The following is a 72089-nucleotide window of genomic DNA, read 5'->3' as shown; positions in this document are numbered from 1 at the left end:
GGGGGGGGAGAGATGTGGAGGTCATTCCCTTTATTAAAACTATCATAAGTTCTCCAGAGGACACTTTCCTGAACAGGTAGAAAACTATTATTAAACTATACATTACTCTATATATTAGTTAAACAAACATATAAGAAGGGAAAAAATAGGTTCATCATCTCACTTAAGTTGTTGGGGGAATTACCGTATTTTTTGCTCTATAAGACTCACTTTTTCCCTCCTAAAAAGTAAGGGGAAATGTGTGTGCGTCTTATGGAGCGAATGCAGGCTGCACAGCTATCCCAGAAGCCAGAACAGCAAGAGGGATTGCTGCTTTCACTGCGCAGTGATCCCTCTTGCTGTTCTGGCTTCTGAGATTCAGAATATTTTTTTTCTTGTTTTCCTCCTCCAAAAACTAGGTGTGTCTTGTGGTCTGGTGCGTCTTATAGAGCGAAAAATACGGTGCCTCCTAAAGTTTTGTTTTATTTTCCAGTTCTATTATTGATAAAGATAGAATTCGTGGGTTGGTGGGTGTGTTTGTGGGTGTGTTGAGAGAGAAAACACATACATTGCAAAGCTTTGTGTGTTGCATAGGAATTCTAGGGCAGTGGGAGAGGATTCCGTATTTCTAAAACCAGGGATAAATTCCAATTTGCCCACATCAACCAAAACGACAATCGAGCCATGAAAATGCACATTGCTCATTAGTCATACAGAGCTCTCATGAGCTAATGTTTTGGCCTTTTGTGGATTTTTCAGATAAGGGGAGCTTTTCACGCTTGGACACATTTTTGAGCCAAAAAACAAACACAAAATCTCATTCGAGCAAGACAAATATCCCCTGGTTTGTATAATGCATTGCTAGCTGTCTGGGCCTGCCCTGGTGGGTGATATCACTGAAACAAGCTATTTGGTCTTGTCCCCATAAATGATGGTGTGCTATAGAGCTAGATAAATGCAAGGATGGAAAGAGGGGCATAACTGAAACGCCAAAGATAAAAGTCCCATGGCCTGAAAGAAAAGTGAATGTTTTAAAAGCACGTATGCAACCTTTACAGGTAGAATGTATGCAGTATAACCCAAAAGAGGGGTCTACAATAGTTAGCTTTGGGCTGGTTCCAAGCCCAAATAACCTTGGCATTCCATAGGATTGTGCATTAGTTTTAGCTGATTAATTGAGTACACTCCATAGGCATGCAAATCTGCTCTCACCTCTACTCAGGGGCATGCCTGTAGGCTTTATAGGGCTTGACTGTGTCTATATACCACCTCTTTGGCCTTTTTTTTTTTTTTTTGCACTTGCCAAGCGCACCCTTAGTTCCAGTATAGGATTCCCAGTCACTTCAGGGCTGAGTAGATTATTTTTTTTTGCCTGCCCACAAATTGGTTGAGCTGGACAGATTTCTTTGCCTGCTTTGCACAGAGGTCTAGGGGTGGGTGCAGTTTAATAATAATAATAATAATAATAATAATAATAATAATAATAATTTATTACTTATACCCTGCCCATCTGGCCGGGTCTCCCCAGCCACTCTGGGCGGCTTCTAACAGAATATTAAAAACATGATAAAACATCAAACATTAAAAACTCCCCTAAACAGGGCTGCCTTCAGATGTTTTCTGAAGATGTCAGGTAGTTGTTTATTTCCTTGACATCTTATGGGAGGGCGTTCGACAGGGTGGGCAACACTACTGAGAAGGCTCTCTTAAGCAGTGAGGGAACTGCCAGAAGGCCCTCAGAGCTGGACCTCAGTGTCCAGGCTGCACAGTGGGGGTGGAGATGCTCCTTCAGGAATACTGGGCTGAGGCCATTTATAAACGTCACTTTGGTTCCAAGATTGGTTTGGTCACATTGTTGGCAGGAAACTGTGGGGAAGGTTAATGTTAGATAAGAGAACAGGTGAACACCTTTGACGGTGAAGGATTTTTCCAGAGGCCACCTGCTCTGGACTATCCCTCAGTCTGGATATGGAATGTGATTGTTGCTTACCTGCCCAGAGTTGTGGGGCCCTGAGAATAGGTAGGGCAGAAAGGTCTCCTACTCACCATAAATGCCATCTTCCATGAGCACTGGCTATGTTACCTGGGGGTAGCAGGAGTTGCAGGTTCAGCCACATCTAGAGCGCCATAAATTCCCCACTCCTGATTTAGAATCTTGAGTGACTTGGCTTGTCTCCTTTTCCATTAGCAGATGCATCTAGTAAGCCTTCCACGAACAGAAGGGTGAAAATGGAACCAACTTTTTATTTTGCTTTTAAATTTTAGGGTCTTTAGGTTTGCATAGAAGAGAAATTAATATGCGTTCTTCCTTGTAATCTGACAAGGGCAGGGTATAATCCAACCAGAGGGAAGCATCATCAGTCTTAATGATATAGGTTTTGATTGTGTGCTTATTTCTCACATTGAAATTAGCGTGAGTCTCAAAAGTGTTAACTTTGGCTGGATCTTGCCCCAAACAAATAGTACGATGTCAGAGCTGCTTCAAGATCCTAGCTCACAGAGGATCACGCTAGCCAGCGGTCATTAAGTAAAAGTCTTTATTGAATTACAGTTTCCATTCTCACGCTGCTGTCTGCAACTCTACGTCTACTAGCTAGATCGGCGAGGCTCCGTCTGAGTCTCCGCCCCGTGCGCACCAACTTAATATCCTAGCCTTGCTCCACCTTTTCCTCCTGACTGTCCTCCTCTGGGTCCCTCTACCCCCCGGGGCTTCTTCCTTCCGGGATTCTTCTGACGCTGACCCGGACCCTTCTGCCTCCTTGCGCCGGGCTTTAGGACCTGGTTCCCTTTCGGGGCTGCTCACTGCGCCGCCTTCCTCTGCATTTGAACTTGGCGCGCGCGCCCAACCTTCCACTTTCCTCTTAACCGTTTCTTCGCTCCCCGATGGAGGTGTGGCCACTCCTGACTCCTGCCCTCCCTCCTGTGGTGAGCTGCCAGCGCTTCCCCCCTGGCTCCTTTCCTCTTCCCTGCTTCCTGGCGGTGACGCTGGTCCCGATTTCCAGCTGTTCCCCCCTGAGTCTCCTCTGGCTCTATCTTCCTGGGGTGCCTCCCTAGACTCCCCCCTAGCCCTGGCCACTGGTGCTCCTTTCTGTGAATCCTCTGATTCACTGGAAAGACTGGGAGATCTCGGGTCGTCGTCATCACTCATCCTTTCCTCTGTCTCCTCCCCTTCACTCTCTGTTTCCTCCCTTGCCCGTGCCTCTGCACCTAAACCCCTGACATCCATCCCCCCCTCGAAGCCCCCCATTCCCCCCTCCCCTCCTTCCGGTGCTGGAGCTGGGGGCTGCTGTTGCAAAGGGACGAACGTCGGATATCGGTCGCTTCCCGTGGCAGGCCTCCATCGGAACTCTTCCGGGTCTTCCTCTCTGCTCTCGTTGACGACAGTCACCTCCTCTTCCATCTCTGTGCCGCCGTGCTCGAAACCAGGGTCGTCCCCGAAAATGTCCATGTCCGTCTCTCCCGCACTTCCTCCAGGCGGCGTTGCTCGGCCGGAACAGTCCAGCCACTTCCTGCGGAACTGCTCCTCCGGCCTATCGTCCCACCAATACGAGGGTTCTGAGACAGATCCCGAGGGTGACCCCTCCGGGGAACGGACGTCTCGTGTTGGTTCCTCGTCCGAGTCGAACCCCCTGAACGTGCTGTCCGAAAGCGTGGGCGTGAAAAGCCAGTCGTCGAAAAAGTCTGCTGGCATAGGTCTATGTGGGAAGAGGGCATGAAACTCGTCTTTGAGCAGAGGTTCGTCTAAAGCGTAGCCCGGCACCCAGCTGTTCGCACTGGCCGGGGTGCCCTCCCTGGCGAGAAAGTATTCTACTCCCTCTTCCCCCCATCTGGAGTCCAAAATCTCCGTGACTTCGTTGATGCGCTCCTCCTGTGCCACTCCCGCGTGCCCCGTTTCTTCTCTGAGCGGACTCGGCGCCGTTCCGGGTTCCTGGAACCTGTGCGGTGCCTTGTAGGGAGTGAGCACCGATCTGTGGAACACCGGATGCATTCTGGAACCCTCCGGAAGCGCCAGCCTGAAAGCCACCGGGTTGACCTGCTCTTCGACTTGGTAGGGCCCCAGTTGTTTATGCCCTAGTTTCTTCTTGGCCAACGACCTGGCCGGCACTGCGTGGGCTGCTAACCAGACCCAGTCTCCCACGTGGAGCTCTTCGCCAACCCTTCTGTGTTTGTCCGCTTGTACCTTGTATGCGTGTTTAGCCAGCTCCAGGTGGCGCCGCAGCTGATCGTGGACTTCCTGCAGCTCCGACGCGAACGCATCTGCTGACTGCGGCTCCCCTTCTCCCCTGCATTCCAGTCCCGGAAAGGTTCTAGGGTGCCGCCCGTTGTTGGCGAAGAACGGCGTGACGCCCGTGGATACGTGCTTCGTGTTGTTGTAGGCAAACTCTGCAAGCGGCAGGTAATCCACCCACGTCGCAGGCTGTTGGTTTGCATAACATCTCAGGTACTGCTGCATGATGGCATTGGCTCGCTCCGCTTGCCCGTTGGTCTGCGGGTGTCTCGCCGACGCCAGATTGATCTTGACGTTTAGGAAGCCCATCAGTTTCTGCCAGAAGTTCGAGATGAACTGCCGCCCGCGGTCGGACAGAATAGACCGTGGCAGACCGTGAACCTTGAACACGTGGTCTATGAACAGTTTGGCGGTTTGCTCCGCCGTGGCCACCTTAGCACACGGAATGAAATGCGCCATCTTGGAGAACAGGTCCACCACCACCAACACTGCCGTCTTGCCCCTTGAGCTGGGCAGATCCGTGACAAAGTCCAGAGCCACCCTTTCCCAAGGTTCGACCGGAGTTTGCAGCGGCTCCAACAGTCCAGCCGGCGGTTTGTGCACCGGCTTTGCCCTCTGGCAGGTGTCACACCTCGCTACGTAGTCTGCGACCTCCCCTCTCATTCCAGGCCACCAGAAATCCCTGGCTACTAATTCCACCGTCTTCTCCTTGCCAAAGTGCCCGGCCGTGGGTGCGTCGTGCAGCTGCTGTAGCACCTTGGCTCGAAGTTCGTCACCCGGCACGTAGATGGCCCCTTTACGGATGAGCAAGCCATCTCGTAGCTGGAAACCGTCGGCCGCTGCCTTGCCCCCTCGCACCTCTGCCATCTTCGTTTGTGCGAAGGAGTCCCCCTGCAACGCTCGCCGCACCGCCTCTAGGTCCACGGTCGCCGCGGCGCACGCCCACACTGTCGGTGCAAAGATGTGCATGGCGGCCGCTGGTGTCGCGTCCTCCAGATACTGTGGCTTGCGGGAGAGAGCGTCTGCCATGATGTTGGTGTCCCCCGGGACATACTCTATTCGGAAGTCGAAGTCCGCAAAGAACTCAGCCCAACGTATCTGCCTCTGGTTCAGGAACTGTGCCGTGCGCCAGTGTTCCAGATTCTTGTGGTCCGTGCAAACCTGCACCGTGTGCTTGGCGCCGATCAGAAAGTGCCTCCACGCCTTGAACGCTGCATGAATGGCCAGCAACTCCCTGTCCCATATGGTGTAGTTCTGCTCGGACTTGCTGAGCTTCCTGGAGTAAAACGCTCCCGGCCGCCACACGCCCTGCGGGTCCTTCTGCAGCAGGACCGCCCCCACTGCTCTGTCCGAAGCGTCTGTCTCCACCCTCATCGGCATGCTGGGGTTGACATGAAGCAGCTGCTCTTCCGACGCGAAGAGACGCTTGAGGGCCTGAAAGGACTGCTCCGCCTGCTCTGTCCAGATGAACTTCTTCTTCTTGGAGCTTAGGGTGTCAGTGATGGCCGCCGTCTGCATCGCGAAGCCCTTGATAAACTTGCGATAGAAGTTCGCAAAGCCGACAAACCGTTGGACCTCCTTCCGGTTGCGTGGGCTCTTCCAATCCAACACTGCTCGAACCTTGGCGCTGTCCATGGCGAGCCCCTTGTCAGACAGCTTGTAGCCCAGAAAATCCACCTCCGGCACGTCAAATTGGCACTTCTCCAGCTTGGCGTAGAGCCTGTGTTGCTTTAGCCTGCCCAGCACTTCCTTGACGTGCTTGTCATGTTCTTGCTGCGACTCCGAAAAGATCAGGATGTCATCCAAGAAACAGACGCACGTCTTGTAGAGAAGTCCCGCCAACACGTGATGCATAAATGCTTGAAAAACGTGAGCGCCATTTTGCAGTCCAAAAGGCATAACTCTGTATTCGTAGGTACCCAGTGGCGTGAACATGGCTGTCTTCCACTCATCACCTTCCCGCATGCGAATGAGGTTGTACGCCCCCCGCAGGTCCAACTTGGTGAACACCTTTCCCTTCCGTACCTTCGCCAGGAGGTCGTCGATGCGGGGCATGGGGAAGTCCGACGGCTTGGTCACACTGTTCAAAATCCTGTAATCCACTACGAGTCTTTTTTGGGGCGTGTCTCGCTTCTTAACAAAGAATACAGGACTGCCCCCCACTGCCTTAGACTCCCGGATGAAACCGCGCTCCAAATTATGATCGATGAAGTCTTTGAGTTCCTGCAGTTCGTCCTCAGACATGGAATACAGCTTCCCTTTAGGCAGCGCCGCCCCCGGCAGCAGGTCAATTTTGCAGTCATATGGTCTGTGAGGGGGTAGCCTGTCCGCCTCCTTCTCGCAGAAAACTTCCAGAAATTCCGCGTACTTGTGGGGAATCGCTTGCAGCGTGCCTAGCAGCAGCTGTGACTCCTCTTCCTCTCCTTCCTGCCTGGGTACGATGCAGTGTTCAGCACAAAAGGAAGAGCCGAAGACCAGCTGCCTCTGGAACCAAGCCATCGTTGGGCTGTGCTTGTCCAGCCAACTCATACCCAATACAATGGGCGTGTCAGACAGTTGAGTGACGTTGAAGCTGATGACTTCCCTGTGATTCCCAAGTCGCATCACCATTGGTGGCGTCTGCTTCACCACTTGCCCCCCTAGCAGCTCCCTGCCATCCACCGTGACAACCTGCAGGGGCAGTGTGGCCGGCAGCAACTGCACAGCGTGCCTGTCGACAAATTCCTGCCCTATAAAGTCCGCGTTGCTGCCGGAGTCGATGGTGATTGGCACGTCCATGGTGATTCCATTGGGCAGCTGGAGAGATGCTGTGAGCCTCACTACCGGTTTGGGCGGGAGGGGGTTCACTGGCTGTAAAATTTCTGGGGACTGCGTCACTAACACGTCTGGCTGGGCCCCAGTGCCTCTTCCTCCAGCCAGACATCGTCGTTTCCCTGCTGTGGTCCTCCCTGCTGCGTTGCTGCAGTCACCATTGCTGAGGCTGCAGTAAGCTTGTGGGGCCTCTGGGGACACTCTTTCGCCATATGCCCTGGCTGCTCACAGACGTAACACTTCCTGGTCCCTCTAGGAGGCTTCGCCTTCACTGCTGCCGGTGCTAGGGCTCTGGTTGCTGACTGAGCCCTTGCACCTCCAACCTCCATAGGTTCGGCTCCTCCTCCTGGCGGAGGCGTGGATTGCGCCCGCGCTGCTTCTCTGGGAAAGAAGGAGGGGCCCCCGGCTGGTTCGCGCCCTCCACGTCCTTCGTCCTTGCTCCACGGACGTCCTTCCAGCCTCACCCCCACTGCCAGTGCCCTCTGAACGACCTCCTGGGTGGTTCGGGGTCTCTCCCCCCTCGCTATCTCATCTTTAATCGAGTTGTGCAGTCCCTCCCAAAAGAGGTCTCTTACAGGAGCCGAATCTCTGTCCCATTCCAGGGCGCTGACCAAGGCGAAAAAGCGGGCATGATACTGTCTGACGCTGGCCCTCCCTTGTCTCAGCCCATGCACCTCCTTCCGTGCAAGATCAATGTCAATACTTGATAAGAAACACCCATCCATCGCTTTAATAAAGGCATCCGCATTCTGGAGCGCCGGATCGTTATCTCTCCATAAATTGCGCAACCATGCTTTCGCCTCCCCATGCAGATGGGACATGATGAACCCCACTCTCTCCTGTTCATCTCTAAAGTCTTTATGCAACAGTTGCAGTGCACACAGTACGTCGGCTCTAAAGTTGGGATACTGTTGCAGGTTCCCATCGAAGTGAGAGAGCAGCCCGCCTGTCCGTCTCGCCAACCCAATTCCCTCCTGCCGGGGTGGTTGCTTTGCCAGTACGTCTAACCTGACCTGGAGATCCCTGCAGGCGGCAGCTGCCTCGTCCTCTCTCTTCCTGGATGCGAGAACCTCGGCGTTCAGTTGTGCCACTGCTTTTCTGAGGTCCTCTATCTGCTGCTCAGCCGTCATGTCTCCTGCCGTTCGTGAGCTCGCTAGTGGGCGCCTGTTTCTCTCCCCTCCTCGAGGCTGCAGATGCCCACAATGTAGAGACGGAGCCTACTGTCAGAGCTGCTTCAAGATCCTAGCTCACAGAGGATCACGCTAGCCAGCGGTCATTAAGTAAAAGTCTTTATTGAATTACAGTTTCCATTCTCACGCTGCTGTCTGCAACTCTACGTCTACTAGCTAGATCGGCGAGGCTCCGTCTGAGTCTCCGCCCCGTGCGCACCAACTTAATATCCTAGCCTTGCTCCACCTTTTCCTCCTGACTGTCCTCCTCTGGGTCCCTCTACCCCCCGGGGCTTCTTCCTTCCGGGATTCTTCTGACGCTGACCCGGACCCTTCTGCCTCCTTGCGCCGGGCTTTAGGACCTGGTTCCCTTTCGGGGCTGCTCACTGCGCCGCCTTCCTCTGCATTTGAACTTGGCGCGCGCGCCCAACCTTCCACTTTCCTCTTAACCGTTTCTTCGCTCCCCGATGGAGGTGTGGCCACTCCTGACTCCTGCCCTCCCTCCTGTGGTGAGCTGCCAGCGCTTCCCCCCTGGCTCCTTTCCTCTTCCCTGCTTCCTGGCGGTGACGCTGGTCCCGATTTCCAGCTGTTCCCCCCTGAGTCTCCTCTGGCTCTATCTTCCTGGGGTGCCTCCCTAGACTCCCCCCTAGCCCTGGCCACTGGTGCTCCTTTCTGTGAATCCTCTGATTCACTGGAAAGACTGGGAGATCTCGGGTCGTCGTCATCACTCATCCTTTCCTCTGTCTCCTCCCCTTCGCTCTCTGTTTCCTCCCTTGCCCGTGCCTCTGCACCTAAACCCCTGACATACGAGCAACATGTTTATTTTCCTATCTCATTATTTGTAAGCCCTGAAGTGCATGAGCCTTGCCCTGTTTAAACAAACCATCAGAATGATTGGCTATTTATTTACTGATTTTGGGGTGGGTGGGAGGAGGGAAGAGCATGCTTGAGAGGCAGCGTTGGGGTGGGGGTGGGGAGTCTCATTCTAAATTTCCATTCCAGGTCTCTTGCTACAGAATGGTGTCATAAATTAAACGATGCACGCTGATCCGTCATGGATGACCATCTATTTTCCAAGGCCCTAGAGATGTTATACAGAATAAGCTTAAACTGACAAATCAGCTAAGCCCCACACAGCTCACATACTTTGAAACTTCAAGAAGGGCTGGAGGGAGGGGGACACACACAACAACAGCCTACGCTTTTAGCAGATCTCGATTGAGACATTTATGTTATATGTGTTAGCCTAGGCTAAAGTAAGCTTGACTGCAGCAGAAAATTGCCGGAATTTTGGGTGAGCAGACCAGCAGCTAGTCTGTGTTTCGAGGTGAAAGACTGGAATGTGCCTCTTGCCTGGCAGAAAGAATGTTCTTTGTGCTTGGTACAAAGATAAAGGAATTGCCACTATGTACTACCCCACCGAAAATGTTCTAGGAACACAGTGAAACTTTTGTTTTGGTTTACACTTGGCTAACACTGGGAGCGCTAAAGAAATACGAGGAGCGCAGGTGGTAAACATCAATCATTCAATACAATCAAGGGCTATGAAATATTGGAAGAGTCGTGCTTGAGATTTTGCATTTGTCATTGCTAGCAAGCTATGCGCGTCAAGAATACCATTGAGAGGGATTGCCACACTTGGTTAGCCACTGTGAGAACAAGATGCTGGCCGACATGGGCCACTGTCATGGTCCGGCAGGTTCTTCTTATGTTCCTCTGTTCCCATGGAAGACCCAAAGGGCTTTAACGGACATTGCAATCATTGCAAACCGATTCATTGATTAAACAAACCCGGCCGCTCAAAAGTGTAAGATGTAGTAGCCATGTGCCTTCTCACAACTCTACCTTAAAAATCAAGTCAGTATCCTGGAGAATTGCAGCCTTGTATCATGTCTTTCTCTCACAATCTCAGTCTCTCTCTCACACATGTACTATACATTTTGAAAATTTGTTTCCCTGCTTGCTATGCATTGTAAGGTATCATAACCGAATTTTATATGATGGCTCTTAAAATCAAGAGCGGGATTTTGTCAGTGTTTGCATACAATTACATGCTATTTGAAATCAAGATGGCACACTGAACCATTCAAAACTGGACAGGTTGTAACTACTGATTTCAAAACTGCACCCGTTTTCTCTTTCTCTTAGAACTCCCAAGACCCACTGAAGTCTGTGAACCTGACTAATTTAGGTTCATTAATTTCAATGGGGCGACTCTGAGTTGAAGATAGTTGGCTACAACCTAATATATTAAAAGTTTAGACAGTGGTGGAGCTTCATGCTCCGGCACCGGGGAGCAGAGAGCAGGTGGGGTTGGGATTGGCACACGTCCCAGGGGTGGGGAGCGCAACCCGCAGGGGTGTGGCGTGCCTCCTGGGGGCGTGGCACACCGCCTGTGGGGGCATGGCACCCAGCGTGGGCGGGGAGGCAGCTGCGATGGCACCCCACTGGGATTGTGTTGCCCGGGGTGGTGCGCTCCCCCCACACTCCTCTTCCTCTGCCAGTGAGTTTAGAAACTTGCCAGAAAGATAAACACCTTGTAATAATTAGACTAGCTCTGGAATCCCATTCATTGCTGAGACACACCGTGTCTGGCTTCTTTCCTGGAAACTTTGCTTCTGCCCAAAGGTTGTTGATTGCATGTAGTACAATGTGATGGTGAGATGGAAGGATCTTATCACGTAGGCGATTGTCCTTGCACGAACACCAAAATTCTACCAGTTAGAATAGGACAGATAGGGCATTCTTCCTACTTCAAAAACCGATATAATTCAACTCTAATAACTAACTGCCCACATCTCCAGAAGACAAAAGAAGAAGAAGAAAGAAATGGTGAAAGAGACTATCTAGGAGTGGGGAGTGGGATGACAATAGTGCATTTCAGAAGCCAAGAGTGGAATTTATTCTTCTCTTCATGGGGAGTACAGAGGAAGGGGGAAATGATGGCTCCCCCCCCCCCGAGAAATCCAAAATGAAATGCAGTTCTGCCAAAGGGCAGATTGGACACAGACCAAAGACCAAAGATAAGTATCAACCATTCAAAAGCAGCTATTTGAATGCTGGCATAACTTCGTGTAAAAAAGGGGGACGGAATGACCCACAGATATTTATTTGATTTGCAATAAAATAGGCTTATTTTAAATATTATAAAATAGAGTAGCGTGTGGCTCACTAGAAGGTAAAGATAACAACATATCCCCCCCCAACTAATTGTGGGGATTGACAGAGGGAACTATATGGTGATCCCTTACTTGTGAGGAATTTTTTAAAAACAAAACCTACTGCCATGGTGCTGCAAGGTGAGGAATGTCCAGAGTGAGGAATTAACTCCATCTTGTCAAAAGTATACCTACAAGATAGGAAAAGGCATGTCTATCAGTCCCACATCTCTCAGCCACTCCAATGAGGCAGTTACTGCAACAGAGAGCTTATGTATCTCCCCCAGCAGAGCTGCATGCAAGCAGGAGAAGACTCCACCTGCGTATAACCTTCTGCTCCTCCCGCTTCACTCCTCTTCTGGTCCTGGGAGACAGTGGAGCAGGAAAGGTGGGAGCAGGAGGAGGAGGTGTGGAAGCCCTTGCCACTACACTAGCCTGATATCCCTCTCGTTCCTATTCCTGTTCTTCTCTCTCCAACCTTCAGCTTCCCCTGCCTTTGACTCTCGTTTCCTGGCTGTTACTGGCTCCTCTAGATTGCGGATCCTTTCTTTCAAGTCAGTCTCTAGCCCCACTTCTCCTGGTGTCCACCTATGAGTATCCAGCCACCACTCCTCAGTGTTCAACCAATGTCCTACCTGATGATCAGGTAGACTGTGGCTGGAACATCCATTATGACCAGGATAAAGCAGAGGACACATATTTTCAAGATAAATAAGAATTAATAAGCTCACTCCAAGATAGAGCACATAAGAACATGTAAGCAGGATATAACTTGCCTTAGGAACCCCAGGAATCTAGGCTTTCTCTTTCATTGCAATGAGTTTTGTCTCAATGAAAAGTGGCTAAATCAATTACTTTATATTAATTACTAAGGGGTGGGATAGATCGTTGTCTAATGAGGAGCAATGGTGATAACAGGGAAGACCAGGCTGCCTTTCAAGGGGACTGAAAAACAGTACCATTGTGTGTGTGTTGGGGTGGGGGTGTAATTTGATATACTTGTGTGAATCCACTCTGGGTGACTGATATCCTTCTGCTAATTAACTGGCAATACATTTACACTTTCCAGCCAAAAAAGGCTTTATCACTTTGCTGCTTCCCAGACTCTTGAAAGCTGATCTTTCCTCAGTGCAGATTCATAAATTCACTGGGGTCCACCTGGGCAAAATCCAGCCTCTGATGTGCATCATTTGCCATAGGAGGGGCAAAAAGATTGATAGAAGGAGTAGTTCTAGCCCATAGCAAGCTACTTTGGAGGGCCAGGATCTAGGGCAGGGGTGGCTGTGGCCTTCCAAGTGGCCACAACCAGCAAATCCCATGGTGAGGGATAATGGGTGATATAGTCCTGCAATATCTGGAGGGCCCTTTTCCTGATCTGGGGAAGAAGCTTTCCAATCGTGGCTTTCTGACCTGACAAATTGTCCATAATTGTCGCATTTCAAAAAGAGATTATGACTCCTGCCAATACATGCAGCTCTGTAAAATATTAAACGCTTGGTGCCAGTTCTGCAAGCAAATGTAGATTTATCCCCACTAAATTTGTCCATCTATTTTGCACCTCACACATGTTCTAACATTTTGAATCTCAGCCATGTCGAACAAGCATATGGCCAGAGAATCTGCTTCTTTCAAACCTACTCGCTCAACACAGAACTGAAAATACCATGCCAGTCTCCCAAATACCACTCACTTAAACCAGTCTCAACAAAATGCAAATCTCCATATATATCAGATAAAAGTTGTTATCATTTGACAATTGTATATTTCCCCCTTCACCTTGCTCATCCAAAAATGGGGTTTGATTTGTGTGCTAGACAGAAACATTGTCCTTAGGCATACGGATGAAAGCTGTTGCCTCCAGGGGTTAAATAATATCGCTTCCTCAGTCAAAAATTGATTGGGAGGCTGGAGGCATTAAACCTGATTTGTTAACCCAAACCTGCCTGGTCTAATTGAATTCTTGTCACTTTCAAAGACGGTTTGTCCAACACACTTAAGTGTTTAATTTATAGCCACATGAAGATTGACTGGGCATCTCTTTTGTTCCCTAATCACTGTTTGTTTTAACCTTCACGAAGCATTAATGTAATTACTCCTAAGGGCAGAAAAATGTCTGTGCTGGCCTTTAGTTCATCTTCAGTTACTGGGTAATAGACTTGCCTCCAACTCCAACAAAGCGATTCTGATTGCATATTGCATGGTATTTTTAATCATTTGAATGCTTGCTTTGTTTCTCTCGGTAACCATCAGGGCCCTGTTTGCTGTGTTTAACCCCTTCTCAAGCTCCGTCTCTTTTCAGGCATTATTGAAGCTGACCGGATAGTTTTTGTAGTTACAGTTAAGTCAGCATTCATGCATTCAGAACTTTGTTGACTCAGTTGCGGTAATACAGATTTTCCCACACTGTCTCCTCGACACTTGCAAGTCCAGTTTGTACCAACTTCCATTGTATTAAGCAAACAGCCATAGTGCACGAAAATTCCACTCATTGTTTGCCCTAAAGCTACAGGATTTTCTCCAGTTCACAGACAGCAAAACCCATTGTTATCCCCAAACTCTCTTAAGGTGGAATCTGAAAAGAAATCATATGACCCTGAACTGGATTAGCTTTCAGGAAGTCTATGGGTTTTGGCGTTTTGTGGAAACATCCCCAGGCGGATGGAGGGGGGAATCAAGTCTATATTTCAGAACTAGGGTCCATTTTAAAACACATTTGTGTGGCATATCTGCAGCCAACACTCCACAAAAGGAAACTGGACATAAGCTACGTGGACAAAATTTGACTTTGGAATCGTCAAATAAATGGATGGAACCAGTCTTTTGTAAATACCTCAAAACCCAAATTGATTGATATACACATGCATTCTGATTCTTTGGCATCAAGAATAAACCCTGAATTACCTGTCGCTAAAGAAAATATTCACAGATGCAGCCTGAAATACATCCTTTCTCCATCAGGAAGCACCATCTGTTATACAAACCATATGAGGTTTCTCAGTTAGAAAGTACTAATATTTTAAGAGTTAGCCCCTGCCTTAGAAGAAAATGATAAGTGACACAAGAATCACCAATCTAAAAATCATTATTACAAACAAATGAGTTTTGTTTGTCATAGAATGACAGAATTATAGAGTTGGGAGAGACTCTGAGGTTCACTTAGTCCAGGGGTCCCCAAACTAAGGTCCGCGGGCTGGATAAGGCCTGAGGGACTCATTTATCCAGCCCATGGCGACCCCCACTGCCTGCTGCCACCGCCCACTCTTACCGGCACTGGGCTGCACTGCTGTCCACTTCCGGGTCGGAGGAGCACCAGAAATAGCTTGTGCGCATGCACAAGCATTATTTCCAGTGCACATCTGGGTCGGAGGAGGCCTGTGCACATGTGCACAAGCTATTTCCAGTGCACCTCCAACCTGGAAGTGCACCGGAAATAGCGTGTCCGCACGAGTATGGGCACACGCTCCCCCGCCCTCTGGCCCACCATGCAATCGGTGCTGAAGATACAGGCCTGAGGCGCGGTAAGTTTGCTGACCCCTGACCTAGACCAACCTCCTGCAATGCAAGAATCTCGCCTAAATTATGTATTACAGATGACCATCCAAACTGGAATCTTCCCCACTGCAATGTTCAGCTGGACCCTGGATGGACCTTGGCTGGCTTATGACATGGCTGGGGATGTTCACCTTGGGCCACCAGTTGCTCTGTACAACTTGGTGTATAACCAGAACTGTATGTGGACTGGGAAAAGATTCAGATCCCTGTCCAGATATAAAACACACTTAGTGGCCTTTGGCAAGCCATTCTCTCTCTCTCTCTCTCTCTCTCTCTCTCTCTCTCTCTCTCTCTCCTCTCTCCTCTCTCCTCTCTCTTTCTCTCTGCAAGTCCTACATCATAGGATTATTGTGTGGCTAAAGATAAACCCCATGTAATAGAAGTTCTTCCATGTGGGGGTCTGACAGGCACTTTTCCCTTGTAGGCATTTGTTGGAAGGCTCCCAGAGTGGCTGCGGTAACCTAGTCAGATGGACACAACAACAACAACAACAACACCATTAACAAGGTATTTGGCTTAATGGGTTCCCGTTTCCTTCCCATTTACAGCTCCCTTTACAGTTCTGTTCTACCATATGGTTGTAATTTGATAGTTATTATGAGCCCATGTTTTGTAAGTCACAGTGAGCACACCTGGTAAAAAAATTAAGTGAGGCACAGTATTGTTGCGTTTTATAAACAAACGCCTTTACGCAAACAGGTTGCCAGTTGTTTCATTGAAACAACACGGCTGCTGTTCCATCTTGGATCAAGAGAGATGTCAGTTTCTATGCAGTGCAGTGAGAGATGGGGGTCCCTCCTTCCCCCCCTGGCCTGGTGAGGACTTCTTAGTACCAGGGAGAATGTCATGCCATGGGGGATGTGAGGCACCCCTATAGGAGTTACAGCACTTAGAACCTTTGAAAACCTGGTGGTTGCCTACAAAAGGTTGCTAATCCCTGGAAGGCAATTCTTTTCTCATGCCCCCAAAATTAACAGTGGAAGGGAAACCATGTGGTAGGGTCACCAGATACTTTCAGCAATATTGTTTCATTCCTTCGTTTGTTGCCGTGTGCAACCCTTCCAGTAAAGCTGGAAAACAATTCAAAAGACTTTTCCCTCTTTCTCATTAAGGCTGGCATTTCCCTCTTCTTCTTCCCTGCTTTGGCTGCAAGGCTCAGTGGAGCACATCAGACCCTTTTAACCTTAGCGTTCATCACCATATGGAGTGGGACATCACTTCTGTTTTGAAAGCATAAGGTCACTCTGGAATAATTTGCTATTTGAGTGCACTATAAACCTGTAAACCCATCTAAGGGTGGATCTGTATGTGCCTCTTAACATGCCAAAGTGGAGTGTTTTTGCCTCTGGTTTTTGAGGTCCCACAGGTAAATTGGGCCCTCTCTAATACGTGAAGGATGGGAGGGGAAAAATCCCTCCCTCCCTCGAGCCGAAAGCAGTGTTGCCTGCAACTCCTTCATCTCCTCACCACCCAGACTGTGCAATGAGGAAGAATGGCTGCAACTACCCCTGCCACTAACCTCCTTGATGTCATCCAACAGTGGCCTCACAAGTTGATCTTCTAGCTAGTAGCTGCAAGTGGGTAAAGGAGCTATTGGATGGACAATGGGTGTGCAAAGAAAACAGCAAGAGGAGGTTGGGTGTGGGTGTGCAAGGACTGTGGTGCCTTTGCTCTGTCATTACACATCCACCAACACAGGGCCCAACTCCCAGGCAGGGCCCACAGATAATGCCTATTCTGGGATCTGCAAAAAAAAGTGTTTTCCCTGATGCACTACGGGGCTCAGTATAGGGACATGGGTGGTGCTGTGGTCTAAATCACTGAGCTTCTTGGGCTTGCCAATCAGAAGATTGGTGGTTCGAATCTGCACAACGGGTTGAGCTCCCGTTGCTCTGTCCCAGCCCCTGCCTACCTAGCAGTTCAAAAGCATGCCAGTGCAAGTAGATAAATAGGTACCTGCAGCAGGAAGGTAAACGGTGTTTCTGTGCACTTTGATTTCAATCACGGTGTTCCATTGCACCAGAAGCAGTTTAGTCATGCTGGACACATGACCCAGAAAGCTGTCTGTGGACAAATGCCAGCTCCCTCAGCCTGAAAGCGAGATGAGTGCCATAGTCGCCTTTGACTGGACTTAACCGTCCAGGGGTCCTTTACCTTTTACCTTTTACGGGGCTCAGTCTAGCTGCCATTTAAATTTCCCACAGTGTACCAGAATGACACTATAGCTCATGGAGGAAAGGACACATCAAACAGAATCTCTCCCCCCCCCCCCCAATAATCTGAAGCCAGCAATGGCAAGCGAGAGAGAGAAAATGCAGCCAGTGGCGTAGCGTGGGGGTGCAGGGGGGGCCGGCCGCACCGGGCGCAACATCTGGGGGTTAGGGTTAGGGGGCGTAAATCCACAGGTTAGGGGGCGCAAATCCACGGGTTAGGAGGCGCAAATTACTTGCCTTGCCCCGGGCGCTGACAACCCACGCTACGCCACTGAATGCAGCGCAAGTGATTTTGAGGCTCTTCACTTAAACCAATTGGAATCCTTTTCCATAGTATATAGTATTTCCATTAAGAATATGTAGCATAGCTAGCAGTGGCATATCCATTAAAATTTGGATCCGGTAATAATCTTAAAGTTGCCTATGCAATAGTTCTTACATTGGTCTGTATGTAAATATTTATTAGTTGCTTTATTACACTCGGTGTGCTTGTGCGATGTGCAATCACAAAACATCCAACGCTACACACCAGGGTGGGGTGGGGAATTATTTAAAACCTTTAAACAAAAAAGCAATAACTCAAAAACCCAGATGGACAGCAGCAGCAGCAATCTAGCAAAGATCACTTGATTGCTGGCAGATTGTATGAAATAGCTTCCATTTCAAAGCATGAGGCTTGAGGTGATATGAACGTTCTAGCTATTGTGTCACATCTGGGCTAACACATCTGCACATGCAAATCGTCACCTTTTGCTGAAGCCGCCAAGTGATGAACATGCTTGTGTGAATCTGCTCTGTGACACCTGTAGCAGAAAGGGAACATGGGGATGTGAAAATGTTCCTGCAGTTTTGTTGAAAACAACTGAGGCAAAAAAAATAAATACAGTTCACATTCATTTGCCATGTATCCATAGCCTGGTTTTCTTCTGTGATAGAACTCAAGGTGGCAGAGATTGGGGGGGGGGAGAGATAATTCCCATGCAGTCCCCCATCATCAACAAAGCTTGCCGCATCATCTGGCTCCAGACCATGCCCTGGGACCAAGGCATATAAGCTCTCATTCTCTCTCCCACTTGCATATTTTCTTTCTGATGGTCCAAGCAGCCATGGTATTAAAAGAACAATTTGGCATATTGCCGAGAGAGCTCTGTGGAGTTCAAATGGCCTTTGCCCTTCCTTTTGCCACAAACATTGGTCCAGAAAAAGTTACCAGCTTAATTGGAACAAGGGACTTTTGAAAGACCCTGAAGTTATGAGTAACTAAATTATTCGCCACATCTGCTTCAGATGGCTTAATATCCTGTTGGAAGCATTATTTATTTTCCTAAATCACAGTCCGAGGAGCTTCAAAATGCCCATTCAAGTAACACTGGTGTTCTCAATGGCCCATGAAAGCAGGAGAAACAAGTTATGAACATTAATACTGCAGCAATCATTCTTTCAGCGCGGACAGATAAGTAAGGCCAAAGGTACAATCCTGGAAAAAAAATTTCAAGGAAATAAATATGACGTACTCCCATTGTTTCGTAGACTCTTATTTAAACTGTAGAAGTAAGCCCAATGTTTGGCACTGGCATTTAGGCAAAACGTTAGGCCATTGTGTGGTGGAAAAAAGGAAACTCATATCCAGCATTCAGGACTACAAATATGGTAATATATGTATAGAATGCCTGGATCACACATACACTCAGAACTACCAACAGCTGCTCTTAACAATTCTCGATTTGGGGCAGTGTGGGTGATTCCCACACCCAAAGCACTGAGCCAAGGAGGCACAAAATCTTCTTCATCATAATCATCATCATTACATGGGTAAACTCTACCCCCCCCCAAATATTGTCAAAGTAAGAAATATTAGGAGGGTGCCAAATTTTGTGCTCGCTCAGGGCGCCATATTACCATAGTCCACCTCTGCCAAAGTCCACAACCAACTCTTTCCTCAGCCTTTGCATACCTATATGCAATATGGGGATAATAGTGTATTTCACAAGATTGGTGTAACAATTACTGAGATAGTGATCCAATCTTATTACTGAGATAGTGATCCAATCTGGAAGTCACACAAGAGCACCATAGCTGCAAGGAGAGGTTCAGAACCTGTTGCTTCCAATTCTGTTCAATCATGGTTTGTGTTGCCTGAACCCAGCAAACCACAGTTTGTTTGTTTGTTTGTTTGTTTGTTTGTTTGAAAGAAGACAATATCAAACCATAGGTTATGAAGCTGCCTTATTTAAACAGTCCATAGCTAATATTTATGGTTTGGATAGCAATGCTAAACTTTGATTAACTGAAACTTGGAAGCGAAAGTTATCAATCTTGCAGGCATACTAAGGAAGGAGATCGGAGAGTGCAAGAGTGCAAGGCTTGTGACAACTTGTTATTGCCATGTTAAACTAGAGTTTAGTGTAACCTCAAAGCCTGCTCCCTTAGAGGTTTGGGGGTTTTGTAGTTGTTGTTCCAGTTACTGTTTAATGGTTTGGCCTTCGAACCTTGGGGTTTTGCCAAGTTGGCTGATACTTCTCTTGTGTCATGCCATTTTGGTTACATGAGCCACAGCACTTGCAGCCTGGCCATTAAAAATGGGGGAAATGATGTGCCACCCACATGGGGCAAAAATCTTGCTGCATGTTCAAAATTAGCACAGCAGGAAGAAAACTATCCTAGAAACCTGTTCTTCCTTGATGTCCTGCATCGATATGTTCTGGGAGGTTTCTAGCAGTAAGATATGCAGCCCATGAGGACTATATTTCATGTGCTTCCTGAATCTTTCAATGGGCTGCCACTTTTGCCACTATGTACCCTGGCTACATTATCTCGACAGCATGGGGAGGAACACGGGGCAACAATTATCTGAAATGCACTCTGCACACTTCTGGTTTATGAATGCATGGGCTAAGGGACTGTTGCTAAACAACTGCCAGGAAATTGCTCTCCATATCTTGCTGGAAGAAAATGGCTGCCGGATCGTCATGTGACAGTGTTGTGAACAATATGTATCCAGAACCCCAAAGTTATCTTTCACAACCTTTGTAGAGGAGGATGCAATATCCACCGCTCATTTAGTTTTGTCTGCAGGTTGAGTTTCCCTCACCCTGCCATTCCCCACATCAGCAGTTTATCTTGATGTGGTTATTTATTTAGACAGATTGTTTAATTTAGAAGAGGAAACAATGTCCATTGGGTGAAGCCTGAGCAGACACCTCTGAGCTGAAACAAAACTGATTGGGGATTACGCTTTGTACTATTTTGTCTGATGAAAAGAGGAGATAATAGGAGACATCAGGATAAATGTAATGAAGAGAAACAAAACAGAGCTTCAGAGGGGTTAATCCAAGACCACTAGTGAATACAACGAGGTTAATCTGGCCAAAAGAAGCTTTGCGTAAAAAGCCTAGGACAAAACTTGTTACTTTATGATCCAGTTGAACCTAATGAAAGACTCTGTTTGGAAAGGAGATTTGGGATTTGGGACCCAGTGGGGCAGAAGACACCTCCGTGACTTTTCTCTTGTTTTACATATATCGGGAGCCTTGTTTTAGCCCAGTAAGTGATTTGCAAATATCTTCATTGTCTCTTGCTGTCTTTAAAAGATCACAGTCAGTGTTACTATATTATATTGTATTGAGAAGTAAATGCAGCTTTGAGTTACATGGGGAAGTTTTTATCTAGAAAATGTTATACTCGAAAGTGCAAGCAAGTTCTTGGTTTAAGCCTAGTAGAGTCCATAACTTTCCAGAAAATGATTAACATTCACTGGGATGGCATCTCAACAGTTTCACTTTCTTACTCCTGAAGACTATCCCATTTAACAAATACATTAGATGACATAGTGCTTCAGGTGCAGCAGTGACTAAACTATGCAATTAGATACTGCAAATGTTTGATATAAACCACACTTTCCCTGAAATGGTGTAACAATTTGAACTTTGGCTACAGTACAAAGGAAACTATGAACTAAATGGTAGGTTTTATGGGAGTTCACCATATCTTTATCAACTGGGTCTGGGAGGGGGGAGGAAATGCTTCGATGATATTTCATAAGCCAGGCTGTGCATGTATATTGTGGGAGTTTGCATTTTCTTTCCAAATTCAGCATTCCACAGAGAGCAATAAAGTAAACAGAACAGAACATTGTAAAAAATGGTTATAAGAAGACAAGGTCATGAAAACTAATATTCCAGTCAGATCAATGACGTAGTGACTCCGTATTTAGAAAATGGCTAGGACTATCTATACTGCATCATTTATTTATTTATTTTGCGAACAAAACAAAGGTGAAAGGTGGGGTTCGGAGAGGCATTTTTTGGACGCTGCCCAAAGATGCTTTGCTAGTGAGAGACTAATAAATCAAATAAAAATCTAAATCTAAAAAAAACAACACCAAACCTTGTTGCCCCTACCTACATGGTTTTTTCAGAGTGATTCAATCTGTTTACAGCCCTTCATAATGTGAATTCTTAAACATATGGAAGCCTCAATGGAAGCAAAAGGACCCCCCACTTCAGACTGTTGCCTATCATAACTTAGAAAGTGATTATTTTGTTTTTTAAGGTGATGAATATGGGGACAGAGGAGCCAGGCTAACATGCCCATCATTTGTGTGTTTACTGGATGGCTTCTGCATTAACGTAAGGGGAAGGCTAGATAGTGTTATTGAGAAGCTATGGACCAAATTATATCCAATGATTCTTACCTGCCGCGTCAAGAGTCTCCTGGCAGCAAAGTTGCTGCTATTTACCAGAAGGCTTGCGGCAAGGTGCATGGATAAGCCAGCTTTTCCTGTTCCAATTTTAGTGGAAAATCTTCATACAATGGACTCATACTTTGCTCACACTGTTCTATTATTGGCTTTGTGCATTTTTGTATTCATTTTTGCAATATGTTCCCACCCCACTGTAAAGAATATGCACCAGTGTTTCTGCTTCTTTCCTCAGCAGTCTTTTTATGGCTTGCTTTTTGTTGCCTAAGCAATTGTATGGAGCAAAGCGGACCCTTAGGACGTCTACATGACCTAATGTCCTTATATATGTCTTGAGCACATCTGTTTGTAAGCAAGAGTCATCTGTGTGGATCAAAAGTACTTCAAAGCAAGTGTGCTTAGCCTAAGGAGCTATACGCCCACAGTGGATGGGGCCAAGCACTTTATTCCAGACCAAATATTCACAAATAATGAGGTCATTCGGAGGCTCTGCAACAGAGTGACCACACACCTAACATGTGATACCATTTAGGTAGGCAGGGGAGAAGATAGTACCATTTTTTTCTGGCCAACTCACTGATCGTACAACTGTTCTATTTAGGCCTATGGATAAGGTGCATACAGCAAATGTACAAATCCATTTGCCTTTTTTATGATTTGTTTGGCCTGTGCTGGTAACATCAGGATGATTATAATGCACTGTGTGCACTTGTGTGTTAGTGTAAAAAGGTAAAGGTAAAGGGACCCCTGACCATTAGGTCCAGTCATGACTGACTCTGGGGTTGCAGCGCTCATCTCGCTTTATTGGCCGAGGAAGCCAACATACAGCTTCCGGGTCATGTGGTCAGCATGACTAAACCACTTCTGGCGAACCAGAGCAACACACGGAAACGCCGTTTACCTTCCCGTCAGAGCGGTACCTATTTATCTACTTGCACTTTGACATGCTTTCGAACTGCTAGGTTGGCAGGAGTAGGGACCGAGCAACGGGAGCTCACCCCGTCGCGGGGATTCGAACCACTGAACTTCTGATCGGCAAGTCCTAGGCTCTGTGGTTTAACCCATAGTGCCACCGTGCAGTAACCACAATTTTTTGTATGCTTGTTTTGAAATTGAGCAGACTTTTAAATCTTTCTGCAAAACCCACCCACCTACTGAAGTGTCTCCCATTTCCCACAAAAATCTGAAATGCATACCCTCCAACATTTCTCCAGTTAAAATAGGGATATCCTAAGGAGAAGCAGGACATTCCAGGATCAAATCAGAAACTGGGATGGTTTCTGTAAATCTGGGACTGTCCCTGGAAAACAGAGACATTTGGAGGGACTGTGAAATGGCATCCCTATGCCCATGCAAAATCTGAGCTCATGGCATAGCTTCTTCACAGTTCTTCACGACAAAGATCCCTGAAGGAGGGACTTCAATGATGACTGCACTTAAATCATCAGCTGACGCTCTACCCTTGTCAAAAGCAAAATGGTTAAAACTGCAAGAGTATAGGTCATAGCCCCCATCTAGTAGATGCCCTCCCTGGGGAGCTTTGCTTGGTACCAACATTCCTTTTTTCTACACATGAGGTGAAAAACTTTTATTCTCTTGGGGTTTCAGCGGCGTAGCGTGGGTTGTCAGCACCCGGGGCAAGGCAAGTAATTTGCGCCCCCTAACCCCTAACCTGCCGCCGCTGCCAGCTTCTTCTTGCTGCTGCCTGGTCTGGTCTGGTGTGGTTCTCTCCCGCGCTCAGCACTGTGCTGGGCAGCCGCTGCACTGTCCCTCCCCCAGATAGTCCCTCACTCTCTCTCCGCACCGCACGCCTGGCACCCACCCCCTCCACAGTGGGCGGCGACCCGGCGGCTCGGATCGGATTCGCACAGCCAGCACTGCAGTGAGAGAGAGTGAGTGAGCCAGGTAGGGGCAGAGAGCTGCGAGCACGCGCCCCCCCCAGATGTTGCGCCCGGTGCGGCCGGCCCCCCCTGCACCCCCCACGCTACGCCACTGTGGGGTTTTAAGTTTGGGGCATTTTAAATCTTCTCAATGGCTCTTTCTTCTGTTCGAGTGTAGCATTAATCTGTAGCATTCCTGTCCTGGTATTGTACAGGTCTAAGCCACCCTGGAACCAAGCATGGTATTTTGTTGTTTAGTTGTTTAGTCGTTTAGTCGTGTCTGACTCTTCGTGACCCCATGGACCAGAGCACGCCAGGCACTCCTGTCTTCCACTGCCTCCCACAGTTTGGTCAAACTCATGTTGGCAGCTTTGAGAACACTGTCCAACCATCTCGTCCTCTGTCATCCCCTTCTCCTTGTGTCCTCAGTCTTTCCCAACATCAGAGTCTTTTCCAGGGAGTCTTCTCTTTTCATGAGGTGGCCAAAGTATTGGAGCCTCAGCTTCAGGATCTGTCCTTCCAGGGAACACTCAGGGCTGATTTCCTTCAGAATGGAGAGGTTTGATCTTCTTGCAGTCCATGGGACTCTCAAGAGTCTCCTCCAGCAACATAATTCAAAAGCATCAATTCTTCGGCGACCAGCCTTCTTTATGGTCCAGCTCTCACTTCCATACATCACTAACTGGGAAAACCATAGCTTTAACTATATGGACCTTTGTTGGCAAGGTGATGTCTCTGCTTTTTAAGTTGCTGTCTTGGTTTTTCATTGCTTTTCCCCCCAAGAAGAATGGTATAGAAATATTTAAATAAAATAAAGCAAGCAAACAAAGTAGGAAAGATACTGCATCAGTGCCAAAGAAAACCAGCACCCTGTGATGTGCTAATGATCACCCCTTAGTTTTCTGAAGTTGTGTAATCGGAACAGGAATTCAATCCTGCTTCTGAAAACCTACTTTCACAACTGCAGATGAGTGAAAGATGATCCTTAGATATACATGCAAGCTGGTCTAGTCAAACACCTTTTGACTTCCATGTAACTTCTATACATTCAGTGGGGATCATTTCCCCTTTTGCCAATATAACTGAAAGTAGTTTTCTGAAAGGTTCGGTGGGCTAAGAATTTTCCAAGGAACCACCTCCACCCCTGCCTGCCAAACAAATAGGGCTGCATCCTGCTCTCTATGCATCGAGAAAATGGCCTGCGTGCCGGGAGAAAACTGCAGCAAAGTGCTGGGTGCTGCAGCAGCAATGCAATCTCTTTACACACCATTTAGCACGTGAGGGTTCTCTCACCTCCCCCCCCCCACCGCTGCCCCCAATTTTAAAACAACGGATGAATGAGCAAACAAAAAGCCGAGATGGGCAGATAAAAGTCAAAAGGCGGGGAAAGGGCTGCAATGTTAAGATGAGTTAAAAGCTCTCCCTGACCCTCTCCACTAACACCATCTCCCCCCGCTGCTTCCCCTGTGAACTTTTTGTGTTGCGTTCAGCTTGCTAAAGGGAAGGACGGAGGGGGCCAGGCAGAGAACACATCCCGCTTCATTGGGTAGCGCGAGTGTGAAAGAGAGTGCGATGGCTTAGAAGTAATAAAAGTGACATTTTGAAGACAAAGTTAGTCAGGCTCTCCGAGAGGGAGGGGTGGCTGAGGAAAAGGGGTCCCCAGCTGCTCTTCCTTCTCCTTTGCATTTACACTTCTTGCCTCCCTTCTGGTCAGAAGGCCTACCTGGAGAAAGCAGAAGAAGCTTCTGTGTTTGGCAGAGCAGGTGAGAAAAGCAGACCCTCCAAGTATCCCTATTTTCCCAGATTTACAGAACCCATTCCGGTTTCTGATTTGATCCTGGAATGTCCTGCATTCCCTTAGGACATCCCTTATTTTCATCAGAGAAATGTTGGAGGGTATGGAGTTAGGCGACCCCTCAAGCCAAGTAGGAGATAAATTAACTCTACAACCTTTAGAAGACATCTGAAGGCAGCCCCTGTATAGGGAAGTATAATGTTTTATTATGTTTTTATCTATGTTAGCAACTGCCCAGAGTGGCTGAGGCAACCCAGTCAGGTGGGCAGGGTATAAAAAATAAAATTATGTGTGAATAAGAAGATGACAACAGTGGAATAGAATGTCCCAATTTTCATCAGAGAAATGGTGGAGGGCATGGAAAAGTCTTATTAAGGCAAAGGACTAGCTCTGGTCAAAACTCCCTAGACCACTGGTCTTCAACTGGTGGGTCACAGCAGCAACACTACCACCATACAGGTATATAGTATAGATATGTTTTAAACTGTTTCTGTTTTATCTGTAAACCACCTTGAGTCCCTGTCAGGATATAGGCAGGGTATAAATAAATATTTCATTACAATAATAATAATGTGATGTAAAATTAAAAGTGGATTCCCCCAATGCATATTTGGGCTTTAGCCTTTAGCCTGAAAAGGTTGAGGAGTATTGTCCTAGAGCAGGGTTTCCATCTGTTTTTGGACTACAACTCCCATCATCCCTAGCTAGCAGCACCAGTGATCAGGGATGATGGGAACTGTAGTCCAAAAAACCAGCTGGAGACCCAAGTTTAGGAAACCCTGGACTAGAGGAAGAAATTGGTAGATACAACATAAAGGGCAATTCCTTCTCAATTTACAAAGTCTGTTGTTTTAAAAGCCTTTTATTTTATAAAAATTCATTCTGCTTCCGAGCCACTAACCGATTCCATTTCCACAGATGATTTCCTCCTCACACCAGTACAGTGGTACCTCGGGTTACAAACACTTTGGGTTATAGACTCCGCTAACCCGGAAGTAGTACCTTGGGTTGAGAACTTCACCTCAGGATGAGAACAGAAATCGTGCGGCATGGCAGCAGCGTGAGGCCCCATTAGCTAAAGTGGTACCTCAGGTTAAGAACGGTTTCAGGTTAAGAATGGACCTCTGGAACGAAATAAGTTTGTAACCAGAGGTACCACTGTACTTCCTGTCAAGGATCTTTCTCCCATCTCTGCTGTTGCAACACATTGTAATACCATGAATATCACGAGGCAATGGAGAAATACTGTATCTGGAATTTAGCTTAGGACATCAGCTCGGCTGAAGAACACTTCTATTTCATTCTCATCATTCTTTTTCTCTTCCAAGTCTTCAATTACTAATCCCTCTAAAAGAGAGGGAAGGTGAGGGAACTGAGTTGTGCCAAATGTATTGATTTCCCAAACGTATCCATCCTTCACCCCAAGGTGTCAGGGTGGAAATTAAAACCAAAACTTACGCAATAATATTAGGCTTAGCCAGACTCAGAGTCGTACAGCTGCTGGGTTCAATGGGGCCTCGCTGGACCCACTGCAGCTCCTGCCACCCTGACCTCCACCGCCCTAATTGGAGTGTCACTCTCACACTCTCCATGTGGTAAGTCCATGATAGCAGTTTCAGGGAGCCTTGCCATTTTCCCACATCTCTTCCAAAGAACGGCAGTCAATATTATCAGATTCATTGAAGGCTCCCAAACCTGTTCCTTTCCTTTCCCCCAGCTTCCCTCCCCCACTTTTTTTTAATCATTGAGACACGATCTGATAAACATGAAACACTTTGTAAAGCATATGTGATATCAATGAGGTAAATTTAATTTTGTGCCTATGTTCTCCCATTGACATAAATGGGACTAAAAATGCTATTTGTTTATTTGCAATAAAAATTAAAAAGTGCTTCAGTGTTACTGAGTGAAGGTCTGCATTTTTGAATCCTCCACCTCAATTTTAGATCTATCCTTAACATGCTGTGGATGTGTGGTTTGTAGTAAAGGGACACTGTGGGAGGTTAAAGGAAATGATATTGTATTGATGTGGACAGGAAATAAAAGGAAAAAATAAACTGCAACTGGTTAGACTATATAAGGGGGAACACACAAGGACTCTGGTGTAGAAGTGAACCCCTCTCTTGTTCAGACGGACATCGAATGTCATCTGGACAAAACTTGATAATCCAAAGCCCTCCCAACCTTCAAGAAAGAAGGGAGCAAAATTATTAGGATGTGGGCATTCTACAACAGGATTCAATCATGCAAGAAGCTTTTCAATTTGAAGTTTTTTTGGGTTGTGTTTTTTTTTTAATGCAATCAACAGCTAGCAACCAGTGAACCCGAGGATCTCTCCTTTCTCCCTTTCATGTCCTCCACAGTGTTTCTGCAAACAAAATAATAAGGGCTCTCAGGTCCTCCAAACAAAGTGAAATGCAATCCCTTCATGGAGAGTGCATCAATAAATGAGTGAAGCGCCTTGCTCTCTTTGGAAGGGCAATAGCAGATCTACTTGGGGATCTTAATAATAACCCTTATTAAGAACAAGCCCGGTGGAGGGATTTGCTTTTCCTGCAACACCTGAAGCAACAAATGTCTAGAGAGAGAAGGAAAAACAGTTTTCCTTAGGTTTGTCTTTGAAATTTGTTTTCTCTTTTCTGCAGGGGGTTGCCAGTCAAATTCCTTCAGAAGGAAAGGGGGTAATGGTTATGAGGGGAAATCTGGAGGGAAATGGAGGGTGTGTGTTGTGTGTGTGTGAAGTGTGTTTTATGCAGAAATTAGCATGGCATTAAAAGCTGCCTCAGGGATATTTATTAGTTCCAAGGTGCATCTTTTTATTGTGGGAATGACATCAGTCCTTTCAATGCATTTCCAACACCTTTGATTCAAATCAAAGCAGCGTTTGCACAGATTCTGGGACAGTGAGCTGACGGGCTGCCATATGAATGTGGCCCTCAAAACAATTGTGTGAGACCCTCCGATTGTTAATGTGGCCATTCAGATCTTTTACCAAAGTGTGGTTTTTTAAAAAGTGCCTCCTTTCATTCATCAGAAGACATGATATATGCTCACTAGCATGAGTGAAGAAGAATCATGACTAATCAATATATCCTCTCCTACCTTCCTAAACATTCCTACACTCTCATGCAAAGATAGTACGATGGTGTGAACAAACCCAAAGATTTGGGCACTTGTGAGCCTGCCTGCATCTTATTTATTTCATTTTTAAAATCCCATACAGAGCTTAGCATGGAATCAATGGGGATCCTCACAACCATAGTGGGGAGGATGTTAGTCTAGGAGAAGTGAACAGCCAAGGTCACCCAATAAATTCCATACTGGAGTTGGGATTAGGAACATAAGAGTGTCCCTTATAACAACTAGTCTGATCATTTGTTTCTCTAGCTCCAGTACTGTCTACACTGACTGGCAAAAACTCTTCAGTGTCGGCTTTGCCAGTGCACTCGCATGGCACCAGTAAGTGGCGTCCATTTTGCTTCCCTGGAGGCCAGGTGTGTGGCAGTGCCCGACTTTACGGGCCTCTCCTATGCTCTACCACTGGCAAGTTAAGCCAGAATGGAATCAAGCTCTTCTCTTCTGTGTGTCTGGTGATTTTCATTATGCCATACTGGCTCCCAATGTTAAGAAACCTTTCTAAGCATCCTAGAACTTCTGCCCTCTGTATGATAACGACACTATGATTTTGGAGACCAGAGCTCAAATCCCCCACTCATCCATGAAGCTGAGAGCTATGAAGGCGAAAGCCAGGAAGCATTGCCGCTTGGTTTCTCCATCTAGGGGCAGGGTAGCCGAGCCACAACACCATGCGCAGGGATGCACAGAAGCAATGGGGCAGGCGGAGCCTCTTGCACTTTGCCCCACCTCTATGGGCAGGTAGACCCTGCCTAGTTCAATAGATCAAATTGCCAACGTGTGAATCATGCGATCGCAGGCTCATTTTGTGGCCCTGAAACCATGAGCAGGAGTACAAACATAAAAGGAGTCGTGGGCTCTCATGTTGACTTTTTTAGCTTGCATCTAAAACATTTAGCCATATGTAACCAACAAGCAAGCCTGAGGCAGAACGATCAACTCTTGCGATGGAAGTTTCAAAAGCTGATTGCCGGCAATAAAAGTGCTTTCTAGTTGGACAGCAAGAATAAAAGCTGGCCTTCATTCACGCAAGGCCCATCTATATACTGCCGTGCTTTTAAACATAATTGCAGCATCTGCTTCTCTCGAAGCTCTTTGAAACCAACATGAGATTCGGGGTGAATTGCAAGTCATGCAGAGTGCCAGATGAAATGGACTTGAGGACAACTGCACTGCAACAGACTAAAAAGTTCAGAAAGTGAAGGCAGAAAGAGCTGTCGTTTCGAGAGATTTTTCTAATGGTATATTATTAAGTTTTATTATTTATTATTTTGTATGCTGGCCTTCCTGGAATCATAGAATTGTCATCTCGTCCAACCCCCTGCAATGCAGGTATCTCAGGATCCATGACAGATGTCCATCCAACCTCTGAGAGTCCACAATCCCCCCCCCCCGAGGGAGACCGTTTCATCTGAAGATGACAGGGCGATTCCCAACATAAAACTACAAAATAAGAACACAAAATACATAATGAAAAACCAAAAACAAACCAATAGCCCCCTTCCCACAAACACATTTGAAAGGCCATAGAATGTTAATCAGCTAAAGACCTGGTTACAGAGAAACATTTTTGCCTGGTGCATAAGGGTGTGTAATGAAAGCTCACAGCTGTCCATGGAGGCACAGGTCAATTCTGTGTCCAGGGCAGCTGTTTATCAGCTCCATCTGGTACGCAGGCTGAGACCCTATCTGCCTGCGGACTGCCTCACCAGAGTGGTGCATGCTCTGGTTATCTCTCGCTTGGACTGCTGCAATGTGCTCTATGTGGGGCTACCTTTGAAGGTGACCCGGAAACTACAACTAATCCAGAATGCGGCAGCTAGACTGGTGACTAGGAGTGGCCACCGAGACCATATAATACCGGTCTTGAAAGACCTACACTGGCTCCCAGTACATTTCCAAGCACAATTCAAAGTGTTGGTGCTGACCTTTAAATTCCTAAATGGCCTCGGTCCAGTATACCTGAAGGAGTGTCTCCACCTCCATCATTCTGCCCGGACACTGAGGTCCAGCGCTGAGGGCCTTCTGGCGGTTCCCTCGCTGTGAGAAGCCAAGTTACAGGGAACCAGGCAGAGGGCCTTCTCGGTAGTGGCGCCCTCCCACCAGATGTCAAAGAGAAAAATAACTGCCAAAATTTTAGAAGACATATGAAGGCAGCCCTGTTTAGGGAAGCTTTTAATGTTTAATAGGTTATTGTATTTTAGTGTTTTGTTGGAAGCCGCCCAGAGTGGCTGGGGAGGCCCAGCCAGATGGGCGGGGTATAAATAATAAACTATTATTATTATTATTATTATTATTATTATTATTATTAAGCACCAGGTGAACCTCCCTGGATAGAACATTCCACAAACGGGGAGCCACCTCAGAAAAGGCCTGTTCTCATGTTGCCACCCTATGAACCTCTTGTAGAGGAGGCACATGAAAAAGGGCCTCAGAGGATGATTGCAGGGTCTAGGTCAGTTCATATGGGGGAGGTGGTTCTTGAGGTACTTGCATACAAGCCCCAAGCATTGCCTGTTGCTAATGCTAAAGGATCCCACCCTCATCAAATTGTGGGAACCTCACTCTTTCGGAACAAATGGAATGACCTGACTATGAAGCGTCAATCAAAATAATTACAGGGACAGCTTTTTTTTTTAAAGGGGGACATTAATTATATTGTATTTTCTGTGATCATTCTAATCTGTGTGGCTCGGTTTACAATATTCTATTACTATATTCAGGTCATTGAAATTCTCAGTCAGGCAAAGCATGTGATTATCGTCCCCTTGTTGTACATCATAGTAACAGTGGCAGCCGTCTCAGATCTTAGGTGTCGATTTACTGTATTCTCTGGCAAGTATGCACTTACTAGACAATATTAGGAGCTGTGAGAAGGCTTTCTTTTCTTCCTAAAGCCTGGTACTCACCAGTCGGAGCAGAACAAAATAGTCTGCTTCTATAGCACCGGCACACTCATTAAACTCCTGGAAAGGAAAGGGGGGAACGAGAATAATGTCTGCATATTCGGCTGCTCTCTCTTGTAGTCCTCAAAATGTGACATGAGAAAAACATGGAGAATAGAAGCACTATTGCTCTGGAGATCCATCTGCGCTTATCTCTCTAAAAGGGTCTCTATGTGAAGTCTTTTGCCATGTGACACAAAGGGAGGCCCGGGTTTTTAACCTAGCTTATTTCACATTTCACTGATTCCATGAATGAACTGTGAAAATTGTTTCCTGTTTTTCCCCCCTAAACCACTGAGATGCTAGTTTGCAAAGTATGCGGGGGCAGGGGGAGAGTTAGAGATAGAAGGAGAGCCCTCCTTGGTTTCAAGAAATAACATTCCTTCTTGGGAGTTAATTTCAAAGTTAATTTGGTTGAGGGAAGAGTTCCATCCTTGGTACGTTTGAAGTAATCCATCTTCCTTAGAACCAGCATCATTACGCAGCCACCGCCTGTTTACAACATCCAATTTATAGGAAGGGGGTGGCGGGAAAATAGCAACAGGAAAATCAGCCCCTCAGCTCTTTCGGATAACTTCGAATTATAGAATTGTAGTGTTGGAAGGGACCTCAATGGCCATCTAGTCCAACCCCGTGAAGTACACAAATATTTCTCCCATTGCGAAGCTCGAACCCACGAGCCTGAAGTAAGTTCAGAAAAGCTTGTACTGTACTGGAGAAGAAGTCAGCAAATTGGGGAACATTTCAACAAGGATACTTATTTTACATAGAAGCCCCATTTTCTTGAGATGAAACTTTTTTTATGTAGGATAATGTTGAGAATCTGGTTTGTTTGAAAATCCCTGTATTAACATGAGCAGATCCAAATATCCAACATAGTCAAAATATCTAGATGCAGATGCAGTCAAGTCACAGCCAGAATGTTGAGGTCTGGAATGCTTATTATCGCAGGGAGTCAACCTATGGTTGGTTTTTACCATAGGCCTATCCTGGAGGCCAATTTAAAATCTACATTTCTATCAGAAGGGATGCTCCTTCCATGCAAAGAAAAAGAAGAGGAGAAGGGTGTGGTGATCACACAGGGTCCCTGGACGTTTCACCGTCTATTGATCCCTGTGCCACCACTTTATTTCTCGCTGCCACCACCCAGGCCCTACCTGGTACAATACTGAGTCCAGTCAGGGTTAAATTGGAACATAAACGTCTGTTTATTTATTGCAGTTTAACAAGCGTGTGGTTTCATAAATGGTATCGGTCCATTACAATCATGCGTTGCCTATCCAGACCTATAACATCCGCTACCTGCTCTCACTGATTAAACCACCTCTCAGATATTTACTTGTCTTCCTAGCTCCTAACTGTTCCTGAGTCAGCTTATTTCGCTACACTAACTCAACCTACCCACAGACTCTATCCCAATTCACTCCCACTCCTCCCAACAAACTCCTCCTCCCTTCGCCCCTCCCAGAGCTGGTTTTATAGTCCCTCTGACTCCACCCCCTGGGTTCTGATTGGGTAACCTGTTTAACTATTTCACCTCCAGCACTCTCATATGTTAACATCACAAAGGGCAATCACATGCACTTTTGGAAATATTGGGGTGGGGTGACCATGTGTAAATTGACAAGCACGGGTGGCACCCTGGGTAAATTTGTAACTGTGGGATGTAGACAAAAGGATCTCCCCCAGAGCTTCTTTATGAAACCTGCTGGAAGTCAAACGGCCCAGCATACCTTCAAATGTCAAAGCTCACAGAATGAGAACTTATTTCTGCCCACCACCGCCTTTGAACACCAAGCTCTTGTGGTGATGACGCTAGTTTCCAGGCTTCCTGTTAATTAATGTAAAGATAAAAATAACATTCCTCATATCTGGTGCTGCCAGTATCCTATCACGAATCTAATAGCATGGCCCAGTCACTGGTAGTTGACTCAAAAGATTAGCATTTAAATCAGCCTGGTAAAAGCTTGATAGGCAAAAGGCAGAGAGGTCTTCCTAAACCTTCTTCTGTGGCAATGAGGTGAAAGCTTTTGAAGTACTCTGGATCACAGCTGTCAACTTTTCCCTTTTCTTGCAAGGAATCCTATTCGGAATAAGGGAATTTCCCTTTAAAAAAGGGAAACGTTGACAGCTATGCTCTGGATTCAGCTCCAAGGATACTCCAAGGATGACAAAGTAAACCATCTATTGAAGTCTGCTACTCCATTTGGCTTATGTCGGTTGAGTAGAATTATAAAATCAGTCTAGCATGTCCCCAAAGGTTAGATCATCGTGAAATAATATTGCAGAATCTTGACTGGAAGCCTGGCATTCTTTTTTGGAAGGGAAATTATATTTAATAAGATAGCATCAGGAGTTGCAGTTGACAAGATGAAAAGGAGAGGCGAGGGCAGGAGGGTAGTAAAGCAGCTGTTGGGTGCTTCTGTGGGAAAGGAAAAACTAAATCAGCACATGGAAGAAATCAAGTGTGATTGAAAACAAGGACTGGGGTCACAGGTATGCAATAACACACCTGGAATTACACATCCCCATAGAACTATAGATTCACAGCTACTGAAAAGTGATTTTTAAAAATATAATGCTTTGCTCTGTCATCCTAATGTGCAGTTGATCAGAATTTCTTTAATTTTATTTTTTGCTTTGAAGAGAAGCTTTCAAACCTGGGCATACCAAGCTTATTACTATAATGTGGTGTGTCCCATTCTTTTCAGAGACATGACGGTGGAATGATTGAGGAAGAGCTTTAATCACATGAGCTTTTGTAGCCAAGTCACGACTGGTGTGTGCTGAATGTAGCCCATGCAGGGAAAAGATATTAGGACCCTACGACAAGAGGTAATAAAGAAGAGATATGATTGAAATGTACAAAACCATGAGTGAGTAAAAACCACAGTTTACCATTTGACCGAATGCTAGGGCAACTGGGAGACTTGATGGCGGCTAATGAAATTAACAGGCAGCAAGGTTTTGCTTTTTAAAAGAAAAAAGAAAAAAAGACTGACATTGTACAAATGCAATCTAAGGGGTTCTCTGCCACAAGGTGCCGTATAAGTAAATAACTCCCAACTCCCCCAGTAGCATGTGGCTTGGCTTAATTGCCTGAGTCATCTATACCTATTGCTTAATATAATATATCTATTACCTGTGTATCACACATTGGTATTTGATATGTATCACCTATTAGTCTTATGACAGAGTAAGCTTGATGGCGTTTAAATTTCTTCCATTTCTGCAGTCTAGTAAATTGCATTCCAATCAAGACTAGACACCTTTTCAGGACCACCAACAGCTCCTAGGGATTGTGGTTATTCCATCAGTCCTAGTGACCTTTGTCCCTTAGTCCCTTAAAGGTAAAGGGACCCCTGACCATTAGGTCCAGTTGTGACCCACTCTGGGGTTGCGGCGCCCATCTCGCTTTATTGGCTGAGGGAGCTGGCAAACAGCTTCCGGGTCATGTGGCCAGCATGACTAAGCCGCTTCTGGTGAACCAGAGCAGCACACGGAAACGCCGTTTACCTTCCCGCTGGAGCGGTACCTATTTATCTACTTGCACTTTGACGTGCTTTTGAACTGCTAGGTTGGCAGGAGTCCCTTAGTGGAGCATATTTACAAAGCCTGCTTGGAACAATCATGCTGAGAAAACGTTACTGGCTGTAGGGTCAGCTGAGTAAATTTTGTTACTATCCTCTTTCAATCTTACTAAAACCTACTTTTTAAATGATATAATTTTGACTATAAAAGTATACAATAAAAAGTATTTTTTAATTAAAAAAAAGAAACTTCTTCCAATCCAGTGGGTAAACATACGAAATTTAAGATTATCAATGTATAACCAATTACCTGGGAAACAATAAGTGAAAATTATTCTATTCTATATATAAACTCTTGCTTCTCAAATCAGCTTCTTAAAATCTTTTGTAATATGTAGGGCCATGACCTAAACACTCTCAAACGAATTAAGATTAAAGGTGAACTTGGAGATTTCCAAAATGATGATGCCGAACTTGTCTAATTGCCATCAGTAATTAACTCTGCATCTTCCTCCAAAATAATATCTATGAAGCATCCAAGAAGTGCAGCCTTAGGAGCAAAGGGAATGTCACAGCCAGTAATGTCTTTTGTTGCCAGTAACATTTCCTGCCAGTGGCCTGAAACGGAGTAGGATCAATGTTTCCTTCCTTTGGCAACCACTAGAGGGAAGCTATGAATGTTGTAGCTGCCCTTAAGGTGCTTCAAAAGTGAGGGATGCTCATTCTGCAAAACTATCCCCCCCCCCCTTAATCCTTCAACTACAAGTATAGGATAGATAGAAACAGAAGTACATATAGTGGTACCTCGGGTTACAGACGCTTCAGGATACAGACACTTCAGGTTACAGACTCCGCTAACCCAGAAATAGTACCACACGTTAAGAACTTTGCTTCAGGATGAGAACAGAAATTGTGCGGTGGCAGCTTGACAGCAGCAGGAGGCCCCATTAGCTAAAGTGGTACCTCAGGTTAAGAACAGTTTCAGGTTAAGAAGGGACCTCCAGAACAAATTAAGTTCTTAACCCGAGGTACCACTGTAATGCTTGGGGTGTTTATAATACCCCAAACTACTGGGAAACTGGGAGGATATGGGCTGTAATAACATAAGGAGATCCAATGGCCCAGCATCCTTTTCTCAAAGTGGCCAACCAGATGCCTATGGGGAACCCCCAAGCAGGATTTGGGCACAACATCATTCTCCCCTCCTATAGTTTCAGGCAACTGATATTCAGAAGCAGCAGTGTCTCTGCCCAGAGCCATTGTGACATGTAGCCACTGCTTGTCTTAACCTTCATGAAATCATCTAATCCTCTTTTAAAAGGCATCCAGTTTGGTGGCCATCGCCGCCTCCCATGGGAGTGGGTTCTGTAATTATTTTGTGCTGTGTGCCATACATTTCCATCCAGGTACTCAAGGTTGTATACATTAACCCCCCCCCCCTTTTAATATTTTCAACAGTGCTGTGAGGTAGGCTAGGCAAAGTTAGCATGCGTACATATAAACAGCAGTTCTTGTTGGTAGATTGTGGAGAAGGAGGGCAGGATGAGGGCCCACCAATTCACATACTGTGATGGCCTGGGACTCGTGCTTGGACTCGGAACCAGAGGAGTCTCAGTCCGCACTGGATCCTTTGCCTCAGGCGGCATATGAACCAAGTCTGGGGCCTGATTCTGAAGAGCCCCAGTCTGCACAGGTTCCCCTGCAACAAGCACCAGTCAGGGGCCTGAGCCTGCCCTGGCTCCAGATGCGGGGATTACCTTGTTGCCTTGGGCCATCACTTACAGCTGGTCCACTACCAGTTGGGTCAGGAGAGACTAAGGTGGCCTCTGGGTCCAGTAACCCACCAACATCTCCCGAGCTGCAGAGACTAAGTCTGAGAGAAGGAGAGACCTGAGTACTCGCAGAGGAGTGCTCACCTTCAGGATCAGGACTGGCCGTTACCCCGACAAAGATAAAAGGCTGTCGGACCCCGCCCCAGGTTGTGGGAGCACCATTACTGTTTGATAGAACCCGCCTGAGACCCTGTGCCTGACCTTGCCTGGTTTCTTGCCTTGTGTCCTGCCTTGGCCCTGTCGGACTGACTCCTCACAGAACCCTTGGATTCAGGACCGGACCTGGACTGCGTTGCTCGGGTTACCCCCGGGCCCAGCACACATACAATGTACTGGGCCCAATAAATCAACTCCAGGTTGGTGGTGATGCTCACTGCCAGACCAGCCTCTAGACTTCCTCTTCTGCCATTGAAAAACAAAACAAAACTTGTCGCAGGCCTGTGTTTGGAGCGCTGTCAAGGACCTGTATATAACCCTGTTCTATTAACCTGCTACAATATCAGAACCTATACAGATCTTGAATAAGTAACTGAGGTTTAGCAGGCAACGTAAGGATCTGCAGAGCTGAAGGGACACGAAGTTCACATGTTGATGTGAAATGATTGAGAAAACCTTTGGCTGCAGACCTCTCTTTTCAGCTAACACATGGATGTAAATAAAACTGCCCTGATCCTTGACTGATCTAGCAGCCAAAAATATTCTATTGTACATTTGAGCATCTGTTTATTTGCTACACAGGACTTCTTTCCCCCATCCAATCCTTTGATTTCTTCCTCTCTCTATATACATATTGCTTACATGGCTTTTCATAATCCATCTATGAACAGGCCCTCAGTTTTGTCAGTCTTCAGGTAACAGCTTGGGGTAGGCTGGAACAGGTCCATAAAAATACAATGTGTAATCTCGAGGACTTCCTGCACAGGAAGGCATAAGTTCAGACCAAACGGCACCAAGCAAACAATGTGACCTGCGATGACTTAGTGAGAATAAACACACAGGTGAAGAGTTAACTTTCTGCTGGGGGTTTTCTCAGCAGTTCTGAAAGGATTAATACTTAGGTCTGCGGAATGTAAAATTGCAATTTGTTTCCACCAGTATTAAATAAACCTATTTACTGGATTGTTAAGGAGAGTGTTGGATTTCTCTTGCTACGTTTCAGAAACACCACAATCATTGCCCACTGCTTTGACTTTTTTTTTTATCAGAGCATTGCTATCAGCTCTGCTAAAACAATGACCGTGTTTCCAGTTTCTCTAAGCTCCATAGTCTCATTCTTTATGTTAAATGTAAGTGGTTTGCACACCTGGGTTTTATTTAGCCAGGTATTTAAAGTCTGCTGTACTTTGTATTTTATATTTCTTTGCTCAGAATTATGGGCGTAGCCAGGATTTTTGTTTGGGGGCAGGGGCAGCTGTTGACCTCATTTTAGGAAAGCAAAGTTGCTGGGCTTTTAAAGGAAATTAAAATTGTTGAGCTTTTCTTGGGAAGTCATGGGTAAAAATACCCTGTAAATAGGATTTTGCTGGGAGCAGGCTTCTGCTGGGGGGGGGGGCGGCAGAACCTCAGATAATTGAGAACTTCCAATGCTTTTCAATAATACTTATGGATCTGGGGGGGGGCAGCCCCCTGCTCCCCCCTGGCTACGCCCATGCTTAGAATCATGAACTTGTGGGGAAAGCCTCACCCTACCCTACTTCCAGTCCCACTGTTCCTTGCTCTCTGGATTTCCACCAGTACATGACTTGCAGCCTCTATGATCCCAACAGCAATGCCATGCTGTGTTTCATTTAACAAACAGCTATTCCTCGTCAGTCCAAAGATCTATCTGCTTTGCATCTAGCCTCAGAGAACAACCAGATCCAGATATATAAATACATACATACATTTATATGCTGCCTTTCCACAGTTCAAACTATGCTCAAGGTGGCTTCCAACACAGGGGAAAAAATACATCACAGCAACATAACAAAAGTACTCATAAATAAAACATGAAAACATAACACAACCAAACTGAACAATTTCCACATAAATCACAAGATTAAAAATGCAGCAGCTACAGCAGCAGCCTAGCAAGAGAGTCTGTTCATCAGCCTCAGATTTTGTAGCTGGAGTCAGTCTGGACCCCACCCTTCCAGGCCACACGGGAAAAGGCCTGCAAGGCAATGAGCAGATCTTCCAGGACTCGCATATGCTAGACAATGCTCTGCCTTCCCCAATATATGTCCCTCAAGATATTCTCGGGTTCTAACTCCAATTAGCCCCAGCCAATATACATAGCTAATGCCCAGGACTGACAGCACTTGTATTCCAGCAACATTGTACGGCAATAGGTATGGGGAGGCAGCTTTAAGTGCATAGAGTATTGGGTTGTATCTAAGTTCTACTTCTATTAGTCATGTCCACTGATTTCAATGAGTTTACTCTGAATATGCTGACATTGGATTGGAAGCATAACGTGGGGGCAGTCAGGGAAGCCATTGCCCTGGGCACAAAATTCTGTGTGGGGTGCAACCAGGTGTCCCCATGCAGGCGTTGGCTTCCATGGAAATCACCACCCTACCCTAGCAAAGGCAGCAGAGCAGCTCAGGTCCACATTGAGTGGCTGTGGAGGGAAGGAGGTGGGTAAGTTGCGGGACGCTCCGGAGTCGTGTGCAACTTCCCTGCCCCAGGTGCCAGCAACCCATGCTACACCACTGCATTGGATACAACTCGTTGATTCCACCTCTTACTGGGGTTGTATCCAAGGTAGTGCTAAGTCACTTACTGGCATACTTGTTCTGATGCTGAAATGTTTTGGGACAGCAGAATGCTGTTGCACCAGAGAATGCATCAGCACATTGCTAGCAACTTTGTTGCACAATCTGTTACACGATGAGTTTCCCCTAGTGCAACTGTTGCAATGGATTCCTCTGTTAAAGGTAAAGAGACCCCTGACTGTTAGGTCCAGTTGCAGACAATTCTGGGGTTGCGCGCTCATCTTGCTCTATAGGTCGAGGGACCCAGCGTTTGTCCGCAGACAGCTTCCAGGTCATGTGGCCAGCATGACTAAGCCACTTCTAGCGAACCAGAGCAGCACACGGAAACGCTGTTTACCTTCCCGCCAGAGCAGTACCTATTTATCTACTTGCACTTTGATGTGCTTTCAAACTGCTAGGTGGACAGGAGCTGGGACCGAACAACGGGAGCTCACCCCGTCACAAGGATTTGAACCGCCAACTTTCTGATCGACAAGCCCTAGGCTCTGTGGTTTAGACCACAGCGCCACCCATATCCCTCTAGGATTCCTCTGTTACACAACATTTAAAAATCACCTGTCTGCAGCTTCCCCCCTCTGATCTGCAGGCACTTAGGGAAGGCTGCCTTCATGAGCGCTTGATGTCTCGTGACTACTGCTTATTTAAAAAATCCACACTAAGTCACACACCAGGGAAACGTGAGATCTTCCCTGAAAATGTGAACACTGAGCTGCTCTGAGGCAAATGATTCTCCATGGTCGGAGGCACACTTGACTCCTTTTTATTATTATTGTTTTCACCTGTGTGTTTTCAATCACTTTAAAGGTTTCAGACCACTCTCTGGGGCTGTTTTACATGCTACCCTGAAGTGGGGGTGAAACAAGAGAACTCAATACATTTTGAAGCCTGGCACAAAAACCCCAAAGAGTAAAAATACAATACTAAACTAAATAATTTTATGATTTGCTGCCCTTTTAATGGGTTCCCAAAAGCTGATACATGGGGCAAGGTGCCTCCCCTTGCCTATTGGTGAGGCTTGTTCTGGTATGAAAGTTGCGTCCCCTTTCTAGAGGTGCAAACTTTGCTAGCCAGGATTATGAAGAGATATATTGTGCAATCCATCTCCCTACCTCTCCTTTGCCACACCTCTCCTAGTTCATTATCAGAGCTTTGCACAGCCCCCCATTTTTTGCAAAGTGTTTGGTTTCCCCCAAATCTAACCATCTGATACGTTCCAAGCACTGAGCATATTTTATGAGTGTTAGCAGTTTGATACCCGCCCAGTGGCTGAATCAGGACAGAGGCCTCAGTTGCTCTTAAACATTCATACACACATTTCAATAAACATTCTATACAATAAATATTCCATATAATTTTATAGAATGTAAGGGATACAAGGTGGGTCTTGTGTCTTCAGGGATATTCCAGAAATTCCTTTCAAAAATGAAGTCTAACATTTTCATTTGTGGGGCTATATGGAAAAGGATACAGGCATTATCCTTGTCCACTAAGTAGTCAAATTTGCTCCCACCTTCCAGTTTTTGTGTTTGGTATGGTTTGCCACCGTGGGACACGGGTGGCACTGTGGGTTAAACCACAGAGCCTAGGGCTTGCCGATCAGAAGGTCGGCGGTTCGAATCCCCACGGTGGGGTGAGCTCCCGGTGCTCGGTCCCCGCTCCTGCCAACCTAGCAGTTCGAAAGCACGTCAAAGTGCAAGTAGATAAATAGGTACCGCTCCAGCGGGAAGGTAAACAGTGTTTCCGCGCGCTGCTCTGGTTCGCCAGAAGTGGCTTAGTCATGCTGGCCACATGACCCGGTAGCTGTACGCTGGCTCCCTCGGCCAATAAAGCGAGATAAGCGCCGCAACCCCAGAGTCGGCCACAACTGGACCTAATGGTCAGGGGTCCCTTTATCTTTATGGTTTGCCATTGAGTGAAAAGGCATTGATATTACTGAGAAGCATGAAGTGCTTGTTTTTTCAATTTATTTATTTATTTTTTTTTTACTTTTATTAGCATGCAATGCAAATGAGACTGCAATCTTATACACTCTTATCTGGGAGTAAGTCTTATTGAACTTTTTTCCTGAGTAGCCATATATGGAATTGCATTGTAGGTCATTTTAAATTTCTATTCTGGCTATTTTGCAATTATTTTTTTACCAACACCATCACCCTGATACATTTCCATGGAAAAGGTAAAGGTAAAGGATCCCTAGAAGGTTAAGTCTGTTCAAATTTGACTACAGGGTGCGGCACTCATCTCAGCTTTCAGCCAAAGGAGCCGATGTTTGTCTGCAGACAGCTTTCTGGGTCATGATTAAACCTCTTCTGATGCAACAGAACACCTGTGCCAGAGCATTTACCTTCCCGCTGCAGTGGTACCTGTGGCATTTACCTTCCCGCTGCAGTGGTACCTGTTTATCTACTTGCACTGATATGCTTTTGAACTGGCAGATTGGCAGAAGCTGGGACACCCCGTCACGTGGATTTGAACTGCTAACCTTACAATCAGCAAGCTCCAGAGGCCCAATAGCTTAGACCACAGCACCACCCATGTCCCAGCTATAGGCCTGCTTGGAACTGAGGAGAAAGTTCAATAAACAATTCAGAAATCTCACTTAGGAAAATGAGACATGCTGTACTTCTTAGAGACAGTAAACTCTCTCGGTCCCCACCCCCATTCTAGCTAATTTGTTTTGAGAGAGATGTCTTCCCACCTGGACCTTAAGTTGCATTCACACAGTAACATTGACATGGAAATTCAGCATTCTGGTGTTAAAAGAAAATAAAGACTGATAGCACTTTATAAATGATAAGCAAGAAGAATCAGGGGGCTGTATCCAGCAGTTCTGTTAGTGACAGTACTTTTGGCTGTGCAATGAAACCCCTCCCTTCTCCACACACACTCGCCCCCCCCCTCCATCCACTCTTGAGGGCTGGGGAAAACCCACGGGGGAAATGGCAGGGAAAGAAACTTCTGTTGCACTCTCAAAAGTGCTTGTGGAACTGTTTCGTTGGATCCCGCCCATAATGTGGACCTTGGGATGATAAGGAGGGGAGCTGATGACGTCCATTCATAAGAGAACTTAATGGGCTGCAGCCTTCAGCCAGAATTTGCCTTCGGTGGGTCTTTTGTTGATGAAAGCCTTGTGATCCAGCAAAAGGATCCCACTGGCAGGAGACACAACCTTTGCTGATTTCTGCCCTCCCTCTTAAGTCCCCAGTGCTACCTCCTTCAACAGCATGAGAGGCAGCACTGGGGGGCTGCAAAATAAAAGGAGAATCAGCAAAATTAGCTTCCCTGCACCAGTGGGAATGGTCTCTGAGTGAAACTGGTCTGGAAAAGTTGGCTCAGTTGAATAGAGCATGGTGCTGATAATGCCAAGGTTGCAGGTTCAATCCCTGAATGGGATATCTGCCTATTCCTGCACTGCAGGGAGTTGGGACTAGATCAGTGTTTCCCAAACTTGGGTCGCTAGCTGTTTTCAGACTACAACTCCCATAATCCCTAACTAGCAAGGTGAGTGGTCAGGGATGATGGGAATTGTAGTCCATAAACAGCTGGAGGCCCAATTTGGGAAACACTGGGCTAGATCAGGGTCCCTTCCAACTCTAGAATTCTATTATTTTATGAAGTGAAATCTAGACCCACACAACACATATTTTATTAAACTGAAGCAACCATTTGTATGAATTTGGCCATCATTTCAGAAAGCGTTTTTATCTGCCGGGTATAAGATGGAGTTCTTGGAGATTAAAAGAAGTCACACACACCCCTTCAGAGTAGGTCACGTGGCGTTTGAACTCTTTTCCACACCCTGATAATAAATATCTTGACATTTCCTCCCCTTGCACATACTTCACTTTTGCTTTGACTCCTGGTCACCAGGTGCTCAGCACCTCCTCGTAAGAAATGATAAGCTCTCAGCATCCTGTCAAACAAGGCCCGGCTTATGTAAACACAGTGGATTTGAATTATATCTGCGTCTTTGAACACCAGGATGAGGTGCTTAGCTAAATGTGACTAAAAAGAAAGGAAAGATGCAGTCCGAAAGCCTCTCAATTAATATTTTGAAGGGCCTCATTCCAGAAAGAGACAGAAGTTCATATTAAAAGAATACCATCTTCTGGACAGCAGCTAACTAGACCTAAAATAGGATCTTCCTTCTCTCCTTTGAACTGGCTTCAAAGCAGAACAAGATAAGCAGCACTTCTTTAAAAGAGATATTTGTGACAAAAGGCCTGGTTTTTTAAGAAGGGGGAAGGGCAATTTTTGCTCAGGCATAGCCCCTTTCCTTCAGAAGACAAGGGCGCCTTTTAATTTATCCCACCGTTAGGATAAACAAACTTTTCACTCTCTCAAGGATCTTTCTAAAAGGGAACTCAAGAGTCTGTGCCCTTCTGTGTGCACCAAGCTGCCACCAATGAATCACAAATTCTTCAGGGATTTCTTTCTTTCCAAAAATTAGTTGGGAATTAGTGCCTTAATGGCCTTCAGATATGCTTTGTTTTCAAAGTGGAAGCAGCATAAGGGTGACTATTTAGCTGCCAATAGGGAAGTGGACATCGGCATTGATTTTATTATTCAATTAGCGCTGAAAATAAACAGCACATGTGCGTTGCGGGGACAGTGGTACAGGAAAATCAGGATTATCTAGCTACAGCAGGAAATGGATGCTAATTATTCAAACATAAACACTGGGGATATTAATAAAGGTTTACCAAAAAAAACCAAAAAAAAAAACCGAAACACTATTACACAAGGCCTTCTATAATGAGGTAGTTCTGGTTTGCGCCATGCCTTTTAACAGAATGCATTTGCTGCTCGCCAGAAGGCTGTCCTAACCTTAGAGTAACCCTATGAACTAATAGTAAACTAAGCTCTCTGAACGTGGCCAAAGGGTTCAAAGCCCAAGGGGATAGTGTCTGCATGCAGGATGGAGGCACCATGTCCCAAATACACCCAGAACAAAGAGGACGAGTGACTGGATTTCTAGTTCTTTATTGGCAAAGCGCTCAGTTACATCAGCTCCTAACATGCAAGTGAATGCAACAACACTCCCAGCTAACTAGCTATCTAGGCACCTACGATTACGGACGGCTGGAGCAACGGTGTGACTCTGCCTTTTTAAACTCCCTTGCCCAAAGTGGTGTGCTCTTCCTCAATGGCAGCTCTAGTTGCTTCCAGTCCTTTCTTGAGAGGGGAGACAATGGAGCAGAGGACCCGGGGGTTTCCAAAGCCATGGCTGCCTCTGGAAGCACCTCAGTCTCTCCAGTGTCTGAGACCTCCTGCATCACTTCTCCTGTCTCTTTCCCCCCTGTGTGAAGAACGGCACTATTCTAAGCAATTCTGTTGTGTTGCTGTTTTAAATACTGTTTTCCCCCCTCCCCTCACTTATTCTATAGAAACTGCATTCATTGCATAGGATCATTGTCTAGTTGGGAATTGAGCTCTGCACCCACATATTACACACACACACACACACACACACACACACACACACACACACCCAAACAACAACTCTGCACAAATTGCAGCCACACTTTATTCATAAAATGAAGCTTCCTTCTTGTCCAGATTAAACAGGTGAAGTTTATACCTTGCTCTGGGGCTGGCAGGATGCTCTGTAGCCTTAAAACAGTTCTCCCTTGTGTCTATTTTAGAGTGTCCAAAGGATTCTCGGTGATTATTTGGAGATGGCAATTTCTGAGAAAGTACTTTCTAAGAGATGAAAACACTATGCAGGCTTGGACAGAGTGCTTTCCTCCCATGCAAATACAGCCAGAAGTTTAAAGGCAGTACAAAAAAGGGGTTACAGGCTTAATAAGTCAATTTCCGATGCTACAAAGAGGCATGAAAACAGGAAGTGTGAGTCACTCACGTTTCCGTGCCCTCTACACAGGTTCACAAACATGTGGAACTGCTCTGATACTTCAAACCCAGACACATTATTCATATTCTAGATGGTGGGAGAATAGGTCTCAGTCTTTGTGCAACATGGAAAGGGTGCCAACTAAATGCAGGGTAATACAAAGGGCACAGGAGTACCAGAACGTCTCCTTGCCTAGAAAGCTTCCAGCCTAACTATGTTCCACATGCCAGCTTTAAAGAAGACTGTCCCATATTTGAAGGTCTCTCAGAGGAAAGTCCTCTTTTTGGAGGATTCCTCTGTTTGAAAGGTTATCCACTCCAAGCAGCTCTAAAGGCATAAAGCCAAAAGAAGTGAGAGCAGGGGTCTGGAAGTTGCCCATCAACAGCTGGATGGACAGCAAACTGAGCCAACATGCAGGTCTTAGAATCATAGGATTGTAGAGTTGGAAGGGACCCTGAGGATCATCTAGTCCAACCCCCTGCAGTAAAAAAAGGCAAAGGTACAGTACCCCTGGACGGTTAAGTCCAGTCAAATTTGACTATGGGGTGTGGCACTCATCTCCGCTTTCAGGCCTAGGGAGCCCAGCATTTGCCCACAGACAGCTTTCCGGGTCACGTGGCCAGCAGGACCAAACCACTTCTCAAGCAACAGGACACCGTGATGGAAGCCAGAGCATATGAAAATGCCGTTTACCTTCCTGCCACAGTGGTACCTATGTATCTACTTGCACTGGTGTGCTTTTGAACTGCTAGGTTGGCAGCAGCTGGGACTGAGCAACGGGAGCTCACCCCATCTCAGGGATTTGAACCGCCAACCTTCCGATCGGCAAGCCCAAGAGGCTCGGTGGTTTAGACTACAGTGCTACTTGTTTCCCTACTTAAACCCCCTGCAATGCAGGAATATGCAGCAGTCCCATACAGAGATTGAACCTGCAACCTTGGCATTATCAGCACCACGCTCTAACCAACTGAGCTATCAGCTAGTCACAATATTCCCCACTACGGTATGGCTACTTCACTGAAGTAATTATTCTACATTTACATCAGTAAACATGAATCACATATTCAAGCTTTATAGAAATCTGTGGTGTTGTTTGCCCTCTTTTTTATTATTTTTTTACAATTAGGCTTATTTAGGCTGCCCTATCTGTAGGGCTGAGATCCTCACCACTTAGGATCCAATATACAGCGAGTTTTAAATAAATAAAGGATTGATCTGATCTATGGAATTAAATCTTGCGAGACTTGCTTGCTAATAGATGCATCTCAGGACCACATGGTCAGGTGTGTTAAACTGCCTAATTCCTCCAAATTTCACCACTGTTTGTTGTGTAAGGGATATTTAGATTTGTGAGTCTAGCAAGCGGGAGACTGGAAAAGTGACAGCTGGCTGTGATAGACTTGACAGCCACTGGGAAATTAGCATTACCTGAACCAAATTAGTCAAATGAAATAGGAGGTTGAAATTGCATAAATGTTTTTCCCTCCCCAAAGCCTGAAACCCCATCTCTTCTTTCGGTATGTAGTGGGGGGTCAATTGAGTGTGAGTGATGATTTTGCATGTTAAAGAGTCCCATTATTCTCTTGCTGATTTTTCTTTTTTGTCTCTGGATACTGCTCTCTTGTTTTTGATCTGTGCTCTATTGTGGAGGAAAAGAGTGTAGGACTTGCAGGCAAGGGCTGCAACCCAGATGTTCCAAGCCACCCACAGATCCTGGTCAATGGGCCATAAATCAACGAGGAAGAGAAAGATTTGCAAAAGAATCAAGAGGCAACCACCAGGGGAGGCTTGGATAAATGGGAGACTGCTAGGGGCATGGTACCAGTAGATGGACAAGCTGAGAATTATTATTTTTTCCTAGGGTAAGGCTATGCTCCCTAATGGCCCTGAATTTAAACGACACACATCAAGAAGGATTGCTTTGTATGCTTAGACTCCTCATCAAATTGTCATATAACAACATCGTGCAATAAACGTCAGGGTCATTGAGCGACTGAATGCTAAATGCTGGCTGTACCCAACAATTGTGTAAATACTTAGTGGGACTTTTCCAGTAAAAGGGGGGGGGGTGTTTGGTGGCAGCGGTGGCGGAGGAAATATACCTCTTTTTATAATGCTGTTAAAAGTGTTGGTTGGGAATTGGGGCAAATGGTAGTGATGGCAAAGCAAACTTCAGTTTCTATTGTCTTCTGAAAGACTGGCTGGTGGCTGGCTGGCCGGCCAACTGGGAAGGAAGGGAAGAGGAAGAGGTAAGGTAAAATTTCCTGCAAACAGGGTTCTAACTGTTCTGCTTAGCCACCCCAGGTATAGCACAAGCATTTGTGGCATTGGGTTGCATAACCAGCCCCCTGCAGTTATGGCTATTGCAATGATTGATCATTGCCATGCATCACAATCAACAGCACTGGTAATATGCCAGCAGTCTTGTGCATAGGAGACCAGAGTTTGATCTGCCTATTATTCTCTGTTTACATTATCAAATATTTACAGATGCAGGTGTGATGAGCAATAGTTCAGCTATGTTTTTAAACTCTGAGATGTCCCATGACCCAGTGCACTGTGGGACTCAGGTCTGGCTTCAATAGAAATAATAATTTTGGTTTAGAAGTAATAAGCACTTTGCCTTTTTCCCCACTGAAAACTACATATATGCAACAGAGTAATGTCTGTAACATTCCATTCCGTTTGCAACACATTTGCACATACGGGTTTTAGGAACTATTCTAGATAAAAAGCTTTTAGCTCATTTGTAAGGTTTAGAGTGTGTACAGATAAGTTCTAACAATATATGCATGTTGGACTGCTTTGTGATGTTCTTAACTGGAAAATGAAATCTTGGGTGACCTTGTTCCATTTAATCGCCCTGATGAGATACCCCTTGATTTTAAATCACATGTCACTTAGAGTTATTTATAGGGCAATGGTGGAAGTGAAGCCGCTCACTGAGAGTTAGCAGATATTAGATTTTACATCATACATTTTCACTAATGGGTTTAAGTTAACAAGTATAGAAATCCTCCAGTGATTCGAGCTATTTGAAAATTATCCATTCATAACTTTTACCAAACATATGTCTGAAACTTGCATTAAAACTCTGTATTTTCTCTCCTAATGGAAGTCTATTTGGTGACAATATCATTCTGAAAACATCAAACTTCTGATGCATCACTAAGTACTGATGGCTCCAAGTTTAATTGCCTGTGTCAGAATCTCTCTCCCCCCCCAAAAAAAATCAGGCACTAAAATCCATCAATATGCTACAACACTTCAACTACTAACGTTAGAGTCTCTTAAAAACTCATTGCCATCTGCCCTGTCATAGTAATAAATGAAGCACTGAGATTTCCATGGGACAGTCTTTCAAATTAGTGAAAGTTTGGGGAGAGAGTTATGCGCTTCAGAGCCAGATGGAGATCTCACAGCAGGAATGGAAGTCAACAAAGTGGGTAGCAAGGGGATTCCATAAATTCACAGGATCCCTGGGCAGAGCTAAATGGATCAAGTGACAAGGAGACTAAACATTAAACACCATTGCTTTATATGACATTGTCTTTGTGTAATGTAAATGCAGGGCCGGAGCATTTCTTTATTAGAGGGGAAAAGCTTATTGTTGATGGTGTCTGCAGGAATCTTCTCTGTAATGTGTGCAATCTCTGGTTTTCTTTGTTTCTTTTTCTTAGCAGTATGTCAGAGTTTACCCTTAGACGAAACAAGAACATTCTAGTGAATGTTCCGAAGGCACAATGTAGAATTCTGCTGCTGAAGCTAATCAGACCTGACCTTATAACTTGCCTGGATAGAAGTGGCTGGGATGGAACTGCGTTTGATTGAATATCTGTAGCTTTTCCAGCAGCAGCAAAGTTAAGCTCAAAGATGCCCACATCAATAACAAAGGAAGTGTGCTGCTCTGAGGATTTGGGGGGGGGGGGAGCAGGTTAATAGGAATAATTGATTAATCAATGAATGGCTGGATGCGGAGTCTGTAGTAAAGCTGCTCCCTTTGCTCGTGTTCGTGTTTGCAATTAACTAAAATGTCATTTTGAAACCCTCTCGCTACGGTTTCTTGCAGCAATGGACAATTTGCAATGTATATAGCATGGCATTTGTAAGCTGTAATGTGTCCAAGGTGCAATGAGGACATCATCATGTGGCCAATTATCCCTCAGCATATCCAGGTACGGCTGGGAGAAACCCCTCTTTGAAATCCTGCACAGACACTGCAGACAGTTCTGGACTAGATAGGCCAGTGGCGTTGCTACAGGGAAGAGAAGGGCAGGCTTTCCCAGCTGCCAGCAGTGGGCGGGGGAGGTACTGTTTTTGCTGCTTTTTTAAAAAAAATAATATTTATTAAGCATTTTAAAATTACAGAAAAAAGAAAAAGAAAAAAAGAAAAAACAAGGGAAAAACAAACAGCAATCAAACAATACAAATCGATAAAAATCAAAATCAAAAAACAAAACACATAACACATCAAAATCAAAAAACAAAAATAAACCACAAAAATTTAAAAACAAATCCAATATTCTCAAATCCTTAACTGTCATTGCCTTATTTCATCGACCTCCTCACACCTCCCTTTTTTGTATTCTAGTTATTAATTATCACAGCAAATCCTTCCCATTTTTCATAATATTCTGTCATTAAATTACCTTAATCTATTTTAACCTTATCTTACTATAAAAAACCCTAAAACTTAAAACTTAAATCTTATTTATACCAATTTCTCATAACCATAACATATTCTTGCATAGTTCTTTTTAACATTTCTGCTAAAGCCAAATAATTTCATTCCAACATTTTTCTAATACTCATTAATTTTACAAAACAATCCTAAATAATTTTTTTTTTAAACTTTCTTCCAATCTTCATCCATTGTCAGTCCTTTCTATCCCATCCATCTAGTTCATTAACCTGGTAATCTTATGTCCGAGGCCCTTAAGTCTCTTCCATGTCCCTTCCGCAGATCTTCTTCATATTTATACCTGTACTTTACTTTGTCTCCTGGTCCTTTCACTCGTGGAAACTCCAACTTGACAGTATTTTTGTCCCTTCTCGACAGATCAGCCCCTTTTCCATAGTCCACACTGAACTCCATGTGGTATTTAAAAGCATGTTTCAAGGTCCCTCCAGAGTTGAGGACCCCCACAACCCCAAACTCCTCACGGTCCATTGCCAGACTTGAAAAGTCAAAACATCCCTGCATAGGGGGGTCTATCCAGCCCCCCATCTCCAAGCCAAACAAAACTCTATCTCTCCAAATCTCGCTTTTTCCAAGTTCATTTGTCAGATCCAACAACTCATGTTCATGCTGGGCCACAGCTCCCTCCATCTCTGCCACTCGAGGTCCAGCAACAACCTCCTCCCTCATCTGATCTGTCAGAGCACACTCCTGAGTTGATTCCTGGGTGGGCTCTATATAGATACCCACTACCTGTCCAAAATTTCTAATTGCAACAGTCATCAAATCCGTCTTCTCATGTAACTGTTCCAATAAAGCACTTGTCTTGCAGAAAGCGCGCACCAGAGCCTCTGAATACATTGTTATACAAGGTCAGAAGTCTGTTCCCACGATCTTAATCTGTTTGCAGCTGCGAAGCTCCCCAGTTCGAATTTCATAACAGTTTCACAAGCTCCCTCTAGGGGAAGAACTTCTATTTGTATCAATCTCTTTCTTTTTTTTTTAACAGCAGATCTAACAACAAAGTTTCCTTTTTCGGATATTTTGTCAACATTTGTTCCTTTAAAATGCGAAAGAGAACAATGGAATCACTATGTTTCTCTTCTTTTAACTGTCAGTCAAAAACATTTGTCTATAGTCAATGAACTTCCCAAAAACGTCTGTCCTGACACCCCACTCCCAGGTTCAAGAAGGTGGAAAATTACTTTTCTTTACACTCTCTTCTGCAGGTTTAAACAATCCGGAAAAAATCCCCCCCTCTTCTCCTGCTTCCGAAGGGCGTTCAGTAGTTTTAGATGGTGAAAGTTGATCCTTTACAAGCGATTTTCTAAACTCTAGTTTGCCATGTCTTTGCTTTAATCTATCTACAAGAAACGGAAGGCTGACTTCCTGTTTGGACCTTCCCGCTTCAGTGCCAAATTAAGAGGAATTTCTTAATCCAATTTTCCGTTCTACTCACAGATCGTTGTTTAAAGTCCAATTGTCCAAATTTGATCTGCTCACGGGTAGTTGTTTTTGTAGCCAAATTGTCCCAGGAAAAAGGTAGCGCTCTCCGGCAACGGCTGTGTGGCTTCGCTCCACGGAAGAAGCAGTTGACTCTCAGCACCGCGCCACTAGCCCCTCTTCGCTCCGGAGCCCGTAATTGGGTTCCTTTACGAATTGGGGGGGCGCGAAAGGTGCCCGCCGAGTCCCATGGTCACAGGCTTCATCCGCCTGTGATTTTTTAAAGGGTCCCCGCTTCGCTGTAGCGGAACAGACCCGTTTTCTGTGGAGCCAGTCCCTCCGGATCAGAGGGAATCCGCCATTGCCGATGGCACCACCCCGGAAGTCCTTTTTGCTGCTTTTTCATATAATAAATCAGGTCCTCCCTTAAAGAGGGCATGTGTTGCAGTGTGACCTGACAACCAAACCCTGTGTTGTGGGTGGGTGCAATTGGATAGCCACAACACCCTATTGGTAGGTCCCTCGATGCTGGGTTTAATCAGGCCAATGGGACGCTAGCCAAATGGATCGGGGGACCTATATATGCCCATGCACGTGACCCTGAGCTTCCTCTTTGGGCCAGTGCATTGGAACACCCGCCCACCTCTCCCTACTTTTAGGGTTTGTGCACTTGACCTTGCTATGCCGTCATATGTCGTCTATCGTTGGGACAGGGGCACAGCAGGAATTTTCCCCACTTGGCTGATTGGCTGGTGCCATTTGGGTTTCGCCTGCTGCATAGCAAATTGTCATAACTTTTAAGGTTGCGGATAGGCACTGGTTCAGGTGATAGGAATGGGGGAACACTCTCGCCATCCCTATGAGAAGGGTATTCCGTTAAAGGAATCCAGGGACTCAATGGTTTGGTCAACCCTGAGAGGGGTTGTGCCCGTGCCAGAGTCTAGGGGGACATTTGGGTGGTAGAGTTAGCCCATTCCCGGCTTTCTGCTTATCCAGATGTTCGCCCTTGGCTGACCTATGCTGGTGCCCTGGGTCAGCGCTACCTGCCATGGTGCAGAGAGCTAGTCGAACCAGAGCCTATGCAACCACTCACTTGATGTAATCAATAAAGTTGTGGCCTAAATTCTGCCAAAAACCAAACCAAAATTTGAGACTTGTCTGAATTTATTTAAGGGGGAGGTTAAAAGGTCTAAACATGCAATAGAATTGTAGAGTTAGAAGGGACCACAAAGGTCACCTCTTGCAATGCAGGAATCTTTTGCCCAATGTGGGGCTCGAACCCAAGACCCTGAAATCTCATTTTTGTATCTTATTGTTAGGAAGCGTTTATTAACATGAAATGTTTGTTTCCCTGCTAATATTACTATGACTTTTTGTGGCTGCTGATTTATTTTTGGACCTGCAAAAGAGGACACAAATTTGCAGATGATACAAAACACATGCAAATTTTATGCGAGTGGGTTAGAAGGCTCAATTCATATCCAGAGCCCTGGGTTTAGAAATTACTCTTGTTTATCATCTTAGTATTACGTCAACAATTCCTACACAAGATATCAGGATATGTTGGTGGTTCAATACTTGGCTTCGCTGCTCCCAGCTCCATCACTTGTGATCCATTGATTGTAATTAAAGTGAGCTTCATATAAAGCCTTGCTGCTAATGGGAGCTTTTGTATTTCTCCTCCCCATCCCCTGCCTTTAGCCTTGCTTCACATAAGTCCCATTATCCTACATCTAAACAACATTTAACACAGAGAGGGGGGTATTAAAGCAGATAGATGAAATCTGCCAACTTAGTAAATTTTCCTTTTGCATCCCTGCTATAAGGATAAAAACAGATACATTGATCCTTATCAAATTGAATGTAACACAATGGTCAGAAGCAGTTTTGCTTGGGAATAAGTCCTATTTTGTTCAACGGAAATTAATACAAAGTCAATGGAGTTAGGGTTACACACATACCCATGCATACACATGTACGTACATACCATTATTCCTCCTTAAGCCTATTTCCATAGTCAAGTTCCAGGGGTCTTTTAGCTTATTATTATTATTATTATTATTATTATTATTATTATTATTATTATTATTATTATTATTATAAAAATCCTAGTCTGATGATTGTTGGTCCTCCATCAACCCCTCATGTCTATCTATACCAAGCAACTGCCCTGTTCAGCTATGTATTTCCCTGCCTCTCTTCACAGTCCAGAAGCGGGTTTTTGTTGCTTCTATCTATTTGTGTCTCAGACCAAATCCAGCAGCCTCTTTCTTAGCTTTATCTTGCTTTTTGCCAGACTTCCCTCTACTTTGGATTTGGCTTCTGTTCTCACTTCATCTACAGATGGAGACATTTCCACCCCCCACGCACACATCCTACAGAATTGCAGGTAGTACTATTAAAGAGGCATTCTTGCTTTTAGTGAATACTCTCATCCCACTGCCATCTCCTCTTAGCAGGTTTTGCAGACCCTTGTACAGTGGTACCTCGGGTTACAGACGCTTCAGGTTACAGACTCCGCTAACCCAGAAATAGTACCTCGGGTTAAGAAATTTGCTTCAGGATGAGAACAGAAATCGTGCTCTGGCTGCGCGGCGGCCCCATTAGCTAAAGTGGTACCTCAGGTTAAGAACAGTTTCAGGTTAAGAACGGACCTCCAGAACGAATTAAGTTCTTAACCCGAGGTACCACTGGAATGCTTAAAAAAAAAAATCTGAAGGAGAGAGCAGCAGTCTAAAAAACACTATTGACACTTCAGAGTACAGGCAATTCCCAATTTAAGTGGGGGGGTTGCATTCTAAGGCACTGCGAATTCAAGTGAAATCATGTATATTTGAAATACCATTGGAAAAACCCCTGCAAATACCCCATTCTGCCCCTGCCCCACCCCTTTTTGTGATGTTTTCAGGTCACAAGAATACTACTTTAAACAGTCATGGCTTCCCCCAAAGCATTCTGGGAAGTTCAAAATGTAAAGTGCACTGAGAGCTGCTGGGAGACCCTTATTTTCCTCTTAGAGCTACAATTCTCAGAGTTCCCTGTGAAGAGCAACTGTAAAACCACTCTTGAGAATTGTAGGTCTATGAGGGACAGAAGGACTTCCCAACAGCTCTCAGCATCCTTAACAAACTACAGCTCCCAGGATTCTTTGGGGGAAGCCATCACAGTTGAAAGTGGTATTATAGTGCTTTAATTGCTTGGTGTGAATGTGGACAATGATGTGTGCTTCTGCTGATGCACCAGAAAATGCCTAGGACTTAATTTATGACAGGACTCTCCAAGGCTCTTATTTTCATTGTCTTGGCTCAACTATGGAAGCAATAATAAATTGAAAGTGTTCCTAAGCAGGTGCAAATTTCCTCATCATTGGCAAACTTCAGCAAGTCCCTACAAATCAGAGATGAAGGGTACACGCCTCTGGGTCACAGGGTATTGTTTCCACACAGACCTGAGTTTTCTAATCTGTCTTTCTAGAGTGTGGGGGTGATCCAGATACTGTTGAGCTCCCATCAGCCCCAGTCAGCATGGCCCATGGCCAAAGATGATGGAAGATGTACGGTAGTTTGGCTCTGGCTCAACCACTCTTGGTTCCAGCAAGGCCTTTTTTCAGGGGAACTCACAGGAACTCAGTTCCAGCATCTCTCAGGTGGGTTCTGGCACGTCTCCATCACTGTTCTCAGAGAAGGAGGGAGGTGTTCCGGCACCTCTTTTTCTAGAAATGTAGCACTGGTTCTGGCTCTGGTGGTGACTATACTGCATCACCCCCAACCAAATACCTCCAAAGTGATGTGTGACATACCATCCTATGTCTGCTGGCTGCCCACCCCTGCCAAATAGGGCTAGCCTAGGTTGTCATCTAATTTTGCCTAGCGCTGATAAGACCAGCCCTTCAGCCAGCACATTTTTTTGCCATGAAAGGAGAGTTGATTGGGACACAAAACAGTAGAAATTGCTTCATTCATACCACACTACCCCCCCCCCCCTTTGTGTCTCCTAATCTAGCTTGTTTACAGCTCCTTGGAAATGCAGGGTCTGAACCTTCTGTTCCTGGTATAAGGTCAGAGTAATGCTGCGATTCTAAGCATCCTTATCTGAAAGAACATCTCATTAAAATCAACGGGGCTTACTTTCGGGAAAGTATGGATAGGCTCGGGCTGTGAGAGGAGGGGTGTTTTTTTTTTTTTTGGCTTCAGACTGCAAACACAATCTGTACCTCCATCTCTAGCTGCCTTATCAGTGGCTCACTTAAGTGTTATTTAAAACAAATTTCCAGGCCAATAAAGCCTCTCCCCTCTGCAAACGTAAATTATATTTAATATTCCTGGGAACATGTAATGCTGCCAAAAGCTGAGGCAAGCCAGCTTGCATGACTTCAGTCCATTCTCAGCCCTTGATTACAATTTGATTTCCTTTGGCATCGAAAAGCAAAACTATTTTCGTGAACAATGTTTTTCCTTTACCAAGCGCGAGATCCCCCCTACTTGGCAGAGGGCCCAATCATTTGTAGACAACTTATCCTGCCTCTGAGCAAGAGCTCAGCCCCATCCTTTGATTTTTAAGCAGCACAAAGCAAGGAAAAGGGAACAGAATATCTATTGCTCACTTGAGAAGTGCATTGTTTGAAGGTGCAAGCTATCATTCAGCTTCCCTGCAATCTTTACCACCATCTTGTGCCTCTTTAACATCAAGACATATGGCCACCCCAGGGAAGCTGACGGTAATTTCACTGATATTGGATAACGTGTGCGCAACTGGTGCTAACCTAAACTTCCTCGCTTATCCAAATATTACACAGCGGGATTTCTAAATGCTAGTTGAAATAAAGATGCCATTCGAAGTATGACAAATGTGCACACTAATCCACAATGAGGGTGTGGTTTTTCTCCCCCTCATAAAATATAAGCTTGTCATTTCATTCAAACAGCACAATTATCCTTAAAAAGGCATGCGGAAGATTGTTCTTCCATTCACAGGGCTTAGCACAAAATGTTCCCATGCTCCTTCCCATGATCAAATCGCTAAAAGGATGGATAATTGTTTGCAAAGCTACATGCTTTCCCCTCAGTTTTTAGTCAAGCCTCAGTAGTCCCTGATGCAGTTACCCCCCTCCACACAACACACACAAATGCACTGCTGAACAATGAAGGCCTTCTGCCAGGAGTTGTTTTCCAAACAAAAGCCACATTTCATCGCTTAACATTTCCCTCCCACATATCCCATGTACACTCTACTCTGAGAAAATTTGCTGAACTTGAAGGAAGAGCTGGGGCCATGTGGTAGCTCTTTTGATTCAGCTCTGAAATTTGCTATTCGTGTGGCCCTGAAATTTCCCCAGGCTGTGACACTGGGAGAAGGGGATGCAAAGAAGGTATGAGGCTCAACTTGCAACAGTACTGTACTCTCTTCCTCACAACGATTTCACGTCTAGCCTAAGTATCTTGTGCCAGGTCTCCTGCTGTCTTGGAGGAGGCAGCAGTGCCTGTACAGTGATATCTCTGGTTAAGAACTTAATTCGTTCTGGAGGTCCGTTCTTAACCTGAAACTGTTCTTAACCTGAGGTACCACTTTAGTTAATGGGGCCTCCCACTGCCACCACGCGATTTCTGTTCTCATCCTGAAGCAAAGTTCTTAACCCAAGGTTAGCTGAGTCTGTAACCTGAAGCGTCTGTAACCTGAAGCATCTGTAACCTAAGGTACCGCTGTAATACAATCTTTAGAGACAACAGGAAAGGTTCAGTTTTCAACAGGCCTTGCTCCCTTGAACTTTTTGCCAACAGCTGTCTCACTCTCACAACAGCTATCTGCCAATCTCCCATTCGCACCCTCCCTTCTGAGTAACACCCCTCCCCACCTTCTCACTATATAGAAGGATCTGGCAACTTCTGTTTCAGTGTATCTGAAGAAGTGTGCATGCACACGAAAGCTCATACCAAGAACTAACTTAGTTGGTCTTTAAGGTGCTACTGGAAGGAATTTTTTTATTCTCACAACAGAGTTTATCTCATCTGTTGAGAACTAAGGCCAATGGGGCCGGCCCTAGCATTAGGCAGAGTGCTGCAACTGCCTCAGGTGATGGATGCTGGGGGCCAGCAGCTGTACTAGCAGCCACCTCCTGTTCCTTCTGAGCTCCTCAGGCCTCCTTCTTCAGGTATGGTGGTGAACAGGACTGTTTCTCACTGCCAAGTAAGATTCAGCGGCCATGCCAGTTGGCTTCTGTACAAGGACTAGGTAAGAAGTGAAAGGCAGTGAACATTCTTGAGCCCTGAAGGCCAAAGGTGAATTATGCCCCTATTCATAGCTTTATTCCAATAGCGTTGGGCCTGTCAGCCAAGGGGAGCTGAAGCACTGTTGAACTCCAGCGTCACATCCACTCTGCCAAGGAGATTCAAGTGTGGGCTGTTCTGCAGAGCCCACTCTCCTCCCCCCTCCTGTTGGCTCCCATTGTGTAAGGAACATATTGGCCTCCTGAGGATGGATGTCATGCAAGAGGCATGTCAAATGGCAATTTGTTAGTGTTTAACGCACAAATGAAGCAGGCATGACCAGAAACCTGGGGTGCAAAGCAAGGGTGAAGGAGCCAAGTTTGTTCTGGGTATTTAGCTGCAAAGCACTACTGAGGATGAATGATAAATGTTCCTAGTCTCAACTGCCCTGGCCTGTACCCTCCTGGCAGATACGACAGGCAAATTTTCCATTTTACACAGCCTGCTGCTTCAAAGGGACTGAGGAGATAAGGTGTTGGGTCACATCCTGAGTCTCGCCTATGGCCATGTGGGAGCCCTTCTTACCTCTGGAGGCAGGCAGGTAAATTTATAAGAAGGGTGAAAATGGGTTTGCAAGAGGTCTTGCTTCCCATGATATGCACAAACACTTATTTCATCCTGCTGTTTCCCTCTGGTCAAAGAGGCTTTGGAAACAACAGAATCTTCTTGGGGGGACCTGTTTACTAGGAAGCTGGAGCAGTATACAGACTATGGATAGGTACACACTATAGATTTAAAGCATATGGTTTTCCCCAAAGAATCATGGGAACTATGGTTTGTTAAGGGTGCTGGGAATTGTAGCTCTGCGGGAGGGCAAACTACAGTTCCCAGGATTTTAGGGGGAGGGAGTCGTGTGCTTCAGATATATGGTGTGCATGCAGCCTATGACACCAGCGCCCTTTTCAAGCTGCCTGCTACTATCTGGGGGAGAAACTTTCCTCTGTCTTTCGCCTAAGCTTCCCAGAGAAAGAGTCAGATGTACCCACTTAATTAGTGGCTGTGTATTGCTGTGGATACTTATGTTATTAATTTATTACATTTGTATCCTGTTTTGTGTTGTTTTTGCCCTGTAAGAGTCTTAAAAGAGAAAGCCTATGGCAGTAATAGTTTAACCACACTGTATGGAAACAGACTTGTTATGTTTGTTACATAAAACTTGGACCCTGGATAGTCCCAGCTTCTTTCACATCCTCTATCCATGGTTTCTCCCTTCCTTAAAAAAGCCCCCTTAAATAAACTACTGCCAAAACAACCCACTGGCGTCTAAAAGCCATTTGTACAACCTGCAATGCAAAGCCAAATGAATCCAGCATTTTGACTCCATTAAGTTAATGATATTACACCAGGGACGAAAGCATCCCAAGAACGAAATTAAATGAATAACATACATATAAATATATATATAGCAGCAAAATCCAGTAATGAGCTTTCATTAACTTTGTTCACCTAACCACATATTTCACCCCTCTCCATAGCCTTGACTTACTGTCAGTGGGACACAGCTCATCACAAATGCCAGATTAAGTACATTAATTATATAGAACACTCAGCAAGTTGAAGTTTCCTTTTCATCTTGCATCTACCTCTCGGTGGACTGCTTTCAGATCCACTAAGCAAAAGCAAATATTGCTTTTCCCCAGAAGGGGGAAGTTGCAAAGCAGTATTACCGGCAGCTGCAAAATGCCATTGGGTCTCCTCCTCCTCCTCCTCTTCCTCCAACTGGCTCAAAGCCACCACCTCTCAGGCAAAAACGATCTCCTTATGTTTACTACCAAACACACTACAAACCTTATCTCAAAGGGGTAGCATTGTGAATAGTCACTCCATCCTCTGGCTTCCCCATCACCACCACACCCTGACACGCAAGCCATATTCTCACATAAGAAGGATTTAGTCTCCTAGTCCTTCAAGGAGTTTCGGCTGCACACAATCACAGAATTGCAGAGTTGGAAGGGACCCGAGTGTCATGTAGTCCAACCCTCTGCAATGCAGGAATCTCAACTGCGTTGTGCCTATCCCATTTTGTCCTCTCGACAACCCTTTGAAATGTGTTAGAAGACGTCTGAGGGCATTCTGGGAGGAATATTCATGAAAAAAATGGAACGAGAGAGAGAGTGAGAGGGGAGGGTGTTTCCTCAAGACATTAATGTGAGGTTTGGGGACATGCGCAATAGAGGAACGGTGGGTGGAAGAGACAGGGTGGATCTACACACACCAAAAAATGCATTTCAGGAAAACGTGTTGTAAAATTCGTAATGGGAAATCACACTGGCGAAAGACGGGACTCCACAGCGCCATCTGGTGTCACAGTGTTATAACACACATAGAATGCTTTTTCTTTACTCGTGCAGCTGAGTCCAGAGTTGCTTAACCCTTCCCCACCTGCCAGTTCTTCCTTGCAAATGCTCCAAGACATTTAAAATGGGATCCCTCCCCAGCTAGGGCACCAAATGAGAAATAAGCCCAGCTGAGGGGGAAATGAACTGGATACCACCTGCAAGCAGAGCCAGGAGGTACACAAGGGTTAAGTACCTTTTCCTCTTTCCTTCCTGATACTCAACTCTAACTGCCCAGTTGCCCCTGCATTTCTGCTATTTTGACAAATGCTGGTTTGAAAACATGTGTTTGTGTACTATAATGCAATGTCTCGCTCAGCCTTTAAACCTTGTTTGTGTTGGCCTTTGCAAGTCTTTGTCCCCCGTGTTTTGTTCTACTTCTGAGGTTTGTGGTGCACAGGGGACGGAGCCCACATCAGTTTGCTTACTTTTGCTTAATGACTTGAGAGACCCTGAGAATCACAGGAGAAGATTTAAGGAACAGATGTGACACTAGAGCTCACTTATATTAGCTGAAGTTAAGTGTTTTCCCAGCATTCGAAATGCAGACTAAGATACTGGCAGATTCAATTTATTATTTGTCCAAAGTTGTGTGCAGATGTGATGATTTGGGTTGGAATGCCCTGGAGGTGCTTCAGCGAAATATTCTGTGTCTGACTAGATGTAATGTGAGAAGAAGTGAGAAGGTTGAGTGAAATGTAACAGCTACTTATTCTGAACATATTTATCACTTTATTTATCTTGGTGCTGCTGGGGGCATGCCAGAGATATCTTGCTGAGGCACACAAACATACATACGACTATTGCTTCCTAATCCCTTCCCCCTCCATGTTACACCTTCATCAGGAAGAAGTTATCCTGTATGCTCATCTGATATTATTAAAGAGTGATGCAACTTTGGGCAAAAACGTGGGTGCAGAGGAGAAGAGTGGCTGATAAAAAATCCTGGCTCTCTTGAGCAGAAAGCCATGTCCTGAAAGAAACTGCCTTACACCTGCTTCCTCCCCCTCAAAAAGAGAGACAGAGAAACTGAAGATGCTTTCAGGCAGGTGCTTATTGCGGGATAGATGCTTGACATGTGTGTAAGCCTTTTTGCACCACCCACACGACATAGCTGGCATCAAAATGACGGCTCGTATTCCCACCCCTGCCCCATTTAATCCAGATTTACCCTTTCTGGGGGAGATCCAATAAGTAAAAACAAACAAACCACCTGTTGCCAATGTCCTGTTTGCAATATCTCAGCAACGCATTTGCAAATTCATCCCTCCCTCCCCATTCTGGAAGCATCTGATACTCCGCCTAGAGAAGCCTCCATAGACTGAAACTTATTTGAACAGCAGCGATTTGGAGATCAGTTCTGGCAAGTGTCGCTCAGTGTTAATGAAGCAAGTTGGCAAACTGTAGGAATAACGGTGTAATTCCAAACTGTAGGAATGCAGTATAATTTACACCAGCGTGATGTAGGCCAGCATAGGTTACCCCTATGCCAAACTCTGTTCAGGAGACTCTGGGAGAGGCTGTTTTTTAAAATACCTTTTATTTTTAAGGCTTTGGAAGGACAACAGCACTAGTAGATCCCAATACATAACACTAAACAATCTGCAGAAGGAAACCAAGGCACGTGAAATAGAGGCACAGGGCAAAGCTGAGTGTGGGCCAGAGTTTTGAGCATTGGGCTTTAGGTCACATGACTGAGCTGAAAAGAGTTGGGAATAGGTGTTCATCTCTCCTTGCCTTCTCACACACTCCCCCAGAATGTCCCTTTGGGGAGTGTACACTGGTCTAAATTACGCTGGCTTAAATTGCCATTTTCACTAAATACACTTAAAAAATAATAATTCATTGCTGTGTAATTAAAATATGTTTGTTGGCTATTACTTACATTTTAATTTAAAATGGCTGTTTTCCAAACTATCCTGCACCCAACTGTTCACATGTGCATGCAAACAAGAAGAATGTTTTGTCGTGTGAAGATTCTTTCCATCTGTCTTAAGGTCACACTAAGTATGTGCTAGTTTTTAGAGTCAAAGAAATGAGGACCCGCCATTTTCCAAATCCATTAAGCCGATGTTGCTTAAGCACAGGGTATTTTGTGCCGAATCCAAGATTCCCCAAACTTCTTGCCATTCTGATATTCCTCGGCTCTACAGCTCTGGCAAATTCCTTAATAGCAGACTCCCCAGCAACACCGTGATCCCTCCCCAGACATTTCTTACTGTAATATTAATGCAGAGTTGATTTGGTAACCCTAACCTCTGCAGCCTAAAGGCCTGGGTGCAATCCAGCTCTCACCGAAGCCAAAAACAAATGGTCCACTGAGGTTGTTTGCAACTTCAAATGCTCGTATTATCGTAACCATAAACTTTGCTTTCAGCAGAGTTCCTTGGACGTGCAAAGAATATGTGAAAGGTTAGCCAGATGTCAATCAGCTGGTTACACAGACCCCTCTTCAGTGCTGGGGGGTGATCACTGAGAAACGTAAGGGAAACTGCCTTCTGGGTGTAGTTTCAAAGGGCGGGGATGGACAGTGCGAGAGATTCCTTTTCCCAACGGTTTCTAAATCTGTCCCTATTGTTCTTTACTCTCTCTCTTTTTAACCTGAATACTAAAACTGGATGCAGGCCAGTGAAGGGACAACAACATCTTGAGAGAGAAATCTATGTGTTCAGCATGGAGTCATCTATATTGTCTGACTCCCATGTGCACCGCAGATTACACCAGTGGAAACAAAAGAATTACGCAACAGGAGAGCCTTGCCTTCAAATAAACAAAAGGAACGTGACTTTCTGGGGAAGCTCCTTCCTGCTGATGTTGCAGCAAAGGAATAATAAAAATTTCCACCCCGTCCCTCTTCCCCCACACTTAAAATAATCTTCTAGGGGCTCATTAAGAGCAGCCAAATAAAGTTGCTCTTCCTTAAAAATAATAATCATTTAAACTCTGCATCTTATCACATGTAAGCATTTCATCTGTTGTAGAGCTCAGTCATCTTGATGTTCAGCTTGTCCTAATTTCTGGGCTTAGTTACTAAGGGTTAAACATCTCCTGCACTAATTTAATGTGCTCCTACAGCAACCATGGAATGGCATAGCAAAGTGAGCGAGTAGAGAAAATAATTATTAGTATACACCTCTCAGCTGTATTATCTTCCTAATAAACTACAAGGCATAGGTGATTTGCTTGACTTTTTTATTAGGAAAAGGTGGGGGAGGAGATGTATCATGGTGCCAATATTAGAGGACAGTGATAGAATTACCATGGTATTAGTGATATTGCAGTGCATTCACAAGTGCTATGATCAGACTTTTTGGATGTAACACTGATAATCATATTAGCTGAATAACTCAGCAAGCAAAATGAATTTTCAATAACACTGCTGAGCAATTTTCCAGACAGTTTCATGCCTGGCATAATCTTGTTTCCTATGTTTTGTGTGGATTTAGTGGGGCAATTATTGTCTGGCATTTGGAAAGGAAGCAAGTGCGACAGCTTGCCAATCTGCCCCCATTGGGGTGTTTTAATTAGGCATGCCAGTTTTTATTAGCCCATCAGAATGGAATGCCATATTTTTCATTATTCACTTTATATGTTTGTGTACCATTTGGAATTTGTTTGCAATGGCAGAATTTGAAGAAAGGGCTCCCAATGCACTTGTCAATTAATGCACCCAGATTAATTAACTTAGGACATCTGACAAAGTGCAATGGTGGGTTTTTGTTTTAATTTGCAGAGATAGTGGTTTACTGGCAGAAAGTTCTTGTAGGATTTACTCTTGGTAAATGTGTTATTGAAGATATTACTAAATTTTTGCAATAATTAATTCACCCAGTCATCCTTGCAACAACCCCGTGACATAGGGCATCAATTGTCCTTTTGACAGATAGGAAAACAGATGTGGGCAATATGTGATGTGGCCACAAAGGTTTGTGGCTGATCTGAAGAACATGGGTCTTTGAGGTCCAGACCAAACAGTCTTTCCACTGCATCAGTCTGGACCACACAATAATAAACAGCAATGATAAGAATAACTAGGATCCAGAACACCACTTTGGAACCTTGTAGAGTTGGGCAGGGTTTGGGGATCTCCATACAATTGCATACAAACGTGTGTATTAGGAGAAAATTGCGCTAGAATTTTCATGAGGAATTTTTCTATTTAAAAAGTCACAAACTGATGTGGGAATGTGGAGAACTGAATTTAAGATTGGAAAAAGGAGACTCTGTGAGAAAACAAAACAGACAAGAGCCAGACATCCCTACTGGCAGCTGAAAATGACTTCAGTACAGCAGCAGTGTTGACAATACGCAGTGCCTGACAAAGGAGAAGCAACTTGCATTCACCACCAGGCACTGAGCAAAAAGTGGTTGGTGCAGAGTTTTCAGGCGGTAGGGTGGTATCCTACTTTACGAAGGACAGTCCTGTACTGTATTTGAAGGGCTGCCTGGTCTAAAGCTAATTTGAGCATTAATCATCATAAGGAAATAGAGCAGCGGCCTTGAAGTTGCCCATTCACCATTCACAGAAGAATGGGATCACTCAATAAGTCTTTCCCCACTATGGTAAGAAAAATTGTATTTGTATTTAAATTATTTCTAAAATTGCTTATATACATTAACATAAACAAACTTTATGCAAACCTTGGAGCTTTTCTCCTGCTTTTCCATTGTGCCTCCATATGAGCTGTGCTTGGATTTAACTGCTAAAATATTGAATTGCATAATCCAAGCCTTTGCAATAGCTCACAGAGTTACCCTCAACTGTCAAAAGCTTTTTAGCTCCTTCCTACAGAACCCTCATCACATGACCATTCTGGGTGTAAAAGATTGGCCATACCAAGGCTGTAATCATATACAAACTTGTCTATAATTTACAGTGCAATTCTATATATGTCTACTAAGTCCCACTGACTTCAGTTAGGCTTACTCCCAGGTAAGTAAGTGTAGGATTGCCACCCATATCCCATTGAACCCAACAGGGATTACCTCTCAGCATACAGGCATAGAATTGCACTGTTAATTTTTTGTTTCTGTTTTGTAAGTGTGCTGACTGGTTTAGTAGAGAGAAATAATTCCAACTGAAGTTAACTGATTTATGTAATATGTAAAGCATTACAATTGCCATCTCATTGTGTGAATTAATTAATCAGAGCATGAACGAATTACTGTGCTTGTGAGACTTTGATCTGACAGATGGAAGAAATATTGGGAAACTACTGGGTATCAAACTACAGTGTTGGAACTTAAAATGTTTCTCCATGCTAGTCACAAGTTTAATTATTCCTCCCCCCCCCTTCCCCTGCTGACAGACCCAAATTAAAATAAATGAGCCACATCGAGACAAATCTCAGATGCACAGTGTGCCTTGGCCCATATTGTTCTTCTAATATTGAAGCCCTATAAACTTTATGAATAAAACCGTTCGGCTTTCATTTCAATTTGGGAGTGTTAAGAGGAAAGTGCTATTTAATGTACCAAACAACTTGCACTGGTCTTTTATTTTATATTACCTAAGTGCCCATCAGTGTGGCAGGTTGCATTTTTTTTCTTTCTCTTATTCCATCTTGTACATGATACAGTGACAAAACGAGGATGTTTTGTAAACAATGGCTGGGATCCAGAGTCCCATTTTCAAGCAGAAAGCAGCTCTTGTCAGTCCATGGGTGGTGGGTGGCTGCAGACCCATTTTCTCTCCTGCTGCCTCCTCAGATTGGATTCTGCTTTTCAGGGGACATGAGAAATTGCAACAGGAAGGAAAGTGGGAAAGTGCTTAGGATCACATTGAGCATTAGCACTGTGTGTGGCCCTTTGACCTATATCCCTTTTAGCACACAGGTAGAGATTCTCTGAGGTCTACACCCTGGCCTAGCTGACCAAATGATAGCACTCCCTACAGCCTACAGCAGTCACACTCAAATGTATAGAGTTCTATTTAAAGGGGGCTTTGACAGATTCACATAAGATGAATCTGTGGTTGTTGCCTATGATGGCCACATGGAACCTCATTGTGTCCAGAGACATGCCTCTGTTTGCTGAAAACAGCCAGGTGGCTGCCTCCAGAAAAAGGTTTGTTTTGGTTTTTTGCATCTTTTTCAATATAGTGTTGTGTGTTCAGGTTCCAGAGTTTGTGGGTGCAAAGGCATCCAGAAGTCCTAGAATTAGCAAATATCAGAGATTGCTAAATATTTGGAAGTACTAAATGCTAGGAGACTTCACCTGGTGCCAGACAGTGTGAGAATTCAAGCTGGGCATTTGACTGGAGGATAGGCCGTTAAGAGAAGATAATGGTTGTCTCATTAGCCAAGTCTCTGTCCAATGACAGAGTTGGGAGGGAAGAGGTTTCCAGGGTTACAATAAGAAATGGCATAGGCTGCAGGAAAAATTGTGGCTTTTTGCAAGGGGCCTAAATAGTGGGGGGAAAGGGGCACCGGGCAGAACTGTTGGTGGGCTGGTGGAGACAAGCTGGGGCAGAGACACAGAGATGACATTTTGGCTGCCCTGGACTCCAGTGCTGCACACCTGCAGGAAGCAAGTCCCTCTTAGCATGATGAATGCTCTGAACTCTCTCTGCAGTAGACTCAGGTGTACATAGGTATAAATAAAACCATATACCTTTAAGATACATTCTCTGCTGTGCCTCATTTCTCCAAAGGAAACACAAACCCTGGATAAGTGTCAAGACCCCCTGAAATCTCGCAATGCTCAGCAGAGGCCCTTGGCAATAACTTGGTTTATAAGAGGCAAAAGTTGGATGACTGTGCAAACCACAAAGGGTGATTTATCTTCTGAATTGCCACTGAGTTTCTGGTGTGCAGCCTGTGAGCACTTTGCCCGTTAGCTGTTTGAATATATGGGTTGTCAAAAGGCTTCACGGAGCAACAAGTATGTTTGTTTGATTTTGATTCATGTGGCAGAAGCATAAAAATATTGTCAAAGGTTGGCACTGTGGAGTCTGTAATAAATGCAGAAGTACACAGCCCCAGGATATCATAAGATTAAACAGAAATAAAACAAATGCAAATAACACTATCCCCGTAAGCCGTCTTTTAGCAATAATATGCCTGAAATCATAAACTGGAGTGCTAAAGACAATGCCCTTTGCCAGTCCCAGCCTATAACTATATCCTTCCTGAGGCCCCGTTTCCCTTCAGACAGCAGGGTTGTTTTTCAGAATCCTGATTGGAGTTTGAAGACTGTCATTTATTGAGTTCTCATGTCATCAAACTTTGTTTTGCATCCTTGGGTTCCCAGGCCTTTTCTGAAACTTCCTTGCATCTTGTTTGAGTGAAAACGTGGATTCGAGAGGGGAAAACAGGAAGGCTAAAGTTCACTCTGAAATCTTAGCTATGAGATTTTGCTGTGTAAGTTACACACAAATAAACTTAATGGCGTGGAATAACTTGGAATGCACAGTTTCCAAACCTTTTTCTGTATGCAATGTCCCTGGTGCAATCTCATTCTTCTGAACGGTTGGGAAGAGGGCAGGTGGACAAGAGGGACATCTAAAAGAGGAACCAGGAACTTGTGACCCTCCAGATGTTGTTAGCATCAGCCTCAACTAGCTTGGTCAGTGGTCAGGGATAACGAACATCTGGAGCAGCATCTGAAGGACCACAGGTTCACCACTAACACTTAATCATACGATTGGATATATGGTGATTGCTTATGCTTCAAACTTCTAGAATATGCCAGAGGATGAAAGGGGAGAAGGTGGGAGCAAACCAGAGATTTATGTGGCTCATGCATATAATGCTAAACTATGATTAAATGTTATGTCCAACCTGGCCCATTATGGCTCTCACTGCCCAGCAAATAGATGGTTTATGATGCACCTTATCCCAACACATGAACTCAGTTAGTTTGCCAATTCCATGTTCCTTCATGAAAAAAAAATAGTGGCTCAGTTACAGAAACGTTGGTTTGCATGAACCATCGGTAAGGACCCAAATGATGCTCTTAGCTTCTTATGGAGCAATCTTATGCACAAGAAGCTGGTATAAAGCAAACCCCTGAAAATTAAGCTAGTGTAAAATTACATCAGATCCCAACCCTGTTCAGCAGCTGCTGCTCTGTCTAAGTCTGGCAGAAGGAAAACAAACATTTAAAATAGTGTTCCATGCTGGGTTGCCAGGTCACATGACTGAGCTGAACAGGTTTTAGGATTCAGCCTAAGTCCCCATGTTCTGATCTTGCCCCTGTTGTGCCCCCATAACACCCCTTTTGGAGACCTGCACCCACTATGGATGAGCAAATTATGCCACCATATCTTTAGCTTAGCCTGGGTTTGGGGACTTAATTCTGACTGAGCCCAGTTGATCAAGGAATCAGCCCACTGAGCTTGAGATCTAATCCATGCTAAACTGCTCATCCCAGTGGATCTTGCCATAGGATTTCTCTTAAAAAAAATAGTTAAAGAAGAAACATGGTTTGCAAGCCTCATGCATGCCGTAGTTTCTTATTCTGGCTCTTGCTTAATCACAAAGCATGTTTAGTCCATTCACTGCAAAACCATAGTTTAAGCTTCCATAATCATGGTTTGGTGTGGTTAAACAGAACCTCAGTTCAACCATGTTTGTTTACTTTCCTAATTTTCACACAGATTGTGTACATTTGCACAGTGCACTGCATGAGCATCTGTTTGTAAACTATTTATGGGAACTGTTTACTCTATTTATGGTTCAGGGAATAACCAGAGGAAGATAATCCAGGATGTTACTGCCCTTGGCAATGATCCAAGGAAATCCTTCTCCCATAGACTTTCTCCAGGAAGAAGTCAACATAGGAAAGCTATCCCTGCGCAAACCAGGAGTCTTTTATCTTTTTCATTGGAATTCGTTTTCTTCAGAATTATTTCTCTTATTAAAAATAATAAGATATTTTATTTTAAAGGCCCAGTATGACTATTCTCATTTAATAATCACATTTGCAGAGTGCTTTCAAGAATTCAAAGTACTTCGTGCACATTAGTAGGTTAGTATTATTATTTGCATACTGGACATGTGAGAGATTGTCGTCAATATGCTGATAACAACATAGTGTGTGCACACTCAGAGAATGACCTCCAAACCATCCTAAATACCTTCGCAGAAGCTTACGGAAAGTTTGGCTAGACCAACAAGCACAAATCAACCCCTCCATGGTGCCACAAATCCAACTTAATGGTGTAATGTTGGAAAATATTGATGATTTTTCCTACCTGGGCAGTTATCTTTCCACAAGGGCTGACACTGATACTGAAATCCAGCATTGTCTGAGCTCTGCATATGCATCTTTCTCCCAGTTGAAGCACAGAGTGTTTGAGGACCGGGACATTCACATGCAAAACAAAATGCTTGTTTACAAAGCTCTTGCACTACCAACTTTACTGTACGCTTGTGAAACATCTCCAACTCCTTGAAAGAGTCCATCAATGGTGTTTCCAAAAAATTTTACACATCACTTGGGAAGACAGGCAAACTAATGACAGTGTACTGGAAGAAGCAAAGATCACCAGTGTCAAAGCGATGATTCTTCAACATCAACTTCGTTGGACCTGTCATGTTTTTCAGATGCCTGATTATGGTCTTTCAAAGCTATGACTATTCCCAACTTAAGAATGGAAAGTGAAATACAGGTGGACAGAAAAATAGGTTTAAAGACGTTCTCAAGGCAAATCTTTAAAAATGCAGTATAAACATGGAAAATTGGGAAACACTGGCTTGTGAGTGCTCCAGTTGGAGAATAGCCTCTAAAAAAGGCATCATGGACTTTGAAGATGCAAACTCAGGATGAGAGGGAGCAACAAGCTGAGAGAAAGGCACATTTGGTAAATCCTCACCGTGATCAACTCCTGCCCGGAAACCTATGTCCCCACTGTGGAATGATGTGTGGATCCAGAATTGCCCTCCACAGTCACTTATGGACACACCGTTAAGACTGTGTTCATGGAAGACAATCTTACTTGGCCACGAGTGGTCGCCAAAAAAGAAGAAGACTGGATATGTGAGGAGAGGTGGAGCGGCAGCTGAGAAGGTCTGACTTTCCTGAGGTCACCTAGTGAGTTCATGACATAGGTGTGATTTGGACCAGATTCCCAGATCAGACTTGTAGCTACTCCTGAAAACAGTTTCAGTTCTCTGGTGTAATAATAATTTTTAAAACTCTCTTATGCAGGACTGTTCCTATCCCCAGTCTGTGGATCTCATCCTCATTGCAGCCTGATTTGAGAGGGAGGCTAGTTTGAAGTTCCTGATTTCCCCAGCAGTTCACCTTCTCTTCAGGATTTTGCACACACAGAGGTCCTGGGGGAACAACCCAGTACTAAGCTGTCTTCCTGATCAATCTCAAGCCTCCTTCCTTGGAAGCAAGGTGTGGTTAGGGGCTCCTTTGACATGAAAGCAACTCAGGAGGCTTGCGGTTAGAGCAGTCCTGCTCAAACATTTCACCCCACAGACCACTTGAAAACGGCTGAGGACTTTGGCAGACCACTTAATTATTTTTATGCCTCCTGTAGCAATTGCAGTTTGCTGTGCTGTAGGCTGCATGGCTGCTATAGAGTTCTCCCTGTAATGCAGAAGGAATAAATTGAGCAATCAAAAATACTGTTAAAAATCCTTATGTATATTTAATGGGATGGATGTGGCCATCTTCTAACTCCAAACACAAATCCACAGATACGCTATGGACCACCTGAGTGAAGGTCATGGCCCACTGCCACTCTGCAGACCACAGTTTGGTAACCCCTGAGTTAGAGAATGATAGATGCTCATATTCTCAGAGCTGCCCACCAGCAATTGAAGTACTCAGTCATATAAATCATAGCCCATGTCTGATTTAGAAAAAGCAGGGGCTCAACCTGCTTCCCCCACTGCCCACAAGAAAATAACTATGCAAGCAGGTTATAGTGCATTTTTATACAAAGCAGGAAAGACCTTTACATGCACTTATACATATACATACAGATAAACCCTAAAGATAAGACAATGTAGGTTTTTTTAAGGGTTAGGTTCACTCAGACAGTGTGCAGAGGCCCAGGGCCCTGTTTATGGCCTGACACCAAACATAAAGAAAATACCTAATCCTTTCATGCAGTCAGAATTTCATAACCCTTTCCTTATAATCTTCAATTATAATGGTAGTTGTCAGGCTTGAAAATGTGGACAATGTGCTTGGATCAGTGAGGGCAACCACTTACTTTCTGGGCCTTTGGCTGAAAAAACCCCAGCAGGGAGGGAATAGCTGGCTGGACTGGAGAGGTGATCAATGCCTTCTTGCAACAGGTGGTGGTCCCTGCCTGCTTGAAGAGGTAAAGGTAAAGGGACCCCTGACCATTAGGTCCAGTCGTGACCGACTCTGGGGTTGTGGCACTCATCTCGCTATATTGGCCGAGGGAGCTGGCGTACAGCTTCCGGGTCATGTGGCCAGCATGACTAAGCCGCTTCTGGTGAACCAGAGCAGCACACGGAAATGCCGTTTACCTTCCCGCTGGAGTGGTACCTATTTATCTACTTGCACTTTGACGTGCTTTCAAACTGCTAGGTTGGCAGGAGCAGGGACTGAGCAACGGGAGTTTATCCCGTTGTGGGGATTCGAACTGCCGACCTTCTGATCACCAAGTCCTAGGCTCTGTGGTTTAGACCACAACGCCACCCACGTCCCTTACCTGCTTGAAGAAGGCAGTGGTAAATCCACAACTGAAGAAACTTTCCTTGGATTTGGCAGCCCTAAAGTACTAACTTAAAACACACATTTCAAAACCCGATCATGGCAGACAGCTCTCTCCGGAAAAAAACAAAAAACCCTTTCTAGCTACTCTACACTTTGCTGAAAGAAAAAAAAGGAGAGGAATTCAAGG

The sequence above is a fragment of the Podarcis bocagei genome (genome assembly GCF_964188305.1).
Source record: "Podarcis bocagei genome assembly, chromosome: 6".
Lineage (NCBI taxonomy): Eukaryota > Metazoa > Chordata > Lepidosauria > Squamata > Lacertidae > Podarcis > Podarcis bocagei.
The sequence above is the reverse complement of the archived record's forward strand: the minus strand, read 5'-3'. Positions refer to the sequence as shown.